General features: G+C 46.1%; 2 protein-coding genes and 1 non-coding gene across 3 annotated transcripts; 1 reads left to right on the top strand and 2 right to left on the bottom strand.

Annotated features, from left to right (window-relative positions):
• Positions 1–11,707: 11,707 nt before the first annotated feature.
• On the bottom strand, positions 11,708–40,665 carry ARHGEF5 (Rho guanine nucleotide exchange factor 5). Its single transcript, XM_055421428.2, has 15 exons — positions 40,549–40,665; positions 30,045–33,144; positions 29,441–29,495; positions 28,951–29,015; positions 28,500–28,753; positions 21,111–21,271; positions 20,320–20,472; positions 19,903–20,032; positions 19,599–19,673; positions 19,108–19,197; positions 17,635–17,792; positions 16,431–16,592; positions 14,870–14,940; positions 13,323–13,427; positions 11,708–12,424 (listed from the first exon to the last, which is right to left on the bottom strand). Exons 2-15 carry the CDS (start codon positions 33,130–33,132, stop codon positions 12,267–12,269), a joined length of 4,725 nt encoding a protein of 1,574 aa, XP_055277403.2. The 5' UTR covers positions 33,133–33,144; positions 40,549–40,665; the 3' UTR covers positions 11,708–12,266.
• Positions 40,666–47,460: 6,795 nt separating this feature from the next.
• On the top strand, positions 47,461–47,533 carry TRNAG-CCC (transfer RNA glycine (anticodon CCC)). Its single transcript has one exon. It is a non-coding gene; the product is annotated as a tRNA-Gly (tRNA).
• Positions 47,534–65,242: 17,709 nt separating this feature from the next.
• LOC129551998 (olfactory receptor 2A1/2A42-like) lies at positions 65,243–66,190 on the bottom strand. The gene has a single exon (XM_088831955.1). The coding sequence runs from the start codon at positions 66,185–66,187 to the stop codon at positions 65,243–65,245; it is 945 nt and encodes a 314-aa protein (XP_088688081.1). The 5' UTR covers positions 66,188–66,190.
• Between the last annotated feature and the right edge of the window lie 5,322 nt (positions 66,191–71,512).

Here is a 71,512-nt window from a genome sequence, read left to right as displayed (position 1 = left end):
TTGGTTTTATTATTATTACCATTGTTGGTCTTAATGTCAGTATTGATTTTTACTATGTTTTGCAGCGCCGAGTTTCTTATGAACTCTTTGAACACTTTGAGATAATATCCTTAAAATTCCAGGATGTGCTTCCTTTTAACTTTTACATCTTTTTAGCTCTTTACCTTTTAGATGACTTCTTTCATTCTTTGTTATAATTATCTGTGATTACACAGAACATCATAGTTCCACATTCCTCTGAGCCATCCCCACTTGGAAGGCTCTTGAGCAAGTTAGCTCTAGCTTTTGTTTTGGATTTGGTGAGAATGAGTGAGCTGACACTGTATGCTGAAGCTCCAGGGCCAGGCAACTCCTCCTTAGATTGCAGGGCATGCGCATATTAGTCAGGTGGGGGCTTCCCTGGTGCCTTAGTGGTAAAGGATCTGCCTGCCACTGCAGGAGAGGAGAGTTCTATTCCTGGGCCAGGAAAATCCTCTGGAGAAGGAAATGGCAACCCACTCCAGTATTCAGTTCAGTTCAATCGCTCAGTCTTGTCTGACTCTTTGTTACCCCGTGGGCTACAGCACACCAAGCTTCCCTGTTCATCACCAACTCCCAGAGCTTTCTCAAACTCCTGTCCATCCAGTCAGTGATGCCATCCAACCATCTCATCCTCTGACATCCCCTTCTCCTCCCACCTTCAATCTTCCCCAGCATCAGAGTCTTTTCCAAGAAGCCAGTTCTTTGCATCAGGTGGCCAAAGTATTGGAGCTTCAGCATCAGCATCAGTCCTTCTAATGAATGTTCAGGACTGATTTCCTTTAGGATGGACTGGTTGGATCTCGTTGCAGTCCAAGGAACTCTCAAGAGTCTTCTCCAACACCACAGTTCGAAAGCATCAATTCTTCAGTGCTCAGCTTTCTTTATGTTCCAACTCTCACATCCATACATTACTAATAAAATACTCCACTATTCTTGCCTGGGAAATCCCATGGACAGAGTAGAGTCTGACTGGCCCTAGGGGTTGCAAAGAGTCGGACTCGACTTAGCCACTAAACAACCACCCTCCCCCATCACCAACCCTCCCCCAATCCCCTATTCTCTGGATCTGATTACCCTCCAAAAGGGTAAACTCTGCAATCTCAGAGTGTGCAGCTCGCTGGAGCAGATTCCTTCCTTTTGACTCCAGAATAAAACTCTTATATGCCTCCAACTTTATTTTTTTCGGCTCAAAATCATTGCAGATGGTGACTGCAGCCATGAAATTAAAAGACACTTGCTCCTTGGAAGGAAAGTTATGACCAACCTAGATAGCATATTAAAAAGCAGAGACATTACTTGCCAAACAAAGGTCCGTCTAGTCAAGGCTATGGTTTTTCCAGTGGTCATGTATGGATATGAGAGTTGGACTGTGAAGAAAGCTGAGCGCCGAAGAATTGATGCTTTTGAACTGTGGTGTTGGAGAAGACTCTTGAGAGTCCCTTGGACTGCAAGGAGATCCAACCAGTCCATCCTAAAGGAGATCAGTCCTGAGTGTTCATTGGAAGGACTGATGCTAAAGCTGAAACTCCAATACTTTGGCCACCTCATGCGAAGAGCTGACTCATTGAAAAGACCTGGTGCTGGGAAAGATTGAAGTCAGGCAGAGAGGGGGACGACAGGATGAGATGGCTGGATTGTATCACCGACTCGATGGACAAGAGTTTGGGTAAACTCCGGGAGTTGGTGATGGACAGAGAGGCCTGGTGTGCTGCTTCATGGAGTCACAAAGAGTCAGACAGGACTGAGCAACTGAACTAAACTGAACTGAACTGAAACCTCCAACTTAAGCCTGCATGCTCACAATGTTTCCACTAGATGGTGATCCACCACCACTGTAACCATGGCCCTAAAGTATCCTGGTTGTACACAGTAACAAAGCCCATAATAATTCTTTTTGTAAAACACCCTAGAGCCACTGAGATCAGGTTTAAAGATACTCAGGTCATTTGGGCTGCAACTTAGTTTGCCAAATAAATATAGAGTGTTCAGTTAAATTTGAATTGCTGATAAAAAACAATTTTTTTTAGTATACTTCCTGCAAGAGGGGGGTGACCTGTATTTTCATTTGCTAAATCTGGCAACCCTAGCTGTAGCGCTTTCCTAGGGACAACTACATCCACCATAGCTTCACAATTGAGACTGTCCAGGAGCCAAGAGCCGGGAGTTGGCCTCTGTATCTCTACTCAGCTTTCTTGAATTTCAGGCTCTGAACAGTCCTGTTCACTTAGTATTTTCCTTCCTCCTGTCATCATAACCCTAAATATAGGCTACACACATATCTGAAATAATGCTCTAAAATCTTTTGGAATCCTACTCTATTTTCTGTTCCTGCTAGTCACATTATTAATTATTCATTTATATATTTCTGTGCTAGTCGATTTGAATGTATTTTGAAATGCATATTTTAACATCACTTGCACTAACAGAAGATAGGAAAATAGGCTGCAAAAGACAATTTGGCTTTTGTTGATTTCATTCCAAGTCGTAAATGGTCTTGACTAGTTAAGAGTAAGTCTTTTTTAGAGGTGAAGAATTGCCTTCATTCACCTAGAAGTGGTATCATTTTAGGCCCGAGAGAAAATCTGGGATAGTTAACATTCTCATACTTGCAGTTTAGTGTATAATGTTCTTTCAAAAATGCCCTCTCACTTGAATTCTGAGAAATGAAGGCAGATGTTCACTCCATCACTCAGGGGGGATTTACAGGCAGCAATAGCACTGGTGAACGAGCACAAATAATAAACTGTCTTTCCAAGTCTCAGGGAACGCACAGTCTCGCTGGGGAGTCAGACAACACAAGTGACCATTTACAAACCATAGGCGGGCGATGCTGGTGGGAACTCAGCCATGAGAGCCAGCTGAGATATATGTCCAGAAAATGCAGCAGCCATGTCCACTACGGCTCAGAAAGCTTCAGAGGCCAGGGCATTCCTCTTAAAGGAGAGCAGAAGTGGGATAAGCAGAGAAGGAAGAGCACTTCAGCCAGAAGGGACGCCAAGTGGAAGGCCATTGAGACTGGGAAGACGATTAGGGAGAAGGTCGCAGTGGCTGGATTTGTATGTAGAAGAGGCCAATGGAGGGACCGTGGCCGAGGAGGCTGGTAAAGGACAGAGCGAGATTGTGAAAGTGAAAGTCACTTAGTCGTGTCCGACTCTTGCGACCCCATGGACTGTAGCCCGCCAGGCTCCTCTGTCCATGGAATTCTGTCCAGGCAAGAATACTAGAGAGGGTTGCCATTTCCTATTCCAGGGGAAAAGGCCCAAATTCAATGCTGGGATGCTGGAGCTGTATTCTCCGGGCCATGAAAGAGGCAGTGACATTTTTCACTCATGCACATTTCACTCATTGCCCAAATTTGGGTTTTAGAAAGACAAAGGGAGCCTAAGATTGCCGGGCTTAGAAAGGAGACGCAGAGAAATCAGACCAGGCTACTACGGAGTGAGTCTAAGTGAGAAATGATGAGAGGCTGTAGCTAAAGAAAGAAGAGGGTCAGGTCTGAGAAATCTTTCAGAATCAGAAGCATTGTAGTATGACATGACAAGAAATGAGTTGAAAGGACTCAAGGAGTAAGAGAAGAGGAGAAAGACTTTGGTGATTAAGAAATGCTATTGATTGTGAAAGGAAATAATGGGGTTGGAGCGAATACCAGGAACAGGGAGGCCGTTTAGTTTGTGCACGTTGAGGCTTTTGTTCCTGAGGTTGTCAGGGTGGACATGTCTAGGGAGGAAAATGGGGAGCTAGGGTCCGGGAGAAAGACTAGAGGTTACTGTTGAGCTTCTTCAGCATAGAAAACACTAGTTGACGTCACGAGACCATGCAGAATGGCTCAGACAGAACATAGCACGGAAGAAAGTGGTCTCAGGATGGACTCAGGGAAATGCCAACAAAAGGAAAGTATAAGAGGAAAGGGCGGCACCAAGATTGGTGAGGAATGGGCAAGGGTAAAGATTGCCTGCAGTGCAGGAGGGTTAGGGTGAGGGTGGAACGATCTGGAAGGGGTGCTGGTGAGGAAAGAGGCAAAGCCCATGTGGGTCTGGAGAGGGGGCTGGGCAAATAATTGTGCAAATCAGATTGTTTTATCCCAGTCTACAGAGGAAGACACTGATATTTCAATGATTTCCAAAGAATGCCTTGACTGAGAAGTCTTTTGAGTGTTTTATTTTCCACCTCACTAAATGCAGATAGAGAGTCTTGCTTCCTGAATGCCAGTATATCATCTAAAAGCTGAAAACTCTGAGTAGGTAAGACGCTATCAGTGATGGAAAGTTTTATGTATATTTTATGAGACCACAATAAGAACTGAACTAGCTCACTTACTCAGAAACTGATCCTCAGACAAAATATTAATGATGGTGGTAGCCATTTATTTAGCATTTACTGTGTATCTAGCTCTTTAATAGGGAATTTAATTTCATAGCAACCCCAGAACGTATCCTTCAACAGATGGAAATCAGAGACACAGAGAGGTTTATGTATTTGTCCAAAGTTGCAAAATAAGTAAATTTTGGATGGGATGTCAACTATGTCAGGAGGTGCCAACTTCAAGCAGCAGTGTATTTTGATAGCTGTGTATGTGTGTGTGTGTGCTCAGTCATGTCTGATTCTTTGTGACCCCATGAGCTATAACCCACCAGGCTCCTTTGTCTGTGGGATTTTTCCAGGCAAGAATACTGGAGTTGGGGGAGATAAATTAATAAAAGGAGGTCAGAAGGTGGGGATGAATGTAAGAAAACAATGGGTGTGATCTCGATTAGATTTAGAGTCAAATACCTCCATAGACCCTTGGTCTGTACTTAAGTAACTTATCCACTCAGTAGCGTCTGATTTAAAAAGAAGTAGGGACATTGTGAGACATAAGACAGAGAAGGGAGCATGGTAAAAAGGGAAAAGGAAGCTCCATATTCCAGAGCTGGAGAGGGACAGGCCCGGAGGGGAGTGAATCATAGATAAGGGGCCATGTGAGAGGAGGAGGCGGGGCTGGATGGCTGGGGTGGGTCCAGACTCCTTCAGTTCAGCTCAGTTGCTCAGTCGTGTCCGACTCTTTGCGACCCCGTGAATCACAGCACACCAGGCCTCCCTGTCCATCACCAACTCCCGGAGTTCAAACTCATCTCCATCGAGTCGGTGATGCCATCCAGCCATCTCACTCTCTGTCGTCCCCTTCTCCTCCCGCCCCCAATCTTTCCCAGCATCAGAGTCTTTTCCTGAAGCTAATTAGAGGGGTAAAGAGAATACAGTCTAACCTGAAATCGCTATAAGGCACTCTTCCACAAAGACTGACGGTGAAAAGACTGCGAGTAGATAGATCAGTGGGGACATCATGCTAGTGTCCAGGAATGAGGTATTGAGATTAAAATAGTGGTTTGTCAACAAAGGTCCGTCTAGTCAAGGCTGTGGTTTTTCCAGTCATGTATGGATGTGAGAATTAAAGAAAGCTGAGCACAGAAGAATTGATGCTTTTGAACTGTGGTGTTGGAGAAGACTCCTGAGAGTCCCTTGGACTGCAAGGAGATCCAACCAGTCCATCCTGAAGGAGATCAGTCCTGGGTGTTCATTGGAAGGACTGATGTTGAAGCTGAAACTCCAATACTTTGGCCACCTGATGCGAAGAACTGATTCATTTGAGAAGATCCTGATGTTCGGAAAGATTGAGGGCAGGAGGAGAAGGGGATGACAGAGGATGAGATGGCTGGATGGCATCACTGACTCGATGGACATGAGTTTGGGTAAACTCTGGGAGTTGGTGATGGACAGGGAGGCCTGGCATGCTCCGGTTCATGGGGTCGCAAAGAGCTGGACATGACTGAGTGACTGAACTGAAGAGAACAAGGGGGCTTCCCCGGTGGCTCAGATGGTAAAGAATCTGGGTTGGGAAGATCCCCTGGAGGAGGGCATGGCAGCCCACTTCAGTATTCTTGCCTGGAGGATCCCCATGGACAGAGGAGCCTGGCAGGCTACAGTCCATGGGGTTGCAAAGAGTTGGACGTGACTGAGCGACGAAGCACAGCACAGCACAGGAGAACCAGGGGGCTTTCCTGGTGGCTCAGTGGTAAAGAACCTGCCTGCGATGCAGGAGCTGCAGGAGACATAGGCTTGATCCCTGGGTCAGGAAGATCCCCTGGAGGAGGGCATGGCAACCTCCTGCTGTATTCTTGCCTGGAGAATCCCATGGGCAGAAGAGCCTTGGTGGGCTACAGTCCATGGGGTTGCAAAGAGTTGGACGTGACTGAGCGACAGAAAAACAACGAGGAGGATAAGAGGGAAGCAGTCAGTGAGAGGGATGCTGGGAAGAAATCAACAGAACGTGGCTGCTTGGGTCGGGGGGAGGGTCCAACTGACCTCAGGTTATGGTGCCCCGGCATCTAAGAGGAGGATTACTCATAAGATACGGAAATCCAGAGGAGCTGGCTTCTGCCTCAGCCTTAGAGCCCCTGTATCTTTGTGTGTCACTTGCACATTTTGTTTCTTAGCCTCATTGCTCTGGTCAAGTTGCCTCAAGTGCATCCCTTCCTGTGCAGTGTACTGTCTGAGAATGGAATTTCCACCCACAGAGACTCCGCCCATCCTTCCTGGGTGGAATCCTTCGCCCTGCTGTTGCTTACACCATCCTTTCCATCCAATTCCGCCCAGTGTGTACTTCCCGCTTGACACCCTCGTCCCAATCTGTGTACCTGGAGCCGCCAGGAGTGCAATCTGTTATTCAGAAGTCCCCTCCGAGCCACCGTCGACAGCAAGCACTGAATCTTCCAAGCGCTGCAGTTCACCTACTTCATTCTCTTGCCTTCTTGTCCATTATTCATTTTGGTTTGACTTTCTATTTCCTACGATGCTCAAGCTCAGTCACTCAGGCGTGTCCGACTCTTTGCGACCCCGTGGACTGTAGCTCGCCAGGCTCCTCCATCCATGGGATTCTCCAGGCAAGGATACTGGAGTAGGTTGCCATGCCCTTCTCCAGGGGATCTTTCCGACCCAGGGATCGAACTCGCGTCTCCGGTGCCTCCCACACTGGCAGGTGGGTTCTTTACCACTAAGCCTCCAAGGAAGCCCTGTTATTTCCTATAACTCTTCATTATTTGAATCCGTGAAATCAGCTACATTTTCATACCCAGGGAAATAAAATGTGTCCCCAGAACTTATTTAAAGGACTATTGTCAAATGTTTGAAAAAACATAATTTATACATTCATCTTCTTGGATTTTCAACTGGAAAACTCCTCCTTCATCTTTTTTTCCCTTTTATTTGTTAATGCCAGTGTCACTGATTTCAAGGAGGAAGTCCAGTGTCTCTGCACACACTCCATCTTCTATCAAGGATCCTCTTGTCCTTTCCTCCCCTAAAGCTGAGGACCCACACACACACACACACACACTCTCCACTCAGGAAACTCTCCAGTTTGTAAGGCCCTGCTGTTCAAGGATGATGAATGCCTGCAAAAGCCACACCTTATCTTTCTTTCCAGTCTGTTGCCTGGCCAAGGTTAGTCCAATCACTAAAACCTGTTTATTAACCAATCCACAAGTCTGACTGCCAGCTTGTCTCACTTTCTTAAGCCACAAAGACCTTTGGGGTCCGTTCCACTCCAACAGCGGGTGCTTTTCTCATCCCCAGTGGTGGATCTCAGAAAACACTCTACAACTGGCTGGATGCATCCCATCCACGGGGCCCTCTTTCCTCCCTGCCTTTTCCTATTCTTCCCAAGGCTGCCTCCGTGATGGCTGGAATCTCTTGCCAGACTTGTGGATTCTTACAGACTCTACCAGGGTCTTCCCTGGCCTGTGGGCCTCAGCCACTTTCCCCAGCAGTCTGAACTCTCTCCCTGGCGTTTTGGGTCCCTGAGTCTCATGAGCAGATTGAGAAACTCCGTGTCATTCAGTGCAAACTAACGCGGCTACTTCGGGCTTTCCATCGGCATTGTTCAGAGGTAATTGCTCAGGTAAAACGCCAGGAAAATTTCTATCTGCCCACTGGTGCTTCTGGGGAGCTCCTGGGCCAGACTCAGGCCCCTTCCTGTAGCAGGCTCTGCCCTCGGGGCGGTGACTCACTCACCAAGCAGCTGGGATCAGTAGTCACTCCCTCCCAGCTCCCTTACCAGCTTGGAAAAAAAAAAAAGTTTACAGCTCACACCAACCCACCCTTTGCTTCCCTAGTTGCCGGTGCCCAGCCTTCCAGGAAAGAAGAGACAAGACACCCTCTTTCACTTACCTGTACTCCCCGAGGGGTCTTCCTTCAGCCGTCGCCTCGCTCTGGGGGTTTCCCTGGAAATTCTGCCAACTGAAGGGATGCTGTGCTTCACCTTCTTTCCAGGAAGAGGCTGGAGAAATTTCCACTCCATAATTGGCATTGGAAAGGGATGGGTTGGAAGAAATGGGTCGAAAGCCATTAGGGATAGAGAATGTTTTCAGTCTACCTGAAACATGACTAAGTCTGGCGGCTGTATCCCTTTAGCTCAGTTGCTTGTAACCTTTGGCCCCTCGGCACACCTGATTTCAGAGTCAGGAGATTACGTTAAACAGCAGGCTTTGAGCCACTGCAATCACGCAGCTCCTGAGTCATTGTGGCAGATGCAGCTCTAAGGTAACTGAGCAGTGTGAGTGATAGGGTCAAGTCACTGCCGGCAGAAGGATATTTACCTAGAGGTGTGGAGAACCAAGTGCAAGCACGCCCAGGTCTCAGTGATGTGTCTCCAGGTGGGTGGGTGAGGTTGTTTTGTCTATAAACGGCTGCTGCACCAAAATACTGCATTTCTAATCGGACTTCATGAACCAGAAGAAGTTATGATAAGGAGAGCATTACTAAATAGAGACAATTATGGGTAGATCGACACGGGGTCCAAGAGGAAACTGGGTTTAAATATGTGGGGGATAAATATGTGTGTGAAAGGAGGAGAGCCAGGGAATGTAATTTCTTTACATTTTCAAAGACTTTTAAACAACTTCTATCCCAACAACTAATAAAAACAAAACAGGGACTTCCCTGGAGGTCCAGACATTAAGATTTTGCCTTCCACTGCAGGAGATGTGGGTTCAGTCCCTGGTCAGGGAGCTAAAATGCCATGTGCTTCATGCCCCAAAAACCAAAATATAAAACAGAAGCGATATTGTGACAAATTCAATAAAAGACTTTAAAAAATGGGCCACATAAAAAAAAAAATCTTAAAAAAAACATCAGTCATCCTAGGACCAAAATCCATTTTACTTTGTGTTGTGGACATAGAAGCTGTTTAAGAGAAAATGAAATCCAGGGGAAATAAACACATCTCCAACTGTGAGCCTTCCAGATACTGACATGTAAGCTGATCTTATTAAAGTCATTATAAATGACTCTGACAGCGTAAGTGCCGAACGCTAAGAATCATAACATCACAGTTAACTCTAAATGAAAAGCTGATGGTGAAAATAACCTTTACAAAACAGGTTTCTAAATCGTGTGAGTGGATAAAATTGACAGACGGAAATTTAATGGGGTCAAGAGCCCAAAGGAAGTGACTCAGCATATATCTATAGGATTTTAAGCTCCAAGCTTGTTACAGTTCTGCAAGGAGCAAAAAATAGGACTCCTAAAGACACCTCATGCGACGAGCTGACTCACTGGAAAAGACTCTGATGCTGGGAAAGGTTGGGGGTGGGAGGAGAAGGGGACGACCGAGAATGAGATGGCTGGATGGCATCACCGACTCTGTGGACATGAGTTTGAGTGAATTCCGGGAGTTGGTGATGGACAGGGAGGCCTGGCGTGCTGTGATTCATGGGGTCGCGGAGAGTCGGACACGACTGAGCGACTGAACTGAACTGAACTGAAAGACACTGTCCACACTTTTCCTCAAAAAAATGCCAACAAAATACCATATATAGTCACATACGCCTCAAATGCAGTCTGTCCAGAAAGTGTTAGTTAATCGTTGTTTTCAGTTTCTCATTAAAAATTGCTAAGTTTCTAATGCACTGATGCCCATGAGGATTAAAGAATAAATTGAGTTAAATTCTGAAAATCTGAAGAAGGAAGGGGCAATAACAAGAACTGTGCCCAATTTTTTGAAACCCAAAGTATAAAAATTTAGTAATTCAATTCAGTAAACATTATTCACACCTAAGCTTTTTGTTGTTGTTGTCGCTTGTTGTCGTTTTTAAAACGAAGGATCTAAAAACAAGTGGAAGTCAATTGTCTCTTAATTTCCCAGATTAGGTGAGAATAACCTGATTAAACAAATATCTATTAAATACCTCAAGACAATTTCAGCTTTAATAGAAGTCAGCTTAAAGGTGCTCAGAAAACCTTAGCAACTTCAAGCAAAGAAGCAGTCATTTAACTAAAACATTTCTTTTTTTTAACATGTATATCATTCAGAAGTTGATATTTTATATCCCTGGGAGAGTAAGGGAGACTTTGCCTAGAAAATACAAGGTTGGATATGGCTCTCTTTGAGTTATATAGCCAGTGTTCAAATACTGGTGTGAACAAATGATCTGGATCAAAATTACTGTTATTGCTATTAAGAAGAATCAGTTGTTAGTTTACATATAATATAAACATTTAACATATATTAGTACTTAAAAGCTAGCTTTATGAAAAGATGTAAAATCTCAATTGAACTTCTCTAAAGTCATGTCTATTTTAGACTTTTTAGCACTATCAGCCTGTTTAGGATAAATTAGTATTATTGCAAACTTAATTAATAGTGATAACTTTTCTAAAGATTAAGTAAGCTAACTTACATTTTAAGATAGACTGTAAACAAAATGTGTTCTCAAAAGTGATACTATCATGTCATATCACATTTTATTGGGTATGAGACCAAATTTAGAGTATTATTCTTACCTTTGTATAAAGCTGCAATGCAATTCTACCCTGAGGCCCTCTAAAGATAAAGCATGGCAAAGGAAGAGGCAACCCACGCCAGTATTCTTGCCTGGGAAATCTCATGGACAGAGGAGTCTAGCAGGCTAGAGCCCACGGGGTCACAAGAGTCGGACGTGACTAGGCAACTAAACCACCATCACCAAAGATAAAGCAGAGGGGTAGAATGTCCAGGGATGGACCACAACATGCCCACTTAAAAGATGATGGCACCATTGCTGTGTGACGACTCGTATATAGTCATATGAGGAAAACAATGTAAGCGGGGGTGCTCTCCAACTGAGAAAGGCAACTTGATGGGAGACAGAGAATCATACATCACAGAGTTGGATGGGAGTCTGGAGGTTACTTAATTCTGGCTTAATTCTGTATTTTACAATTAAGGAAACTGAGAAGTAAGCAGGCTGCGTCGTAGTGAGGCAGTAACTGGAAGTTAGGTCTTGTGACTTGGATTCTAGGATTCTGCACCATGCTCGTTCTCACACAGAGGATGAAGCAGCCGTGATGACAGCCTGACAGTATCTCAAGTCAAAATATAAAATCATGAAGAGTCTGAGTAGCAGTTCCAAATCCACCTAAACTAGCTTAGACTTTAACTTGTGGGTTCAGTGAGAAAAAAAAGGTTTGGAGTTTTCATCACCCATCAACTCATTCTACTTCCTGATACAAACTCTGAGGCCATAACAAGCAGAAAAATTGCCCAAACTGTCCACAAAGAAAGAATCGACCACCGCTGTAACCCAGTCAGCATGGGGGCCTTTCATGACATCTGAACCGTGGGATCCCGTGTTCTGAACCTCGCTCCGTGCTCAGGAGTCTGGGGTGAAAACACTCGGAGAAGTGCCAACTTTATTAGAGTGAGAGCACATCACCTCACATCGCCGCCGACAGCCCCCAGAGACCCAGGCGCTGACCGTGCCCTGTAATTACAGGTTATCTCCAAGGTTGGAAGGCACCTTAAAAGGTCACTGCATTAACCCTCCCATCTGATTTGTCCATCCTCCTTCAACGTCTCCCTCCAGTGGACTGGGGTCAGATTCTGTTTAAAACCCGGCCATGATGGAAACTCTGGTCAGCTCTGAATCTGCACTCTGAAAACGTTTAGCTGCAGGGTAGGAGAAGTAAAGTTCCTTGGCTTAGGCCCCATGGATCCCTTTTTCTATGAGAAAAGGTTCTCAGAGTCCAGTGCAAAGTCCCTCAAAATCCCGGCACCAAGTATAAAGCACAAAAAAAGAGGAGGCCTGGGACTAGCTCCTGGCAGCTGGGTGTTGTTCTTGGGCTCCAGAAGGTCTAGTTCCTGATGCACAGAAGGCCTCCACCACCGTGTTCCGGGCCAGCCCTGTCCAGGAACATCTCGTCCTTAAGCTCGGGGGTTTCCTCCCAGAAGACAGCTAGGTCTGCTGTTCCACCAGCTGTAGCTTGGCAGTCTTGACTCGGTGGGCTTCCTTCAGGTTCCGTGCGCGGACCTCTGGGTTGGAGATGAACTCCACTTGTTGCAGAGGGAACCAGCCTCGCTCCCCATCGGACAGTCTCACGCCCTCCAGCCAGCCTACGGGCACAGGGTGGGTGGGAAGAAGGATTACCTGGGGAAGACTCACAATCATTTCCCCTGGACCTCCTTCCTCGACGTACTTGTAACTGAAGGCTAACGGAACTGGAGCGTCCCCAGCATGGGGAACTCAGCCTTCCCGTGTACTCACCTGGCTGCTCTAGGTCTGATATGGTCTGTAGCTGCCCACTTCTGAGCCTTCTCCACTCTTATGGGTGAGCTGTATTCCCCCAAAATAGATGCTGAAGTGCTAAGCTCAGGAGCCTCAGAATGCGGTCTTATTTGGGAGTACAGCTGTTGCAGGTATTATTAGTGAGGTTAAGATGACGTCATACCTAAGCAGAGTGTGCCATTCATTCAGTATAATTGGTTGTTGTTTAGTTGCTAGCTGTGTCCGACTCTTTTGTGACCTCATGGACTGTAGCCCGCCAGGCTCCCCTGTCCATGAGGATTCTCCAGGCAAGAATACTGGAGTGGGTTGCCATTTCCTCCTCCAGGGGATCTTCCCGACCCAGGGATCAAACTCAGGTCTCCTGCATTGGCAGGTGGATTCTTTACCACTGAGCCACCTGGGAAGCCCAATATAACTGGCATCTTTATTAAAAGGGGGGAATTTGGACACCTACACATGCACAGAAGGAAGAGATAGAGCTTGGAGTGATACCGCCAAAAGCCAATGCAGCTGGGGCCATCAAATCTGGAAGAAGCAAGGCAAGACCTTTCCCTAGAGTCTTCAGAATGTACTTCTGGCCTCCAGAACCACGAGAGGATACATTTCTACCCATTTAAGCCACGCAACTTGTGGCGCTTTGTTAGAGCAGCCCTAGGAAAGGAGGCCATCCACCCACACCGTCCCACCTTCCACACCCAGCCTGTCCCCTGTGGATTCCCCTCTTACCATCGCTGCTCTGCTGGGTTACCATCACCACGTCCGCCTTCTCAAGCGCCAACTCGTCATTCTCTCGAGGTTTGTAGGCTCGAAGGCACTGCACTTGTGGGGAGTCTTGGAAGAGAAGAGCATGAGAGGGGTAAGGAAAGGCTGGAACTAGAACGTGAAGGAGGATTTGCAGGGGTGGTAGCCTGAGAGGACTTGGAGGAGAAAGAGTTTAAACTGTTGAAAGTTACACACAGAGAGACAATTGGAAAAGTCTCCATCTTCTCCCAGGGAACAAGATGGTTGACTAGGAGATAGAAATGCCATCATTGAAATGAATCAAAGATTCACTCTTTAGTGAAGATGAATTGAGAAACAGCTTGTGACTGCCTTTTAGTGACCATTGTTACAAAGAATTGAGATTCTGCTAAGCACTGAAATCTTCCCTGTGTCTTTCATCCTCATCGGATTCTCAACTCCTTTAAAACTGTCTACGACAAACCATTTATCTTTTATCTAATTGTTCCAAGTTTGTGTTTTGCCTCTCCAACTCCATTGTAAACTCTAAGACTCATTTTTCATTCTTCTGCATGGTACATGTTGTGGGACTAAATGAGACTTACCCAATGGGCTTCCTGGTATGACCTAAGCACTGAATGCCCTTTCGTTTCAGTTTCCTTTTCTATAAATGACTGAGCTGATCAAGATGACTCAAGGACATTCTGGATTTTCTGTGGTTTTGTGATCCGGGGGAAATTTCCAAAGTTTTGAAGTTCAAAATTAAGAAGCGCCAGAGTCTGCCTGATCCACGTCTTCTATCTTACATAGGTTTGTGGCTCTTTATACTTGACCACACTGCACTGGTTCTCTTAAAGAATAAACAGACTGTGCACTGTTACCTGTGCTAAGGTTGTCCGCATCTCCCATTCACAAGATCACAGCGATGGAGCAAGAATTGTCTTGCTTTCTCTCTCTTCCGAGAAAGTGAGGTGCAGCAGATGGATCGCACTGAACAGAACTCCGTTTACACCCTAGTTCTCCTACGTCCTTTTCCAAAGTGCCCTGTATTTGTTTGTTCTTTGGAGTCACTAAAAGCTCAGTGTTCCTTTGAGTTCAGTTCCTCTCTGGATGTGAATTAGAGAGTCCTTGCTGGAGGACAACTATGAGGCTTAATACAGACACTTCCTAAAGTGTGTGTCTGCGGGTGCCTGGAAGCCTAGGGTAGAGGCAGGGTCTCAGGTCATCCTGTACAGGGGAGGGTGGTCAGGACATATCTACTATATTGCTATACCCCCCAAATCCCACTCCACATGGACTTTCTCCCCCTATTTCCCCAAGACCTTCAAGTCAGTGAAATTTAGTCAAACAAGTAGCAGGATAGACTTAAAGGGATGAATACTCAAAACGAGTGAACTACTGCCCAAGGCAAGGAGTGTATGGGGGGTGGGGTGGGGCATTGCTACGGTCAGGAGCAGTTTTAAGCAGATGCATCTTGGTACCACCCAGCCTCCTAAACTGCATCCAAAGCAGACTTCTGACCACCTCTCCCTCTCTCTTGGACTTTAACCCACCGTAACACTCTAGAAGGTCCAACTCCTCCCTCGGCATAGCCAAGGCTGAGATCCAGCGAAGCTTTTCACTTCTGAGAAAACAAAGCAGGGTCACGCTTTAGCAGCAGCTCTGGGGGTACAGGACAGGGGCAGGTGATGGGGAAGTGGAGGGACCATGGGAAAGACCTGTCTAGCTCAGCAGTATCTAGGACAAAAATTGGTGGGGCTCTGCTTGGACAGAAATTTGACCGGATCATGAATTACATTTTCATGTGTCTTGTCACCATTTCTCTTTCTCTTTCCAACTTACCCTCTTAAGGACATCTTGTGTCTTTCAAGTAGAGGCATAAAGTCAACTGTCAATTGTGCATATGTAGATTTTCCATTTGGGGAAGTCTACTGAGTGAAACGTTCAGCTCAGTTGAGATTCCCTCTATCACTCTGCATACTTTTTGACACTCTGCCCACCTTCCTTCAATCAAATATCTCAGAGACGAAATTATTCTGTAATCATAACTGGGTCAGGTAGCTGCATCTACCCTTTTTTTTTTTTTGGTCATGTAATACTGGGTTGGCCAAAAAGATTGTTCGGGTTTTTCCATAAGATGTTATAGAAAACTCCAAATGAACTTTTTGGCCAACCCAATATGATCTGAGCCTAATTCTGTAATTATCTGAAGGTTTCTGTATTATCTGAGTCCCTGCCTCCAACCACGCTGGAGTTAACTGAGAGCTGACACCATCACTGTTCCAGGAAGATGCTACGCAAAGCACTAGACAGAGAATGTGACTCTGCATCCGATGAGCTGACTCTGGTGATATTGTGCACCTGTACAGTCCCTCTGTCCGGTAAGTGAGGGCAGGCATTCCTGATCCTACCCTGAAGTGTTGTTCAATGGGACAAAATCGTAAGGCATCTACAACGTGAGGACCCTCAGACCCTTAGGTGTCAGGTCAAACTTTTCAAAGGGTAGGTTTCTTATATCTTCTGTAACAGCTGTAACGGCTACAACTGTTCATTATGGTAGGCACTGTGTACCAGACTTTTAGACATTATTTTGAATACTCTTTGCACTGTATGCCTGTGTGAATATATTTTATTAATATTATTATTATTAAAGAGATGAGCCGATCAAAGTTCTCAACACTATGGATTTCTGTTCAGCAGAGGACTGGCTGGGAAGATGGGAGCAAGGAAAGCTGAAGGCACCCAGTGCTTATCTAATTCATGGCTGAGTCACGCATGCGCCCTCCTGCCTTGGGCACTGAGGAATTTCTGGCTCATACACATTCAGTAGTGGATGTCAGTAAACCAATTACGCACTTTGTCCTTCTTAGCATAACAGATGCTAAGCCTTGGTGATAACAGCGACTTTACACCTTCTCCCACCCCCAGGCTCCTCAAAGTCATCTATCAGCTCTAGGAGTTTGGGTTTAGGCTGGTCTGTGGATGCTCCCTGGTCCAAAATGGACTGACTGGTGCTGTAGCTGTTTTCTGGACATGTTTTCTGCCCTGGTCCCTCTTCCTTGCCCGGCTGTCTTCCCTCCCACTCCACAGCTCCCCTGAGCAGCCCCATCTCACTGGGTCTCCGTGCGGAGGAGGAACTCGGCCTGGGAGCCCTGGGCATTGTGCCGTAGGAAGAGTCGGAAGAGGTTTTTGTGAGCTCCATGCAGCTTCATTTCACACTTTTCCCCACGGACGGCAGAGAAGGGAGCATGGTCGAATACCAGGAATCGGCTACCCCTGCAAAACACGAGGCTTTTCAGCCTGACGCTGGGGTACTTGGACTTTATCCACCTGCTTATCTTCACAATTCAAAATCCCTGTCCTTAGCATGTTCAGCCTGTAAATTCTCATGAAAAACCGAAGATGGTGTCAGCGTGCCCCTGGAAGGGATCTGTCAATGGCTTGGCAAACCACGTACCCAGGGCAATGGATGCTCACCACTTTAATGAATTGAAGAAACAGAATCAATATAAAGTTTCTAAGGACCAAAGGGCTTCCCTGGTGGCTCAGAGGTTAAAGTGTCTGCCTCCAATGCGGGAGACCCGGGTTTGATCCCTGGGTCGGGAAGATCCCCTGGAAAAGGAAACGGTAACCCACTCCAGTATTCTTGCCTGGAGAATCCCATGGACGGAGAAGCCTGGTAGGCTACAGTCCACGGGGTCGCATAGAGTCGGACACGACTGAGCGACGGAACGGAACGGAACGGAAGGACCAAAGAGTTAGGATCTGGAACTGGCTAAGTTTTGCTAGGCTAGTAGGCTGAGCCCAGCCCAGAATGTGTGTTAGTTGCTCAGTTGTGTCTGACTCTTTGCGACCCTATGGACTGTAGCCCACCAAGCTCCCCTGTCCATGAGGATTCTCCAGGCAAGAATACTGGAGTGGGTTGCTATTTCCTCCTCCGGGGAATCTTCCGACCCAGGGATCAAACCCAGGTCTCCTGCATTGCAGGCAGATTCTTTACTATCTGAGCCACCAGGGAAGCCCAGAGACAACATAGATTCATTTGAAAACGTGATATAGGCTAATATGCTGCATTTTGTCCTGTCTATAACATGGTTGAGGTTCTGCCAGGTGATCTTGGGATGTAATTCAGTGGGATTCCCCTCTTTGGCTTTGGATCTTTTTTCCTCTTCTCTGGGTCATGACCTGGACTCCATGGGGTGAGCCATTGAGAAGGTTCCTCTGTAGGACCAGGACCCTTCTCTGCCCCCTTTAGTCCTTCCCTCTTGCCTCATCCCACGTCCCCCTCGTGTGCCGGCCTCCCACTCCAGTCACTGACTCTCGGGGCCGAGACAGCAAGAGACAGTCGTTGAAGAGGTGCAGGTGGACTGGGCGGGTGTTCAGTTTCCTCCGCAGCGCCTGGGAGACGCTGAACTCCAGGGCCGTCAGCTCCCCACTCTTCACCAGCCAGCGTGACTGTGAAATGAGCGGGAATATCTACACGGAGCAGGGAAGAGAAAGAAGGTGGTGTCACACACAGGACACGCCTGAGGCTTTCTCCCAGGCCGGCCCTCCTCACCAGGCCTCTTCCTCTGAAGTCCCACCACTGACAGTGATCCCTTCCTTCTTGCTCACAGCCCATCCACTTAAACTCTGCTTCTCTCGGAAGCATCTGACTACCGCCGTCTCCTGACTACTGCTGGGTGCTCCCATGTCCCCAGCTCACGCAAATGGAAGATGCCCTAAGGTTCAACCCAGGAGAGAGACTCCATGAGAACGCTCAGCTGTAGAAACTAGAACTGAAGAAGAGATGGGAGAATCGGACTGGGACGGGCGGACGATGCCCCAGGGTTGAGACCATCATATGACGTGTCTCGTAGAAGTTAAAGGTTTAGGGTGCTTCTGACGTCTGTTCTTTGATTATAACCCGAGACATGAGAGGAGCAGTCAGAAGCAGATGTCGATGAGGATACCGAGAACTTGGTGGGGTCTGCCTGGAGTCCGCATAATGTTAAGGGTGCTGGACACATGAACATGTAGATGAGGGATTTGCCCTCTCCTCTGGGGAGGTAAGGATAGTATCTGTTCTGAATCAAAATTTGAACGTGGAATGTCAATTTTAAATCTGATTTGGATGCCAGATTTTGGCCCTCTATCTGGATTCAATTTTATATTGCCTTGGTTAGACTAGATGGAGATGTGATAAAATACTGAATAATTCAACCACCAAAAGTACATCTTTATAAAAATATGCATTGATAAGTTCTCTCTCTTCTGCCCAGGTCTCAAAGGCACTCTCTCCCCGTCAGGTGACCACTGTCCTTTATTTCTTAGGTATCTTTCCAGAGCTTCTTTATGAATACACAAGCAAATACATATAGATTTTTCTCCTACTTTAACACCAAAAGTAAGATACTGCAATATATATACAGCTGCATCTTCCCTTTTCCCCTTAACAGTATATCATGGAGATTGAAGTTTGCTGTGTGATTCAGGGAACTCAAACCAGGGCTCTGTAAAAACCTAGAGGGGTGGGATGGGGAGGGAGAATGCAGAGGGAGGGAACATATGTTTACTTAGGGCTGATTCATGCTGATGTTTGGCAGAAACCAGCACAATATTGTAAAGCAATTATCCTTCAATTAAAAATAAGTAAATTATACATGTAAGAAAAAAGAAGTAGGCATGTGGGTATTCCAGAAATAGGGCAGAAGAGAAGGTGTGCAGCAAGGAGCTTAGAGGCTGGGATACTGTGAGAGAGACTGGTTCTGTGTTGGAAGGTGACCCACGGGGACCCGAGGGACAAACTTACTTTACACTCAAACTCAATCTTCTGGCTCAGGTAGATCAGCTCCTCCGTCCGTCGCATCCTCTGGACGTTGTTATTACAGTCTCGGATCAGCTGAATGTTCAGCAGGGTGAGGAGAGAGGAAGAGACCGTGTTAAGAGGCTTTGGCTTGAAGTCCCCTGCAAGAAATCTGGAAACTGGCTGTGACAGCCCTCCTCGTTCTACCGGCCTGGAACTGAGCAAAGACAGCTCTAGGATGATGGTCTACTTTGTGGAGACCTGCTAGAACATTCCTGGCTGCGTCAAAGGAAGATGTAATCTGGGGATTGTCCCTTGGTGTCGAGTGTCCTTGGGGCTGAGTGGCGTGAATGCTTGGAGGTTTGGTGGGTACAGTGAGGCAGCTGAGCGATTGCATTGGCCAGGACCTGTGCCTCCTGGAGTCATGGGCCAGGGCGGGGGCAGACTTTTTTGTGAAGGACAATCAGGGGGTCCGAGCAGGGACGGTGGCCGCCTACCTCCTCCAGGGCGTGGTGTGCTTTCGTGGCCTCTGCTTCCTCTGCGGAGCCGGGCTGTGTTCGCTTCAGAATGTTCTACAGAACAAGGCGTAGGCAGGAGCCAGGTGGAAAGAAGGGAAGGGCAAAGAGGAGACAGAGGTCAATGGAGACGGTCAGGAACCAAACTGGAGCAGCCAACCGTTCTGGGAAAGCAGGGTGAGGGCCGCGGGGAGACGGCTCACTGTCCACCGGTCTTGGGAGCATGGCATAAGGATGGACCGGCTTTTAGGTTCAGGGGAGCGGGCTGAGGGGGGATTTGCAGTACCTGGAGCAGGAGCTTGAGACGGGTGATGCGCTGGAAAGGCAGAATCAGGAAGGACTTGAGGGAAAGGCGCTGGCAGATGGGGGCGCTCTCCAGCTTCTCCAGGACCTCTCGGAAACTGCTGTTGCTGTTCCTGCAGGGCAGGGAGCCTTGGGTGAGGAGGGGTGCAGGGCGTATGGGGGACACAGTGAAGGCATGGGGCATGGGGGCTCAATGGAACGTCTGTAGGTAGAGAAAGACAGGTGGGGACCTTATGGAGAGGAGCTCCACAGGGGATGGTTGAGGGTATCCTGGAAGTGGGGTGGGGGTGGCAATTGCAGGGCAGGCATGAGAGCATGTGCTCTCGGGGGGCACGCTGGGCTGGCTATTGGGGGTCACTGCAGGGCCCACGTGGGGACCGAATGGGGGATCAGGTCTCACAGCAGGCTTTGGAAGGTGCGTTCCTGGTAGGTCTGGTTGGTGACATAAGGCAGGTAGACCCGGCGGAAGTTGGGAGCATGGTTCAGGACCACATCACACACTTGGAAGGTGAAGATGTTGTTCTCAAAGTTCTCTTCCAGGTCAGAAAGGAACCTGCACAGAGTTGAAACAAGTCTCGTGAGACCTGTGGGTCTCAAGAGAGGAGTCAGCTGACCCCTGCTGTAGCTTGAGCTTGGAACTGCTTCTCCCCATTAGTCAGTAACGTCTGCTGACTCTCCGTAGCTCGAGAGTCCTTGTCACGCGCCAGGGTTCTCCCTGCCGCTACTTTGCCCCTGATCTAAGTCTCTGGTTCTAATATTCCATGTCTTGTCCTTCTTTTCCTCTTGTTCTGGTTTTCTGATCGTCAGCTGTTTCCCACCTCATCTCCTGGAGAAGGGAACGGTTACCCACTCCAGTATTCTTGCCTGGGAAATCCCATGGACGGAGGAGCCTGGCGGGCTACAATCCATGGGGTCGCAAAGAGTTGGACACGGCTGAACACGCATTTGCCTCATCTCCAGTGCTGTGCACGCCCCCAGGACATCCAAAACCTCCATCCAGGAAGCATTTCTTACTCATTTCCCATTAATGTTCCCATCCACCTGCACTCCTTGCTCTCCCTATCCCTACAGCCTCTGGGAATCATGCAGGGAGCAACTAGGGGGCTCTGAAAATGGAAAAACCCAACAAGAGGTTTACATGCTAAGAGCGTGAGGCTGGGTGAGTGGTCTATGGGAGAAGAGGACGCTCACATGGTGCTGACGTCACGCACATCCTGCAAACGAGAGAAGAGCCATTGGTGATCCTGGTTGGAAAGGGTGGCCCGGAGCTGCTCTGAATGTTGGAAGTGATCCACAGCTATATGCAAACTGCGCAGGTAGGAAGCCTCTGACACAATCAGCTCAAATTTGGCCTAAGAGGTTAGGGAGGAGGAAGACTAATTAGAAACATTTATTGAATCCCTGACGCATGTTAGCCACCGTGTAATATTTTAGGGACATAGCGGCGCACACGACACATCCTATTAAAACTCAGACAATACCAGAATCCAACCTGATCTCAGGAGACAGAACATTTGAAGCTGAGTGAAAGACGTGTGCAAACTCTCAGAGGTGGAAGAGAAAATGAGGCTTTCAGGAAACTCAGATACACTGAGTATCACTGAAAGCAAGGATATCAAAGTAGCAGTAGGAGAGGAAGCTGGAGAGACAAACAGTGAGGAGGCCTGAGGATTATATAAACAAGGTAAAACATGACAATGGGGAAATGAAAAGAGCCTTTATGTAGGGGGATAACTTGGTCTAATTTGCTTTATATAAAGATATTTCTGAGCACATGGAGAAAAGATTAGAAGGGGCAAGAAAGACACACGAAGAAACCGTGTTAGTAATTCCAGAGAGAGATGAAGGCCTAAAGGGCCATGAGGATGGAGAGATTTAAGCCAATTTCATAATGATACAGGAGGGAGATTTGGAAGCGCTTGGTTATCTGCTAGAAATAAAAGCTGAAAGAACAAGAAGAGTCACAGCTAATGCCTGCTTTTCAGTTTGTTAACTGGGGCTTCCCCGGGGGCTCAGAGGGTAAAGAATCTCTCTTCAATGTAGGAGACTTGGGTTTGAGCCCTGGGTCAGGAAGATCCCTTGGAGAAGGAAAGGGTTACCCACTCCAGTATTCTTGTCTGGGAAGTCCCATGGACAGAGGAGCCTGGTGGGCTACAGTCCATGGGGCTGCCAAGGGTAGGACACAACTAAGAGACTAACACGCTTCAACCGGGTGAGTGAGAGAGTTCCTGAAGGAACGAGAGATCTCTGGAAGAGGAGTAGATTCAGGCGATGAAGGTAATCTGGGGTTTGAGGAGCAATGGATAGAAGCCGGATATTTGAGGTTTAGATGGTGCAATTGTGGTTTAATGGAAATAGCCCAATTGTTGGGAAGTTGCAGCAGGAGGCACAGTGACTCACAGCCCTGTTCTCTAGCTGGGCTGGTCAAGTTCATCACCCAAGCATGCAGCTTCAAGACAGATGCATGGACGGAAAGAGAAAGGACACGCACACACCTGGGAGATGACGTGGCTAACTAATGGCATGGCTGGAGGCCGCTCACAGCACTGAACCAGGACACAGGCTGCACATGCATCCTGGCTTCAACATTCACTCCTTATATGGCTTTGGCTGTCTCATTTAACCTCTCCAAACCTCAGGTTTCTTGTCTGTGCTGATACAGGGACCCCTTCCTCACACAAAAAAAGCAAAAACAAAAACAAAAAAACGTTGTGACAGTCAAAAGAAATGGAGTCAGTGAAAGCACCTTTTCCCAGAAGTGCTAATTCAGGAAAGGAATGTATGTGTAGAAGCACAGAGGCTTTTCTTCTCAGAAACGTGAGACCAGCGCTGGCCCAGGAATGCTGGCAGACTTCCTTGATTTCTGGTGTTGGTGCAAGAGCTATAGGGTTCATATCACCTGCCCACTCATTGGTCCATAAATATGTGCAGACCAGTGATTTTCTAAATATCTCCCACATGCTTTAAAAGTTGAGGTCAGCACAAGGCCCTTAGGTCTGAGCTTCAAAAAACCTAAAAATTTATACCTATTTAGCTTGGTAAAAGCACTGTTATTATAAGTCCTTACAGCCAAAATTTTACTCCTTCCCACTGCTGAAAGAGGGGAAGAGTATGGTACTAACATGTATCAAACTATGTACCAGATGGGCTTTTCTGGTGACTCAGGGGTAAAGAATTCCCCCTGCCAATGCAGGAGATGTGGGTTTCAATATCTGTGTTGGGAAGGTCCCCTGTAAAAGCAACACTCCAGTATTCTTGCCTGGGAAATCCCATGGACAGAGGAGCCTGGCAGGCTGCAGTCCATGGACTTGCAAAGAGTTGGATACAACTTAGTGACTAAACAATAACAATGTACCAGACACCATTCTCAAAGTTATATGAGAGTTATTTCATTTAAACTACATAGCAACTCTGAAAAGCAGTCATCATCATCCTTGATTTTTAGATGAGGAAACAGATTTAGTCAAGTTATATAACTTAAGGTTACACTGCTAGTAAATGGTAAATATAGGATTCAAACTCAGGTCAGTTTGACTTGAAACTAAATAGTAAATATTTTGTATATAGTGTCAGGAAATGTTCTAACCTCATTCTTTTACATGGAGCTGTCCAGTTTTCCTAGCACCACTTATGAAGACACCACTTATGTTTTTACTCCATTACATAGACTTGACTCCTTTGTCATAGGTTGCTGCTACTGCTGCTATGTCACTTCAGTCATGTCCGACTCTGTGTGACCCCATAAATGGAAGCCCACCAGGCTCCCCTGCCCTGGTACTCTCCAGGCAAGAACACTGGAGTGGGCTGCCATTTCCTTCTCCAATGTGTGAAAGTGAAAAGTGAAAGTGAAGTCGCTCAGTCGTGTCTGACCCTTAGCGACCCCACGGACTGCAGCCTACCAGGCTCCTCCATCCATGGGATTTTCTAGGCAATAGTATTGGAGTGGCTTGCCATTGCCTTCTCCGTTGTCATAGGTTAATAGACCATAAAATAAAAGAACACAGTGACAGACTTTATTTTCTTGGGCTCCAAAATCACTGCAGATGATGACTGCAGCCATGGAATTAAATGATGCTTGCTCCTTGGAAGAAAAGCTATGACAAAGGTAGACAACATATTAAAAAGCAGAGAGGTCACTTTGCTGACAAAGGTCCGTCTAGTCAAAGGTATGGTTTTTCCAGCAGTCATGTATGGATGTGAGAGATGGACCATAAAGAAGGTTGAGTACTGAAGAACTGATGCTTTTGAACTGTGGTATTGGAGAAGACTCTTGAGAGTCCCTTAGACAGCAAGAAGATCAAACCAGTCAATCCTAAAGGGAATCAGTCCTGAAAATTCATTGGAAGGACTGACGCTGAAGCTGAAGATCCAATACTTTGGCCACCTGATGCGAAGAGCTGACTCATTGGAAAAGACCCTGATGCTGGGATAGATTTGGGGCAGGAGGAGAAGGGGATGACAGAGGATGAGATGGTTGGATGGCATCATCCACTCAGTGGACAGGAGTTTGAGCAAACTCCAGGAGACGGTGAAGGCCAGGGAAGCCTGGAGTGCTGCAGCCCATGGGGTCACAAAGAGCCCAACATGGCTGAGCAACTGAACAGCAACAACAAACAGACCATAAGTGGAAGCATCCAGTTCTGCACTCTCTACTCTGCTACACTGACCGATTACTGAAACTTGGTAGTATAGTTGGAAATCAAGGAGCATGATGCCTCTAGCTTTATTCTTTTTTCCTCAAAATTCCTTAGCAATTTGGGGTCTTTTGTGGTTCCACATAAATTTTAGGGTTATTTATTCTAGTTCTGTTGGAGAAGGCAACAGCACCCCACTCCAGTACTCTTGCCTGGAGAATCCCATGGACAGAGGAGCCTGATGGGCTGCAGTCCATGGGGTCGCTAAGAGACAGACACAGCTGAATGACTTCACTTTCGCTTTTCACTTTCATTCATTGGAGAAGGAAATGGCAACCCACTCCAGTGTTCTTGCCTGGAGAATCCCAGGGACAGGGGTGCCTGGTGGGCTGCCATCTATGGGGTCACACAGAGTCGGACACGACTGAAGCGACTTGGCAGCAGCATTCTAGTTCTGTGAAAAATGTCATCAGTCTCTTGATAGGGATTACATTAAATATCAACTCAAAATGAATTAAAGACCTAAATGTAAAACCAGAAACCATAAAATGTCTAAGAAACATAGGCAGAACACTCTTTGACATAAATTGCAGCAATATGTTTTTGGATCTGTCACCTAAGGCAAAATAAATACAAGCAAAGATAAACAGATGAGGCCTAATTAAACTTAAAAGCTTTTGCACAGTAAAGAAAACCACTGACAAACAAAAAGACAACCTATTGCAAACTATATGTTTGATAATGGCTTAACACCCAAAATATATAAGCAGCTCATAAAACTCAATACCAAAAAAGCAAACAACCTGATTAAAAAATAGACAGATGACCTGAATAAACATTTCTCCAAAGAAGATATACAGATAGCCAATAGGTGCATGAAGAAATGCTCAACACTGCTAATCATCAGAGAAATGGTAATCAAAATTATAAGAAATCACCTCAGCTCAGTTCATCAAAATGGCCATCATCTAAAGATCTACAAATAATAATTATTGGCAAAGATGTGAAGAAAAGAGAATCCTAGCACATGGTAGGAGATTGTAAATAGGTGCAGTCACTACAGAAAACAGTATGGTAGTATCTCAAAAAACTAAAAATAAAACTACCAAATGATTCAGGAATTCCACTCCTGGGTATATATTGAAGAAAATGAAAGCACTAATTCAAAAAGATTCATGTACCCCAATGTTCATACCAGCTTTATTTACAGGAGCCAAGATATTGAAGCAACTTGCTGGAATCAAGATTGCTGGGAGAAATATCAATAACCTCAGCTATGCAGATGACACCATCCTTATGGCAGAAAGTGAAGAGGAACTAAAAAGCCTCTTGATGAAAGTGAAAGAGGAGAGTGAAAAAGTTGGCTTCAAGCTCAACATTCAGAAAACTAAGATCATGGCATCTGGTCCCATCACTTCATGGGAAATAGATGGGGAAACAGTGGAAACAGTGTCAGACTTCATTTTGGGGGGCTCCAAAATCACTGTGGATGCTGATTACAGCCTTGAATTAAAAGACGCTTACTCCTTGGAAGGAAAGTTATGACCAACCTAGATAGTATATTAAAAAGCAGAGACATTACTTTGTCAACAAAGGTCTGTCTAGTCAAGGCTATGGTTTTTCCAGTGGTCATGTATGGATATGAGAGTTGGACCGGGAAGAAAGCTGATTGCCGAAGAATTGATGCTTTTGAACTGTGGTGTTGGAGAAGACTCTTGAGAGTCCCTTGGACTGCAAGGAGATCCAACCAGTCCATCCTAACGGAGATCAGTCCTGGGTGTTCATTGGAAGGACTGATGCTGATGCTGAAACGCCAATACTTTGGTCACCTCATGCAAAGAGTTGACTCATTAGAAAAGACCGTGATGCTGGGAGGGATTGGGGGCAGGAGGAGAAGGGGACGACAGAGGATGAGATGGCTGGATGGTATCACTGACTCGATGCACGTGAGTTTTTGTGAACTCCGCAAGTTGGCAATGGACAGGGAGGCCCGGCGTGCTGCGATTCATGGGGTCGCAAAAAGTCCAACACAACTGAGCGACTGAACTGAACTGAAGTGTCTATCAACAGATGAATGGATAAAGAAGACGTGGAATACATACATACCTACAAATACACACACACACAATGAAATACTACTTGGCCATAAAAAATAATGAAATCATGCCATTTCCAACAACATGGATGGACCTAGAGAGTATTATGCTCAGTGAAATAAGTTAGAAAGAGAAAGACAAATAGTCTATGTTCTATAGACTATTGTATGTGGAATCTAAAAATAAAGCAAACAAATGTACATAATAAAACAGAAACAGACTCGCAGATATGAGAACAACTAGGGTCACCAGTGGGGATAAGGAAGAGGAGAGAGGCAAGAGAAAGGCTTGTGATTAAGAGGTAAACACTATTATGTATCAAATAAATAAGCAACAAGGATATACTGCACAGCACAAGGAAATATAGCCATTATTTTCTAATAACTTTAAATAAAAAATAACCTATAAAAATACTGAACCACTAACATAATACTGTAAATCAACTATACTTCAGTAAAAAGTGATAAACAATTTTTTGACTGATTATTATTCACTAGGAACTTTTTAAAAAATATTTTTTTCAATGTAGTATAGTTGATTTGCAATGTGTCAAGTGTATAGCAGAGTATAGAACTTAGTTACACATACACATGCAAAATACATTCATATATACATACATATGCATACACACATATATATATTCTTTTACAGATTCTTTTCTATGATAGGTTATTATAAAATATTGAATACAGTCCCTGATACACAGTTATTCCTTGTTGTTTATCAATTTTATATACAGTAGTATGTATCTACTAAACCCAAGCTCCTAATTTGTACCCTTTCTTGGTAACCATAAATTTGTTTCCTACATCTGTGAGTCTATTTATATACACACCACATCTTCTTTAGCCCTTCATTTGTTAATGGACATATAGGTTGCTTCCACATCTTGGCCATTGTAAATAGTACTGCTGTAAATACTGTAAACAGAATTTATCTTTTTCTGATTCTCCCAGGAATTCTTTGCAACCAAGTTTTATAAGTGAGGAAACAGAAGTTTGGAAAGATCAAGTATTGGGCTAGCCAAAAAGTTGATTTGGATTTTTCCATAACATCTTATGGAAAATCCTGAATGAACTTTTTGGCCAGCTCAATAATTTGGCCCAAGTTAAATAGCTAGCAAATATTAAAGTGGGTCCAGGTCATTTAAGCCAGAACCTAAATGCTAAACATTGTTCCATAATGCCTTTCCATTGTGTCATATCGTCTTCCCAGGAAGAAAGGTTTAACCCATGTTTTAGATTGATTATTACGATAAGCTCTCCATGTGAAATATATTAATGATAGTAACTTAACAAGAGACCAACAGCCTTGACTGTAGTCTTGCTATTGGAAGGAAGGACCAAGCAGAGCCTGATGGTCATTCAAAAGCCTCTATGAGACCCATGAACCACAGGACAGCGGCAAGGGCCACTCACCAAGGGAACACCAAAAAACCCCAGCATGCGTCTTGGTTGAAGAGGAAAACTTCAGTGTAGGCTGAAGGTTTAGTTGAAGAGGGAAATTTAAGTCTAGCCTGAAGCCAGAGTAACGAGATTGAGCGTATACTCCTCCCGTGAAATTCAGGGGCATGGTCACTCTGTATGAGCTCAGACCAATAACACGCAGCAGTGAGCGGTCGATGGATTGGGGAGGAGGTAGACAGCAGGGAGAGCGGTGACGTTCACCAGGCAATTTAAGCCCAGCAGGCGGGGGACGACCGGTGTCGTGGCGGTGAGTGCGGCAGGGACAGCCCGCTCGTGCTGGCGATGGTGGTGGCCGTGACGGCGGCGAGTCGGAGACACGGACGTGAGCAGAGGAGAGCCTGCTTTCCCCTCTGCAGCCCCTGCCCCACCCCGCCCTGGCGGTACCTCCTGGAGCTTCTGGTCTTCGTGGGTCATGGAGAGCAGCACGGTGCTATTGCGCACCACGGGGATCTCCTGCCACAGGGAGCCGCTGGAGGCCATGGAGAGGCGATGCAGGTAGGACTCCGAGGAGACTAGGGCCTTTCGGGGCTGCCGGGGCGACATGGGCCCCGGTGCCTCCGTCAGGCTGTCCAGCCGCTGCTGGCTCTGAATCTCCTTGTTCAGAAACACATCACTGTACTCCTGGTAAAGCAGCTGAGCTACAGGGGTGAAGAGGTGCAGGAGAGGGAGAGAATTAGGGAGATGGGGAGTTTTTCCGAAAGAGGTCACCAAGCCCTGTGGCTCTTCTGGCATTTCTCCCTACATATGGCCAAGTCCCACCGCTGACGACCACAAACCCCTCTCCGCTCAGGCAGAACACTCAAGCGGGTCCACAGTCCTGTTTCAAGGTACTCACAGGAGTTGATGAGCTTGGAGCACCGTCTTGAAAAGTTTCCCATCACCTCCTTTGGCTTTTTCTCCCTGTGGGATAAAGAAGGGCTCCATGGTGTTTGCTGGCCATCAGACATGAAGAAGCCCCAAGTGACTATAAATAAGATAATCTCTGAACGCTGGGACATGTGCTAGAATTCACGGCCAAAGCCTCTGGAGAGGCAAGCTGTAGCCTGACACACTTTTGCATAGTTCGATGCTCTTATGGATGTCACGTTGAACTTTTATGGTGGGGTTTAGTTCACAGCCAAAGGATCTAGAGGGATGGGAGATTGGGATTCAGCTGCAAGAACCAGGTAGACGAAACATCTCCCTACCCTGGAACCCTGATGTCAGTCCCTTCCCCTCCCTACCCCTGGAAAAGACATGGTCTCAGCACCTTTGTCAGCTACTGAAAATCTCAGTATCCTAGGAAAGAGAGAAAACTGTACGCATTGGGAGAGAGGGTGACTCACCGGAAAACAATGGCATCCGACAGGCCAGGTCCTTCCATGGTGGGACCTCTTGTGTCTGAAAATGGAAAACGGGTACAGTAACCGAGATTTTGAGGGGGTGTTTAGACAGACCTAGCATGGGAGATGCAGGCATGGGGGGTGGGTTAAAGGTTCAACTGGGCATCATTGAGAAAGGGAGGAGCCAAAGTCAAAAGCATCTGAGGACACTGGTACCAGGTCTGTCCCCACCCATTGTGGCAGAATGTGAACCGAAAAAGTAGAAGATGCCTTCTCTGGTAGTGGAAGGGCATCGAGCAAGTGTTTGCAAGTGGAAAGTACTCAGGGGTGGCGGGGTGGGGGGGGTGGGGGAAGGTTCCAGAACAAGGCTGGTAAAAAGAGATGCACCATAAAAGTACACACCACAGTAGGGGAGAGAGACGGAAGGGGAGAAGAAAGAGCCTCGCCATGAGCTCAGAGACGTTCCAGAGGACTTTCCTCTGCTCGGGGCTGGGTACGTGGGTGAGGGAAGCCGGCAGGGGGACCAGCAGAGCCTGGAGGACGAAAGATGGGTCGGGAAGGGAGAGGCGGACAGCCTGCTCTGGCGAGGTCCGGGCTCCGCACTCACCTCCAGGGCTCTCGGGAAGGATGGAGGGTCTTCGCAGGCCCTGCCGATGCCAGTCCTTGTGCTTGCTCGACCCCTCACCGGGGACCGCTGCCGCCTCGCTGCCGTCCTCCGCGGGCCTTCTCGGGTCCCGTCGGTGGGGCCAGCTCGACGCCTTCTCCAGGAGGGCGTGGCCGGGTTTCTCCGGCTGCCTGGCCGGGCCTACCTCTGACCTCCTCAGGCCATTGCTTCCTTCCTGGGGGGCTGTTCTTCTCCAGGACCCTCTGGCAGGGGCTTCGGACTCTTCTGAGGTGGGTCGCTGGACCTCCGGAGTCCACGGGGTGGTCGGGGAAGAGGGGTGTAGAAGGGCCGTCATGTTACTGAAAGCCAGGCCCGGGGGCGCGTCACTCTTACACCTGCCGACCGTAGCCAAAGGGTCGGTTGACCGGCCTGTGGCTGGAGGCCAGGAGACCCGTCCTGCAGAAGGCGGCGTGGAGACGGTCCACTCTTGACAAACAGGCCTCTGCCTGCCTTGATCCCCTGAGTTCACGAGTCCTCCCCGCGAGCTCCTGCTCCTCCCCTTGGACTTTGGGGGCAGAGGGGGCGGTTCAGTAGGAGGATCCAGGATAGGGACAGGAGGGAGAGGCTTGTAGATCCTTGAGATGCTCGACGAGACAAGGGGGTGGTGGGGCTGGGGGGTGGGGGGTAACGGCTTGTTGTATCTCTGCCTGGGGGAGACAGAGTGCTGAGTGTGGGGTGGCGTATCTGGCGTGGAGGGCAGCGGTCGGTGCTCCCTTGCCACCAAGGGGTCGGGAATGTGGGCTGGGGGGGCCCTGGGGGCGCCGTGGAGCCCCGGACCCAGGGCGAGTGGCGGAGGATGGCTGTACCGCTTCAGCATGGGGACCACCGCAGGGGGATGGCCATCTTGCTCCACCATGGAGGGCTGGATATGCCTCCTCTCTGGGGGAGGCAGGGGTGGAGGTTCATGGATCCTCAGGTCTATGGGGGCAACAGGGGCTGGGAAGGAGCCGCAGGCAGGAGACCCCGGGGCAAAGGCCCAGTGCTTCGTGGGGCCCCACGGCTGACTGTCGGGAGGGCTGCCGCCCATGGCTGGATTTGAGGCCAGTTCTCCAAAGTCCTGCCCCGGAGCGGGTGGTGAACTCGAGGCTTCTGGAATGATGGCACAGTCCCTTACGGTTCTCCTGCCCCTTCTTGGGAGCACAGAGCCGTAGATGACAGTTTTGGGGGGCCTCTGGGGCAGCTCTGAGTGGGAGGAGGACAGGGATATTCCCGCTAGGTGCGGGGCTGGCTCTGTCCCGTGAGACCCGGGGAAGGAGTTGCTCCTCACGGGCTGGACCACTCCGGTGGGGCCTCCCAGGGATCCCGTGGGGCTGGCCCGTCCTGCCAAGGGGAAGCCGTAGCGGGCCACTGGGGGGGTCTCAGGAGCCCCACCGGGAGATGGATTATCGGTCAGGCGAGAGGCTCTGGAGCTTTCTGGAGAACAGCCAAGGACAGAAGGCTCCCTCCTGGGAGAGGCAGCCAGGGGACAGGCCGGTGGTGTGGCAGCCGTGCCAGGGGGCCCTTCGGGAGGACCGGGCGCAGCTGCCTCTGGGCACCTTGGAGGGGTCACAGAGAGACTATAGGCAGAGACCACCACAGCCCTGCCGCCGCCTGCAGTCTCCTGCCCCAGCTCAGAGCCCTCGTGCTGGCGGCGATGAGCAGCTTCTGGGTCCGGGGACTCCTCGGCAGAACAGGAACCAGGTAAAGAAAAGGGCTGGTGGGAGCCTCCTGTGGGTTCCGGGGCAGGACTCGGAGCTACGGGGGACGGAACCTCGGCTCCAGGCTCTGTCTGAGTCCCCGGGATCCTGGTTGGGGGAGAAGAGGCCTCGAGAGACAGGTCACAGGGAGGAGAGACCTCGGGGGCAACCAGAGCCAGCGCCGCGGGGCCCTCGCACCCTCCTTGCTCTGCGCAGCTCTCTCCTCCTCCTCCCCCGGGTGTGTACCCCTCCCCGCCCCCCGGTTCCTCCTCTGGTGACCCCAGCTCCTCCTCCTGCTCTGCTGCCTTGGCTTTCCGCTGTGCACCCGGATCTTCGGGCTTTCCGCTTCCTTTCTCTGACCTACTTGCTGAGCTTTGATTCTCCCCGTCCTGAGCACCCACCTCATTCTCCTCTGGCCCTGTTGACCCCCTCCCCTCCTGCTCCCCTTGTTCTGGATCCCCGTGGCTCCAAGTCCTCCAGTCCCGCTCCCCGTAACTCAGACCTCCCAACTCCTCCCCGCTGCGCCACCCCTCTCTTTCTCCTTGACCTGCGAGCACAACGTCATTTTGCATCTGCTGCTGTTTCTGTCCCCTTTCTTCCTCTGCGTCTTTAACCTGCTCTCCCATCTGCTCCGGAGCCCTGGAAAGCCCAGCAGAGCCAGCAGCCACTCCCTGAAGTCCCCCTTCCTCCAGCCCCTCAGTTCCCTGGAGACACACAGGGCCTGGACTTTCCTGCCCAGCAGGTCCGCACTCCGAGCCTTCCAGGGGCCGGCTGCTCTCAGCCGGGTGCTCGTCGTCACAGGAAGGCCCACGTCTGATCCAGGCACAGGCGTCGGGGGATATTTCCTCCTTCCCTTCTGCTTGTCCCGTTTCCAATATCAAAGACATGAGTTCTGGTCTAAAGTCCACCTCCACGCTGCTGCCCAGGTCCCTGGATACTGAGGCCATGCCTGGACAGTCACCCTGGTCAGGGCAGGCCGGGAGCTCCAGGGAAGCTGGCGTCCTTGCCAGTCTGTCTGCCAGGCTCCAGGGCTTGGCCTCCCGGCATGAGGGGGTGTCGTCAGAGGCCTCAGCCGTCAGGGTTTCCTGGTCGGTCTCCACCTCTGGAGGGGCTTCGTTGAGGAGAGAGGTCATGCTCTCAGCTGCACGGTCATTCGCATCCCTCACGTGTCTCTGCTGGGTCTCCAAGAGTGTGCGGCCCTCAGCCCACTGACACCATGGGTCCTCGCCCTCTTCAGCTGCAGGCTCCAGGGCTGGGATCTGGCTGCTCCTCATGGGAGCTGCCTGGATAACTGGGAATTCTGCTCTGGCAGGGATGGGAGTTGAGGTTCCATACTGGGGCTCCTCCGCCTCCATCAGTGCTGAATACTAAAAAGGAATAAGAGACCAAGTTTCCACCCCCTCTTCCACTTTATTTGTTATTTATCCAGAGGGACAGACCATAAAGAACAAGCATGGGGCATTTCTTTGGTTCCATTTGCAGTCATTCTTTGAGACAAAAAGTCTTTCACAAAGTAAGCCGTGGCTTCTATAAAATTTATCATTGATTTGTTCATTTAATAAATATTTGCCAAGTCACCCTTCCAAGGGTGGGGCATTCAATAGCAAATGAGGCAAACAAAGACCATGTCCTCATGGAGCTTGCAGTCTTGTGAAGGAGACAGATAAAACAATTACGTTAGGGCACCAGACCACTGTCAGAAAGCTCCCAGCATTCCCCAGTGGTCATTAAGCTCTAGATGGTATGACGTCATGGTGTCTCCCGTCGACTCTCTGGACACCAAGAGTGACTCAGGCCCGTATAACTCCCAGACACTGTGAGTGACACACCCTAGATCTTACAGCCCAGAGGAGCAGTGTCTGGAGGGGAATCTTCCTTCTAAACCACTGACAGGATTAAAACAGGTCTGGCCATTATGGCCGGTGTCTGAGATACCACAGCACCGTATAATCTCCTTTATAGAGGGTCTGAATTTCACTCACCTTATTTTCTAGAGTGTCTACCAAAGCCTGTGACTAATAACAAAAAGAATTGCGTTTCAATTATAGAACAGCTTGAGTAAAGTGGAAGGATAACTAGACTTAGATGAGAACCAGATGAGATTAGACGAGAACGGGAGTAGATGGGAAGGGTACCCACTTCAATGAGGTCCGTCAAACTGGGGACCCCTCACCATCTCACACTCCCCTTCTCTCTAGCATGAACTCATCTCATCACTGGTCACATTTTGATCTTCCCACCTCTCTTTGCTACTTTGCAAAGAATTTACAAACCAATGGAGAGGAACTGCTTCCGTTTCTTGCAGTCCAGAGTAACCCACACTTCACTCTGTCCATCTTCCCCCTCTGACTATGCCAGAGCACCCTAAGTGCCATCTTCTGTAGCCTGCCTTCTCAGGACCTGGTGCAGTGGGTTAGCTCGTTCTCTAGCACCTTCACCTTCTCTGTTGGAACCATCCCACCAGACTTTAAGCATGTTTGTGTCTTTCTTCTCTTTCCAACATATACATGGAGTTCTTCACACCTGCTTTCCTCATATCCTTGCATCTCACCTACTTCTAACCAAGCTTTAACAGCACCACTTTGCTCGCCTCCCCTACAACCTTCAACTTGCTAACTCTAAACGAGACTCTGTGGATGCTTATTTTTGGTGGTTCTTGCCAGCATTTGACATTTGACACTACAGTGGACACTAATTTGACATTACACATACCCCTTCTTGTTATTTGTGAGACTACATTTTTTCCTCTTAAGTTTTCCCCAACCCTCTAACTGACTCATTGGAACTGACTCATTGGAAAAGACCCTGATGCTGGGAAAGACTGAAAGCAGGAGGAGAAGGAGACGACAGAGGATAAGATAGTTGGACAGCATCAATGACTCGATGAACATGAGTTTGAGTAAGCTCTGGGAGCTGGTGATGGACAGGGAAGCCTGGCGTGCTGCAGTCCATGGGGTCACAAAGAGTCGGACACAACTAAGCGATTGAACTGACTGACTGACTGAACCCTCTAACTGCGTTACTTTGCTCCTCTTTCAGCATTTATCAACTAGAGTTCACTTTGTTTCTTTTTTGTAGCACTTATGCAATTATAATTATGTGGCTATGTGTGTATTTTATCATCAATCTCAAACAGTGAGCTTCAGAAGATCAAGAACAACATCTGTTTTGCTCAATTGTCTATACCTAGGACAGCTGACTCACTGGAAAAGACCCTGATGCTGGGAAAGACTAAAGGCAAAAGGAAAGTAGGCCAGCAGAGGATGAGATGGTTGTATGGCATCACCAACTCAATGGACATGAACTTGAGCAAACTCCAGGAGATAGCGAGGGACAGGGAGGCCTGGTGAGCTACAGTCCGTGATGAGGTTGCAAAGTCAGACACGACTTAGCAACTGAACAACAGGACATAATACCTGGCCCATACTAAGTGCTCAGTAAATATTTTTCCATGATAGAATAAAATTCTTGTTTCCTTCCTGGCCGACATTCCCCATATTTAATCAAGCACTAACTCCTCTGGATCCTTTCTCCTGACTCTCTCTCAAGTCTGTGCATTTTTCTCCATCTGCACTGCTAGAGACTGGTCCATGCGGCTGCCCTCTCGTACCCAGGTCATTGCAACTGGCCACTGGCCTCCACACAGCTTCTCTTGCCCTCTTTCCGAGGCATTCTCTCCTTAGTGCCTGAGTGATCAAAAGCTCCACTTCTGGTTAAATCTCTTCAGTAGTCTCTAACTATCGGGGTGAAACCCAAATATACATTGTGGGTAACATGCCCTCCACAACCTGGCCTCTGTCTTCCCTCCAGCAGCATCCTCATCGGTCACCACCTCCCCCATCCCACCGGCCTCCAGAGCCTTCAGCTCCCTTCCTGTCACCTGTAGGCCTTCACAGGTGTGGCTCTGCTACCTGGAGTCCTCTTCTGCCCAGAGGACACCTGACTACTCCTTTCACACTTGGAGTTACACATGTACTGTCTATTTTCTGGGCCAGACCATGAGCTTCATGAAAACACAGATGCTACCATGTTAACTGTTCAATTCCTTCTTCCTGCAGCTTAGCTGGCCCTCAACAAAGATTTATTGCACGGATGAAGGAAGGAAGAACACAGACGTACAAGAATGTTGTCCAACTTTTAGTTCTGCCTTTTTTGTTTTTTGCTAATTTTAACATAATTGTAGAAATCATGTAGTTGAACATTTTTTTCCTCTTATTTTCAGAAAGGGGATAATATATACCATTTGCAAAGAGTTCTAATAAAGATTAAAGAAGGCAACATAAAAAATGAAGGAAAAAAAAGGATTGGTAACACTGATGGTAGCAGAAATGTCAGGAATTGTATGTATTTTGTGAGAAAGAAAGTGTAAGAGACAAATATAGGATTTATGAGCAGGATGGACTTTTGGCGATACACAGAAAATTTTGCCTAATCTACAGATGAGGAAACTGAAAGTCAGCTAACCTTCAGGTTTCCTGAGTACAAGTGAACTCAAAACATGGTCTCCTGACTTCAATCTGCCACGAGCAACCGGAAGTCCAGCTATAAGAAAGCTGGCCAGTCACTAGTCTAGAGGAGACCCTGGGGCCCTATAGCACTCACAGTTCTACCTGGACTCACCCTTCCCTGTCTGGTCTAAGCTTAGAGAGGAAAGCCACCACCCCCAATGCCGGCTGTCTTGCTGAGATATTGCCCATGCATAGACACTCACATAAGCACACACATGCATGCGCACACACACACACACACACACACAAAACACTAAACCACCCTTGCAGATTCTATGGGGGACAGCCTGACATAACCAAATGAGCATGTCCCTAGCCACCCTGCAGCTGTCGCATGTGACAAGCTCCTGGTCACTTCACACAGATACCATCTCTAAGGGCTAAAGGGCCATGTCTAACACAAGTATACTGTGTACAAGGGCTTTTACGTCCTTTTCCAGTTAATTGACACAGTGCATGATTTGCCTCGACACTCAGCCTAAGTACAAAATACTATAATCACAACAGACGATCCTGCAGTGACGTGACCCTCTTCTCCCAACCGCATGTTAAATAATATACTTGTTCACCGTAAACACTTTCTGAAACTTGGCTCCTACCTGCCTAAGGAGACCCTGTGATTAAATCTGCAGTCTCGCCTCCCTGACACGTGTATTGTCCCGGTCCTATACCCATACACAGGCTTCCCTGGTGGCTCCGTGGTAAAGAATATGCCTGCCAATGCAGGAGACATGGGTTCGATCCCTGGGTGGGGAAGATTGCCTGGACAACCCATTCCAGTATTCTTGCCTGGGAAATGCCATGGAGAGAGGAGCTACAGTCCATGGTGCTGTGAAAGAGTCTCAGCGACTAAACAACAACAGACCCAAATACTGTCATGTCCTCAAACAGTTCAGTTCAGTTCAGTCGCTCAGTCGTGTCTGACTCTTTGCAACCCCATGAATCACAGCACGCCAGGCCTCCCTGTCCATCACCAACTCACGGAGTTCACTCAAACTCATGTCCACAGAGTCGGTAATGCCATCCAGCCATCTCATTCTCCGTCGTCCCCTTCTCCTCCCGCCCCCAACCTTTCCCAGCATCAGAGTCTTTTCCAGTGAGTCAACTCGTCGCATGAGGTGGCCAAAGTATTGGAGTTTCAGCTTCAGCATCAGCCCTTCCAATGAACACCCAGGACTGATCTCCCTTAGAATGGACTGGTCCTCAAACAAGCAGCCTCTAAATACATAAGCATATTTTTGCTACATTCAGGTGGCATCTATGGACAGTATGTGCTGCACGTACTTCAGTTCCACTCTCGTCACACAGTGCAGGTCTGTCTTCCACTGACACTGTTCTCAGCACCATCTTTACCCCTTGGCATTACTGGTGGTCACCGGCTCAGCCCTCGTATGCCTGTTCTTCGCCCTGTGCTATGGAATCAGGCATTACAAACCAAGACCGTGACAGAGCTAAAGGAAAGCTGTAAAACGCGGTTTTACTCACATAAAGGCAGCAAGAGAGAGATTTTTTTGCACTTCCCATTATCTTAGAGTCACTGCCTCATCGCTTTCTGCACTGGGGGTGAATGATCATTTTTATCCGAGCACAGGCCAAGACAGAGCATGGCACCACGGTGACCTGGTCTTCCTCCAGGCCAGGGTCATTTTTGCATCTGCTGCCCCTGTTTACACGCGACTTCTTTCAGGACAAAACTCCAAGTCACCCCAATGGCAGTGTGTGACAGAATTCAACCTCCCCCATAAAGCCCCCAATACCTTAGCTCTGGTCTATTTCAACTCATCAGACGTGAATATGTATTTCAAAGATATCCCTCCCTCCTCCTCACCCGCACTGCTCATCACACTACACTACTGCGTCTTCAGTCCAACGCCAAGTGCTGAGTGTACTTCTGAAGACCATGCTTCCTGGATTTACCAGCAGTTTCAAATATCGTGACTTACACCACAAATCACTGAAATACTCTTGCGATTAAAATACTTCTGCATTTACACTGTGTCATCTATATTCTATCTTAGGAAAATACCCACCAAATCAAAAGATATATTCTCATTTTGCCTTCAAAAATAAGACCCATCCATGGATGCCTTTATTCACTGTTTGATATTACTGCCCTCGACACTATATCAAAATAAGAGTAGCTTTCTGGACCACTAACTGCTAAGACCTGTGTTCTGCCTATTTGAGGAAGGTAGAACCCCCATCATCAAAGTGAAAAACTGTAATAAACACTTCCATTTCCTAACGTCTAAAAATATCACATCATCCACTGCTTTGTAGCATTTACACTGTGTCATCTATATCTATTTTAGGAAAATACCCATCAAATCAAAAGGTATGTTCTCATTTTGCTTTCCAAAATAAGATCCTTAGACAGATGCCTTTATTCACTGTTTGACATTACTGCCCTCGATGCTACATCAAAATAAGAGTAGCTTTCTGGACCACTAACTGCTAAGACCTGTGTTCTACATATTTGAGGAAAGCCCCACCATCCAAGCAAAAGCTGTAATAATCACCTCTATCCATTCCGTAATGTCTGAAGATATCACATCAGTCACTGCTTTGTAGCCACAGTGGGCTTACACAGACCATCATTAGTGGCAACGCTAACACAGAGCCCACAAACCCACCGGTGGCCCTGGTGCTATCCACACAGAAGTGTGAGTGACCTGTTTGTGTCCTTAACATAGACCCCGACGGTCACCTGGTTGACGCTGTACGTGCCCAGCTCCAGTTCAGTCCACAGACATGGTAAGTGACTCACCCCTGTCTGCACCAGATGCTGTAAATCATCTGCTTGTGTCTACACCACTTGAGTAACCCCAATCCCGTCCTTGTCCACACCACATTGTGACTGACCACTCCAGACACCACGAATGACATATTCCTTGTCTATCCCACAAACACTATGCTTAATGAGGCCGCAGACAACCCCAGACAGACCACATTGTGGGCAGCCATACACTCCAGGAACCCCGAAATGATAAAGACTCTTGACTAAGAACCACCGTATCCTTCTGATAAGAGATTCCTCCTCCCACCTCCTGCCTTCTCTTTCTGCCCCACCAGGACGATGACCTACATTCCTCCTGCAGGACAGTCTCATTTGATTGACACCCCACATCCCTTCCCCTCCCCAGCCCCCCAAGAACCCCCTCCATGGACATGGTTCCAATTTCAGGCCCACAGACTGGAGAACAGATGATCCCCATTTTGCCAGGGCCGGGGTCGGGGGGTGGGGGGTGGGGAGCTAAACCAGGAAGTCTAAACTAGAGGCCACATCAGGAGCTCTTTAGTCAGGGGCTGGGAATTCTGGAGTCGACAAAGGATGCAAGATCCTGGACAGCAGTAGGGGAACAGAAGGGGACAAAAGATAGAAAAGTCACCCTCCCTCCCTCGTCTGTAGGACACACCCTTCCCCTCAATCTGACAAGAGTCCTGGCCAGAGTTCACGTCTAGGCAGACAGGAGGGCAAATCTGGCTTGGGAACCCCAGATTCAGGAAGGCGAGCAGGCGCTTAGATCTGAGAATTGCAGAACGGAGTTGGGAGGGATGCTCAGAATCGGGGTTCAGAAGGGTGTTCTAGCACCCCCGTCCCCACCCCAGCTCTGCACAGCTCCCTTCCTACCTCGTCGGCTTCTGAAGGCAATGCTGGGATCGCAAGAAGCTTTGGGAGCCCTCCCCGGGTGTGGGGAACCAGGGGCGGGGGGCAGGGCGCGAGCCCTTGTTTACAGGTTGAGGCACCTCCTCGGCTCCCAGCGAATAGCCTAGACACACACACAGTAGGCGAGTCCACAGGCAGATAAGCGAAGGAAGGCCCGGCCCGAGTAGGAAAAAGGAGGCAGCAAAACACCTCCAGGGAGGGCGTCCGTCCACAAAGGGAATCTCGGCTACACCTCATTACAGGAGCGGGCTTTCCCCAGGGCCTGGACTTGGAAGAAAGAGCCCTGATTGCCGGCCCGCGGAACATCTTAGGGACAGGGTGCCCATTTCCGAGGCGGGGACCAGGCCGGAAGCAAAGTTTTCCAGCAGGAGCCCGTCCTCCCGCTCCGCTCCCCTCTCCCAGATCCCGGTGCCCGGGCCCGCACCCCACCTCCGCCCACCTGCCGGCGCGCGCCTCCCCACTCTCCGGAGCCCGCGCCCCGGGAGCCCGCGGGGGCTGCTCCCGAGGTGAAGGCCTCGACTCCGGGGCTGCCCGCGCCCTCGCTTCCCCGCCGCCGGGGCGCCCAGCCGCCCGCCGGAGCCGGCACCGGCACCCACCTGGGTCAGCGTCCCATGCTGTCCGGGCGTCCCCCGCGTCCCCTCGGGTCCCCCGCCGGCCGGCCGTCCCCAGCGCAGGCCCCGGCCGCCCCGCCCGGCCGGGAGGGAGGGATCTGGCTCTCCTCGGAAGTTTCAGGTGAGGAAAGCAGGGACACACCTTCCTGGGGGAGGGCCGGGGCTGGTCCGCGCCGCGGCCTCATTGGTGTGAAGGCAGCGCCCGCGTCAGAGCTGGGAAGCGCCGGCCGGGCCGGGACGCGAGCCCGGGGCCGGGCGGGGAGTCCGGGGCCCGCGGGCCGGCCCGAGGGCGTGGGAGCGGAGAGCGGACCGCGGGGCCTCCCCTGGCCCGGCGAGGTCTCTCAGATCTGCCCGGCGTTTCTTCTCCCGGGTGTTCCTCCAGGTCTTTACCCGAGCTGGCCCCTGACCGCCCCCGCTTCGGTGATCTTTCTTCTGATGCCTCTTGGCAGATCTGTGTCTCTTGAGTCTTTCTGTGTTCATCTGTACTTGAGTCTTTATCATCAGGCCTCAATGTTAATTTCTATTTCTTGATGGCTACCGGTCTCTTCCTACATGAGGAAGGGTGTATCCGACTCCTTTTTCACTTTTCTGCCTGCGCTCCCACCCTGACCCCTCAATCCCCCTGTCCCCCCTCTTTCCCTTTCCTCCTGGCTCTTGACTCCCTAGGAGGCCATCTCTCCCAGTGCCAGGCCTCTCCACAATAGCTTGTCCATATCCTTCCTCTTTGTGTGATCTGAGTTCTCATCTCCCAGGATGTGGGTTCCTTCTGGCTTCTTCCCAGGACAAGTATGTGTATTGGTATGTAAGTATCTAAGCCTACATCTCAGGCTTGTGCATGTTCTCCTGCCTATATTTTTTTTTCCTCTGATGTTTTCAGGGAAACTTTGTGTTTTCTTGGTCTCTGAGACCAAGGTTGAGTGGGTCCATCTTTATGCCTCTTCACAGACTTCAGGAAGGGCTTCCTTGGTAGCTAGCCCAGCTGGTCTGTCCGAAATGCGGGAAACCTGGGTTCAATCCCTGGGTTGGGAAGATCGCCTGGAGAAGGGAACTACTACCCACTCCAGTATTCTGGCCTGGAGAATTCCATGGACTCTATAGTTCATGGTGTCGCAAAGAATCGGGCTCAACTGAGCGACTTTTACTTTCACAGACTTCATAACACAGAACCCATTACATTCTATGGTGTAGTCCCCTGTGCACATGGTAAGAATCCCTCATGTAGGGGACAGAGATTTTTGGTATGTTCATTTCAATTAGATCAGTCCCTAATCTCACTCATTACTCCAGGGGTTTCCATGATGAAATAAGTCATGTGTGTTAAGTTGCTTCAGTCGTGTCTGACTCTGTGTGACCCCCTGGATTGTAGCCTGCCAGGCCCCTCTGTCCATGGAATTCTCCAGACAAGAATACTGGAGTGGGTTGCCATGCCCTCCTCCAGGGGATCTTCCCAACCCAGGGACTGAACCTGCATCCCGTGGCTCCTGCATTGGCAGGTGGATTCTTTACCACTAGCATCACTTGAGAAGGTAAGTAGAATCTTAATGGGCTTTCTGACTGTTTTGTTCTTAGGACTGCCATGGTCTATAAGCCCTACAGCTAGTTAGTTAGACCATTTCCAGATTACTGTGCCCATTGGCTACTGCACTGATCCCAGCTAACCAGGCCTACCAGCACTGGAACAGGCTTTAGGACAGAATGCCACTTCATCTCTTCTCCAATAGGGTCCTGATACATCTCTATATTTAAAGAATGTGCTACTTTGGCTGTATTACTCTGAGGAGTTAAGCCCTAAGTAGTCCAGAAGCCTTTAACCTACTCTGAGCTGCTGTGCAAGGTGTGGGTGGACATGGGGAAAACTGGGACTCAGAGTTAAGGTGTGTAAGCACAGGCCTCTCACTTGCCATAAACTCAGCAAGAGTAAAAGATTGGGGAGTACAATTAGTCAAAACGTTCAAGCTAGAACTGTCTATTTCTCAACTGGGAGAGAAAATTCAGTCCAGAGTATGAGATAGCCCTTGATTTCTAATGGCTGAGCTGAGCCAGTTGGATCCTGGGCAGAAGTGACTGATCTCTGCTGTTTTGTCCTATCTCCTGGGAGTGGGTAGTGTGGTCAGAGGTGCTAGGACTGCCTTCTTCTTCTTTAATCTTTTGGCTGTGCCATGTGGCACGTGGGATGTAGCATCTTATTTCCCCAACCAGAGATCAAACTCATGCTCCCTGCATTGGAAGCACAGAGTCTTATCACTGGACCACCACGGAAGTTCCTGGCACTGCCTTCTAAACCAGCCTGATTATTCTTCCTGCTCCACTCTGGCTTCCCTTGGTTTTCCTTTTAGCCCTTCATCTTTTCTGAGTGTCAAGTCTCAGAGACTTGACCTCTTAATCTGCCAGCTTTGACCTATCGGCTTTTTTTTTTTCCTTCTTCTTAAATCACTACCCTTGAGTCAGTGATCTTGGGGTCATTGAGAGTTAGGCATAGAAGGCTTGACTTGACTTTTCAACTAGTAGTAAGATGTAGGAAAGCTGAAAATTACTACTTAGGCAGTTGATTCTCCCCATGGAGCAACCCTGTCTGCAGGGTGTTTGCAATGTGGGAATCAGAACTCCAGTTTTCTCTTCCTTTCACTTTGCATAGCGTTCTTTTTTTTTTTTTCTTTTCGATGTTCTTGGTGAGTGGTCTTCTTAATAAGTCCAGTCATCCTATTCCAAGATCTTGATATTTTGCCTGGGCCATTTCCTCTGTAAAGCACCAGAGACGAGAGAGAATGATATAGTAGAAAGAGGATGGAATTTAGATTCAGATAGGGGTGGATTTGAATCCCACCCTCACCACTTTCCAGTGGCTCAGCAGGTAAAGGATCCACCAGCAAAGCAGGAGACACAAGAGACGCCGGTTCAAGGAAGATCCTGGAGAAGGTTCAAGGAAGATCCTGGAGAAAGAAATGGCAACCCACTCCAATATTCTTGCCTGAAAAATCCCATGGACAGAAGAGCCTGGCAGTGGGCCGTAAAGACTCAGACATGACTGAGAACACACAGCACAGCTCACCACTTACTTAATGCAAAACTTTGGCATTATTAACCTTCCTGTGCTTCCTCTTTGTCTTTCTAGGCTTCGATTTACTACTGTCTTATGTGGGGAAAGTAATATTTATTAATACCTGCCTCCTATGTTGTTGTGGTGATTCACTAAGCTGATATATAGAATCACTTTAGTACAAGGGTAGAAGGTGATTGATACGGGCTGGTTTCCTTTCCTAACAGTGCCTGATAGTTATGCACGTATACAATAAGAAAGTGTTAAGAGCTGGGAAAGGTAAACTAATTCAAAGTAAAGTTATTTTAAAAGGAGAGATGTATTCAATGGGGGAAAAAAAGGTTCTGGATTTGGGGGGGTGGGGGGCCATTTTAACTGGAGTCAGTGCCTTTGAGATCCAGCACGGGGTGGGAAAGAGAGAACTGTCCTGTGTAGGTCTAGGTTTTGAGAGCAAAGGGATTATCATAGTGACCTTTTGAAGCATCAGATTTCTTCCCCAGGCTGTCACTGGCCTGACCAGATGTCCTCCCGGTCCCACCATCCCACGTTGTTGGCTCTGTGGCCTCCCACTTAGTTAGATGACCCTCAGCTCATCCAGGATCAGTTCTTTCTATACTTCTCTGGCCTTTTTGATTCTGCTTTTTACCTGATCCCCAACCCACATTTGAATGATGTTGAACTCAGTTCTTTTCTTAATTTGACCAACTGTGGTCTCTTCATCTTTCTCCTTTAAATCCACCCTGACTTGACCAGTGTGGTTCTTCACTATCCTGTTCTATTCTGATGAACATGTTTTTCTTTCTCACCCTTGGTTTCCCTTTCTTTCTTTTCTCAAACTTTGCACATTGGCCCTAGCCTAAATGTAATGCTATTCAAGGTATAAATAGTGATTGCCTGTACTTTTTCTCCGCTTCATTTACTTAATATGCATTTTTTGTAGAACTCAATATACAAAAACCAACTCTCTGCCCCCAAAAGAACTCTCAGTCTAATTGAGGAGAAAAAGTAGCAAATAAGGATTACAGAGTGTGAGGAGTAGTATGTTGGGATCTACACGAAGTGTGATGCAGGCATAAAGGAGAGTAGGAAAAATACTATGTTTGAGTTGACTTGTCTTTAAAAGCTGTTCTGTTTCATGGTGGAGAGGAGGAAAGGCATACCAACAGCAGGAATTGAATATGCCAAAAATAGAAGCATAAGCCCCAGGGAAGCCCCTTTCACCATGAAGTGTGGTAAAGAATTGGCAGAGAAGAAAAAAGAAGTGGTAGCTATGTAAGGTGATGAACGTTAATAAGCTGCCTTGTGGTAATCATTTCATAATGTCTATGTGTATTGAAACATCAAGTTGTGTACCTTAAACATATACAATTTTTATTTGTCCATTATCCTCAATAACATTGAACAAAACCCTTTAGAGGAGCCCCATCTCTGGAAGCATAAAGTCCAAATTCAATAGCCTGTATGACCTTCAAGATCCTTCACGGCTTGACTTCACACTCTCCCTAGGTCTCTAGAGGTTCACAGTTCTTGGAATTTTACCTATAGGTATTTTTAGCTTGGGTACATATATCATCAGTTCATTTCAGTCGCTCAGTCGTGTCCGACTCTCCGCGACCCCATGAATCACAGCACGCCAGGCCTCCCTGTCCATCACCAAACCCCGGATCATGGAGAAAGCAAGAGAGTTTCAGAAAAACATCTATTTCTGCTTCATTGACTATGCCAAAGCCTTTGACTGTGTGGATCACAATAAACTGTGGAACATTCTGAAAGAGATGGGAATCCCAGACCACCTGACCTGCCTCTTGAGAAACCTGTATGCAGGTCAGGAAGCAACAGTCAGAACTGGACATGGAACAACAGACTGGTTCCAAATAGGAAAAGGTGTACGTCAAGGTTGTATATTGTCACCTTGCTTATTTAACTTATATGCAGAGTACATCATGAGGAACGCTGGGCTGGAAGAAGCACAAGCTGGAATCAAGATTGCTGGGAGAAATATCAATAACCTCAGATATGCAGATGACACCACCCTTATGGCAGAAATTGAAGAGGAACTCAAGAGCCTTTTGATGAAAGTGAAAGAGGAGAGTGAAAAGGTTGGCTTGAAGCTCAACATTCAGAAAACAAAGATCATGGCATCTGGTCCCATCACTTCATGGGAAATAGATGGAAAAACAGTGGAAACAGTGTCAGACTTTATTTTTTTGGGCTCCAAAATCACTGCATAGGATAATATTAATATATAGGCCTCTGCATCTTATTTGGACTTCCTCAATGGCTCAGCGGGTAAAGAATCCACCTGCAATGCAGGAAACACAGGAGATACAGGTTTGATCTCTGAGTTGGGAAGATCCCCTGGAGGAGGGGGATAGCAGAGACATTACTTTGCCAACCAAGGTCCGTCTAGTCAAGGCTATGGTTTTTCCAGTGGTCATGTATGGATGTGAGAGTTGTACTGTGAAGAAAGCTGAGCGCCGAAGAATCGATGCTTTTGAACTGTGATGCTGGAGAAGACTCTTGCGAGTCCCTTGGACTGCAAGGAGATCCAACCAGTCCATCCTAAAGGAGATCGATCCTGGGTGTTCATTGGAAGGACTGATGCTGAAGCTGAAACTGCAATACTTTGGCCACCTCATGCGACGAGTTGACTCACTGGAAAAGACCCTGATGCTGGGAGGGATTGAAGGTGGGAGTAGAGGGGGACGATGGAGAATGAGATGGCTGGATGGCATCACCGACTCGATGGACATGGGTTTGGGTGGACTCCGGGAGTTGGTGATGGACAGGGAGGCCTGGCATGCCGCGGTTCATGGGGTCGCAAAGAGTCGGACACGACTGAGCGACTGAAAAGCAACCACCACCACAACCTGCAGAGGAAATGCAGCCCGCTGCAGCCTTCCTGCCGGGACATCCCATGGACCAAACACCCACAAGTAATGCCTGAGGATGACCACATCTTTCCCTAGAATGGTTACAGTGTGCTTTAAAGAGAAGTCGCTCAGTCGTGTCTGACTCTTTGCAGTCCCAGGGATGGTAGCCTACCAGGCTCCTCTGTCAATGGGATTTTCCGGGCAAGAATACTGGAGTGGGTTGCCATTTCCACTTGTACTTGGATGCAGTCTGAAAAACAACAGAATGGTCTCATTTCGCTAACAAGGCAAACCATTCAATATTGCAGTAATCCAAGTCTCTGCCCCAACCACTAATGCTGAAGAAGCTGAAGTTGAATGGTTCTATGAAGACCTACACCTTCTAGAACACCAGAAAAAAAAAAAAAAAAAGATATCCTTTTCATAGTCAGGGATTGGAATACAAAAGTAGGAAGTCAAGAGATACCTGGAGTAACAGACAAATTTTATCAGCTTATATTACGACAGCACATAAACATTAAACAAGTGATTACTTAATAGCTATTATAATTTTAATTGGTGCAGAAAGTTTGTATGTTCAACTTAAAAGAATAAGTCTGTGGAGTTGGAGAGATCAATAGTTTGGGAGTAATATTTCAGCTGACTCTGGAGGATGAACAGAAATCAACTAGGCAAAGAGGATGGGAAAGAGGGTTTCAGGCAGAGGTGAAGGATTTGAAAACCCTGAGGCCGGAAGGTCGCTGGCTCATTTTAGGAACTGAACAAAAGCTAGAGTGTTTCAGATCTAGAGGATGAGGGAGGGACACTGGCACGAAATGAAACTATGATGTGAGTGGAGACCAGAGATCCTGGGGGCCTGGCTGAGCCACATTTAGGATCTGAGTCTTTATCCCTAGGGCAGGGAAGCCATGGAAGGGTCTAAAGCAGGGATTAAGGCCCGGATCTGCATCTCAACATGGTCACTTAAGATTATAGCAAATTGAGACTTCCCTGGTGGTCCAGTGGCTAAGACTCTGCACTCCCAATGCAGGGGGCCCAGGTTTGATCCCTGGTCAGGGAACTAGGTCCCATAAGCCATGACTAGAGATCCCACATGCTACAAACAAGATCGGAGATCTCACGTGACACAATTAAGACCTGGCACAAATAAATATTTAAAAAAAAAGAGTATAACGAACGATCTCTAATCTTTCCTTTCTTATCTTTTGATTGTACTTAGAAACCTGCTTTTCCATCGCCCTCAGCTTGCCCTTCTCCTACTTTCTGCAAACTTTTACATGTCCTTCAAGATTCAACATTAAGGTCACTTTATTTGGTGAAGTTTCCCTCTTCTCTATTCCAAACTTCCACACCCTTTGGAGCTAATCTTCATAATGGCACTTCCTAGGTTTTTTACTATAATTTACCTGTTTAAATTTGATTTCGGGTGGGCAGGTGCAGAAAGTGGATCGATTACAATCTTCAAGGCACACTTTCTCCTCTGGTTCCTTTGGTTTCAAGCTTCCTCCTTTGTTTTGCTTCTTTACTCCTTTTGTATTATAAAAAAGAACTCTATGTTGTTTATATTTTTAGTTTACATAAATGCTGTTGTGCTATCAACTCTTATGATTTTCAGTTTTCCCAATCAGAATAAATTTTGAAGGTCTAGTCACTTTTCTTTGTGAACCCTTACACCACCCTTATGGCAGAAAGTGAAGAGGAACTAAAGAGCCTCCTGATGAAGGTGAAAGAGGAGAGTGAAAAAGTTGGCTTAAGGCTCAACATTCAGAAAACTTAGATCATGGCATCCGGTCCCATCACTTCATGGCAAATAGATGGGGAGACAGTGGAAACAGCAGCTGACTTTATTTTTGGGGGCTCCAAAATCACTGCAGATGGTGACTGCAGCCATGAAATTAAAAGACACTTACTTCTTGGAAGGAAAGTTATGACCAACCTAGACAACACATTAAAAAGCAGAGACATTGCTTCATCAACAAAGATCCGCCTAGTCAAGGCTATGGTTTTTCCAGTAGTCATGTATGCATGTGAGAGTTAGACTATAAAGAAAGCTGAGCACCGAAGAATTGATGCTTTTGAACTGTGGTGTTGGAGAAGACTCTTGAGAGTCCATTGGACTGCAAGGAGATCCAACCAGTCCATCCTAAAGAAGATCAGTCCTGGGTGTTCATTGGAAGGACTGATGTTGAAGCTGAAACTCCAGTACTTTGGCCACCTGATGCGAAGAACTGACTCCTTGGAAAAGACCCTGATGCTAGGAAAGATTGAGGGCAGGAGGAGAAGGGGACAACAGAGGATGAGATGGTTGGATGACATCACTGACTCAATGGACATGAGTTTGGGTAAACTCTGGGAATTGGTGATGGACAGGGAGGCCTGGCGTGCTGTGGGTCACGGGGCCACAAAGAGTCGGACACGACTGAGCGACTAAACTGAATTGACCCCTTCTACTTTTATTTTGCTTTAGCCCTATTTTCTTTTACCCACCTTTAATTTTACCTTATGTGTAAATGTGTGTGCATATATATGTTTATGAGCCATATTATATTCATTTTGTACATGCATACACAAATACATGCTCATATATACATAAATTTTTATACAGCTCTTCCATTAGTAGGATGAGGGACTTAGGGTCCCAAGAATTCCTGTGATTTGGGCTTAAAGTCAAATATTTCTTCTATCATTTTGTAGATATATATTTGATTTTTTTTTTCTTATTTAGGAGAAGCTGGGAAATGTGCATTGTATCCTTTTTTGATGTTTCATCTTTTTTAGATGAAAATCTCATCATATCATTGAAAGAAAGAGTTGGGTTTTTGTGTATCACCTCTCCTTCTGACGGTAAACACTGATAACCTTGTTACTGGTCTCATTCTTAGTCTCAAGTCCTTAATGTCTAATTCTGCAAGGATCTTGCTCCAGCTCTCAGAGTCCCCAGGGACTGTCCTTAGGTGTAAGTGTAACTCTTCTTCCTTTATTTATATTGTTCCATTCTTCAGAAGGCAGCCAAGACTCCCTCAGCTGCACAGCAGGTTTTCTGTCTAACTCCTAAGAGCAGACCCAGAGCATCCTGTTGACACTGTACCCCTAGGTTCCCACTTACCTGCTTGTAACTCCCTTTGGGAGCAGAGAGGCTGCAGCAACGAGAGGGGGAGGGAGTGACCAGCCATGTATTATTGCTGTGTCCCACTTTTGATTGCCAAGGCATGGAATGGGAGACAGAAAAATGGAGATGAGAATAAAGATGGAGAGAGAGAAAGAGAGAGATGCTATTCACTTTGGCAGAAAAGTCCTAATTCCCTTATGATACAGATAGTCCTGCTTCCAGGGCTCCCTCAAGACAGAGATACTGAAGCCATTAAAGATACAGAAGTGAAACATTTGAGAGTTAGGTGATGATCAATCCTGTCCTTTTGGTGATGATCAAAGAGTTCCAGAGAGGATGTGACTTAAGACATCACACCCCTAGCTCCTAGGTAGTGGCCAGGTGGTTAGCATCCGCCTGATTGCTCAGGCTACAAGGCAACTGGGCACTTTCTTTAGATGGTCTGCTTTCGTGATATCATGACTGTGCATGAATTCAAGGCCAGGTGCTCGCTGTGGGATAGGCAAAGGGCAATTATGACATGGACTCTGTCCCAGAAGAACTTGGAGAATTTAGATGCAAATGATAATATTCTAAAGCAGCCTCTGATAAGCCCAAAGAGAGATTAAAAATACCAACCCAGGGAAGCTTAAAGGAAAGTATGAGTAAAGAGGTAAGGAAAGGCTGAGTCTTGAGCTGCCCCTGGATAGAAAGTGTGGGTGGATATGGGAGATAGATTCCAATGATCGCTGACACAACACCACTCCTTAATATGCACGTTCCATTCCTGACGTGGGCCTGACGGGGGTTGGAGCAGCATTTTGGAAAGGCGAGGGGAGCAGGTAAGCATGAAGCCTTGAGACATTGACCAGGTATGTGTGGAGCTGGTGGAACCATTATCATCTGAAACAACCTTCACCCTCATAGCCCGCATCAAGCTCCACGAGAATGTCTTTGTACAAAGTGCTTCTTTGAAAGACTCATCAACCAATTTGGTCCCCAATCCTAGCATACTTTGGATTCCTAGTTCCTGAAGGAAACCTGAATCTTCTGCTTGGCAGAAGCTATAGCACCATCTGGTGGAAATAAATGCTTTAGGTCACAGAAGCTGTCTTTGCACAAATCAATCTTGAAATGCTATCTTGGCTCTAAATCATGCTAGGAAGACACCATTTTCAAGTGACAAAAGGTTTCTCATATATTCTAAATCTTGATCTCATATATTCTAATGGTTAAGTTAGCATCTCTCAATCAGTGGCAGCTTTCTCATTTTCAGAGTAATTCCATATACTTAGGGTCCACTATTTTCTTATCTCAGAATTGTTTCCTTTAGGCTCTGCATCCTCAGATTTGGTTTTTAAACATGTCCCAAGGGATCCTTTTCATTGTGTTCACGGGAAAGACTGAGGGCAAGAGGAGAAGGGAGTGACAGAGGATGAGATGGTTGGATGGCATCACCAACTCAATAGATGTAAGTTTGAGTAGACTCCAGGAGATAGTGAAGGACATGGAAGCCTGGAATGCTGCAGTTCATGGAGTCGCAGAGTCGGACATGACTTAGTCACTGAACAACGAACAACAAGGAATCCTGTCCTCTTTGAATTTAGCAAAGCAACTCTAAATCCCCAAAGAAAATAAAAGGAAGAAATGCTGACTGAATGGCTCTTTTCAGTCTTCTCCAGAGGAGCTGGAAAAAGGAGGTCCCTTATATTAAAGGAGCTAAAACAGTGTGATGGTGAGCTCAGGGAAGAATTAATAGTTGCCAGGAGCTTACAGAATCATTTTCTAGAAATTTTATTGGTTCCACTAAAAAAAAAAAAAAATCCCTGGGATTATGTTTTAATTCGAATAATAAATTCATTGCATCATTGACTAACTGCTGAGACTTTTGAATGTGAGCACTCTGCTTCTCAATCTCTCTGTACTCTGGTTTGGTCTACATCAAATATGGAATTGATTCTCCCTGTGAAGGTTTGGGACTTCAACAGGCTGCCCTCTAAACAGTTTCAGCCTGCTTTAGAGTTTTAGGTTAGTTAGTGTGAATTTTGTGTGAAAATCTTGTCTTAACTTTCTCAGAATATGATTTTTAAAAAATCATGTTTTATACATTGACATGTTTTTAAATTTAAAGGTATAAAAGTTATCCTTTGATATACTTTGCATGCTAAGTTGCTTCAGTCATGTCTGACTTTGTGCGACCCTATGGACCGTAGCCCGCCCGGCTCCTCTGTTCATGGAATTCTCCAGGCAAGAATACTGGAGTGGGTTGCCATGCCCTTCTCCAGGGGATCTTCTTGACCTAGAGATTGAACCTGCGTCTTTTATGTCTTTATGTCATTGGCAGGCAGGTGCGTTACCACTAGTGCCACCTGGAAGCCCCTCCTTTTATATAAGTCCTGGTTAAATGCCAAGGAGTGGATTGCTAGATTATATGGTAACTCTATTTTTAGTTTTTTTAAGGAAACTCTATATTCCTATAATCCACAGTGGTTACACAAGTTTACATTTTTACCAACAGTGGAGTTGTTTCTCCACGTGCTTTTTGGCCATCTGTTTATCTTCTTTGGAGAAGTGCCTATTTAGGTCTTATGCCCATTTTTTGATGGGCTGTTTGTTTTTTCTTGATATTGAGCTGTAGAAGCTATTTATATATTTTGGATGTTAACCACTTGGTTTCAGTTTTTGCAAATATTTTCTCCCATTGTGTAGGTTGTCTTTTAATTTTGTTGATGATTTCCTGTGCTGTGCAAAAGCTTATAAGTTGGTTTGGTCCCATTTGTTTGTTTTACTTTTAATTCTTTTGCCTTGGGAGAGCGATCTGAGGAAATATTGCTGCAATTTATAGATTGTTTTATTAATTTAGCTTTTCAGTAGGTAAAAGTGGCTAAAATGGCAAACAGCTTTCAAAAGTTTTTTGACATTCTGCTTTCTTTACTTGTTTTAAGAGGTAGATTTATTGCGATGCTGGTGAAACTTAAGCTTCAGCGTCCTTACCAAGGGCCCCTTTCAAGGCCAGAACTAATTTTATAGTTATAAATGTATGTTCTTTTTCTTAAAGAAGTTGAAGTTTTATAAACTTCAGCCTAGTTATGCTGTTGCTTGTCACCATCATTCCAGTTTCCAGCCTCTCTCTTTGGTCTCTTATGTATCCCTCCAGATTTATTTTATGTGCATATAAGCACATATGGCCGTAGATTATCCACACCTCCTATCACTTGCTTTTCTTAATGTAGCTTGGAGATTTTTCTGTATAAGATACAGAAGAACATCCACACTGTTTTATTTTAGGCCCTGCCAGGTCTCAGTTGTGGCATGTGGAATCTAGTTCCCGGACCAGGGACTGAACCTGGGCCCCCTGGGCTCCCTGGGAGTGGAGAGTTTTAGCACAGGATCACCAAGCAAATTCCTCCACATTGCTTTTTATTCGCTGCTAACTGCATGACCTTCCATTGTATGGGGAGTGGTGGTTACTGCTCTTTACATAATCGGTCCCCACTTGTGAAACTTAGTGAATATTTGTTTTGCGTGGTTTTGTTTTTGCTATTTTCTTGTCTTCTGGCAGATTTCAGAGACTTTAGAGACTTCAGGTCAGTTCACTCAGTCATGTCTGACTCTTTGCAACCCCATGGACTGAAGCAAACCAAGCTTTCCTTCAAGTTGGTCCATCACCAACTCCCAGAGCTTGCTCAAACTCATGTCCATTGAGTCAGTGATGCCATCCAGGCATCTCATCATCTGTTGTCCCCTTCTCCTCTTGCCTTCAATCTTTCCCAGCATCAGGCTCTTTTCCAGTGAGTCAATTCTTTGTATCAGGTGCCCAAAGTATTGGAGTTTCAGCTTCAGTCTGTCCAATGAATATTCAGGACTGATTTCCTTTAGGATGGGCTGGTTGGATTTCCTTGCAGTCCAAGGGACTCTCAAGAGTCTCTTCCAACACCACAGTTCAAAAGCATCAATTCTTTGGCGCTCAGCTTTCTTTATAATCTAACTCTCACATCCACACATGACTACTGGAAAAACCGTAGCTTTGACTAGATGAACCTTTGTCGGCAAAGTAATGTCTCTGCTTTTTAATATGCTGTCTAAGTTAGATGGTAGCTGAAAATCTTGTGTGGCCACTGGTTTCAGAAGAGATGAGGATTAAAATAGGTGAAATTGGCAAGAGGAGTGTCAGTCTCTAGGCATCTAGGACTGTAACTCTTATCAAAACAGATTCCCTGGTACCTGCTATTTCCAACCTAGCATAAATATGTGCATCTGCATGCTTATTTGTGATTGTGAAACAAAGGACGGTCTTGGTAAAGAAATTCTGGGTATCTGAAGGCAAGAGGAAGAGATCGTTGTAAGCCTCGGGTGCCTCTAAAATCCTACTGGGTAGGTCTTGGCTTCATAAAAGGAAAAATAGCTCAGGACATCCGTATTACTCTCAGTAGCTTTGTTGTAGCCCACAGAAAGATTCCCACTGCACACACACTAACAGTTTGCTCTGCTGAATTCCACGGAGAAGGATCCAGGCATGGAGTACTGGACGACTACTGCACATTGGAAGATTCAGTCACTTAGCATCTTGACTTTTTACCAACTTCACTCTCTACTTCCCTTTTGCTCTTCCAGTTCAATACAAACAGCATGGGAAAAGCATTTTGAATAACTGGAAATGCAGACTTTTCCACTCTCTCCACCAGCTTCAAGCATGCGTGTCCAATCTATTACATCCTGCCTTCTGGGAAGAAAGGATCATTTATCTGTCTAATGGGTTATCCCAAATCTAACCCTTTCCCCAGTTATAACTTTGTTCAGACAATCTTCTTTGGATCTTCCCCAGTATCTTCTATAGAATAGAATTATAGTGGGTTTTAGTTAAAGAGAGCACATTTTAAATCCTGTGTGTTTAAAAAAAAAAAAATAAATCCTGTGTGTTTTATAAGGAGTCAGGTAAAAAGTTCAGTTCAGTTCAGTTCAGTCACTCAGTCGTGTCTGACTCTCCGCGACCCCATGAATCACAGCACGCCAGGCCTCCCTGTCCATCACCAACTCCCGGAGTTCACTCAAACTCATGTCCACAGAGTCGGTGATGCCATCCAGCCATCTCATTCTCTGTCGTCCCCTTCTCGTCCCGCCCCCAACCTTTCCCAGCATCAGAGTCTTTTCCAGTGAGTCAACTCGTCGCATGAGGTGGCCAAAGTATTGGAGTTTCAGCTTTAGCATCAGTCCTTCCAGTGAACACCCAGGATTGATCTCCTTTAGAATGGACTGGTTGGATCTCCTTGCAGTCCAAGGGACTCTTGAGAGTCTTCTCCAATACCACATTACTGATGCCTAAAGCAGAGACATTACTTTGCCAGACTAAGGTCCATCTGGTCAAAACTATGGTTTTTCCAGTAGTCACGTATGCATGTGAGAATTGGACTATAAAGAAAGCTGAGCACCGAAGAATTGATGCTTTTGAACTGTGGTGTTGGAGAAGACTCCTAAGAGTCCCTTGGACTGCAAGGAGATCAATCCAGTCCATCCTAAAGGAGATCAGTCCTGGGTGTTCATTGGAAGGACTGATGTTGAAGCTGAAACTCCAATATTTTGGCTGCCTGATGCAAAGAATTGACTCATTGGAAAAGACCCTGATGCTAGAAAAGATTGAAGGCGGGAGGAAAAGGGGACGACAGAGGATGAGATAGTTGGATGGCATCACTGACTCGATGGACATGAGTTTTAGCAAGCACCAGGAGTTGATGATGGACAGGAAGCCTGGTGTGCTACAGTCTATGGGGTTGCAAAGAGTTGGACACGACTGAGCGACTGAACTGAACTGAACTGAAAAAGTACATAGAGAAAGTAGGGAAGGAGAGAAGAAATAATGTGAGAGGAGAGCACCAATGAATCTCTATTTTATAGGTCTAAAAATAATGTTTATTACTTTTCAGCTTCAAAATTGTTGATGTGCATATTACCATTTTGAAATTCCCAGCTCCTCTTTGGAACAGACAGGGTGGGTGGCATCTTATTAACACTTCAAAGATGGGGCAACACCCACCGCAAACTGATCATGGTTTACCTGAACTCAGGTCCATGGGATTTCCTACTATCTAAAGATTTGATGATCAAGACTGACACCAGCCCTCAGGAAGTGATCTGTGGAGTATTAGCAATTCAGAATGTCTGCTGTAGTGGGGCCTAGAGGATTTGCCTTGAAGCTTTATGTGGATTGTATTTCACATAACATCAAACACAAATGTACGTATCACTGGGAGTGCTGCTGTTGAGGACCTGGAGGAGGCTCAAGTCTCTCTACTCCCGCCTTTAGTACCACCAGGTCTCTCAAGTTTCACTGATGTCCTAAAGGGCCAGAGAGCTAGGAACTCAGAGCCTCTAATTACTTGTGGCAGAGACTGCTAGATGGCGTCTGCCTACAATGCGGGAGACCCAGGTTCGATCCCTGGGTCAGGAAGATCCCCTAGAGAAGGAAATGGCAACCCACTCCAGTATTCTTGCCTGGAAAATCCCATGGACTGAGGATCCTGGTAGGCTACAGTCCATGGTCTCGCAAAGAGTTGGACACGACTGAGTGACTTCACTTTCACTTTCTTACTTTCACCCATACTAAACTTAATTACTAAAATTTGTTTATTATAATAGTTACAAAGTATTTGAAAATATAGGCTTATATAATGTTTTATTAAACAACCCCACTGTTGAAGGATATAAGGTTATTTGTGGCATTTGGCTATTACAAAGTTTTCAATTTAAAATAAATTTACGGACTCTGAGTTGACTGGAGGGAACGTGTGGGTTTGCAGGGCTCGAGCCCTGGCCCAGCTGGGGCAGAGGCTGCTCCCAGATTCCCGTCAGCAGTGGCCTGCCGCTGCCTCCTTCTCTGCCTCTGCCGAGCCTTTCCGGGTCCGAAAAATTTATCAAAAATAAATAAATAAAATAAATTTACCCATACATATGTTTTACACGTATATGTGAATATTTCTGTAGGATATGTTCCTAGAATTGGAATTGCTGCATCCCAGGTGTGCAGATTTTAATTTTGGAAGACATATTCCCAAATAACCGTGAAATCAATTTATACTTCCACCAAGACTATGGGGAAATTCCTAATTGCCCATATGCTCAGCCACACTAGAAAGGATCAATCTTTCTCTTTTTGTCCAGCTGATGGGCAAACAAATGCTTTAAAATTAATTTCTCTGATCACTAGAGAGGCTGGACATCTCTCATCATATTCATTAGTGGTTTTCACTTGTTCTGTTGTGTGTGGTTCATTTGTCTCTACTGTATCCAGGAATTTTTGCTCAGTTAAACACTTTGTTTGTATATTATTACTTTGTTCATTATATTTATTTGGAAACTCTGTTACCTATATTTTTATCTTTTCCTTAAAATGGAATTTCAGAATATTCAGGGTGATTTTCTTGAGTCTTACTTTACTGTGGGTAGAAAAAGATTCCAGGAGTCCTGGCTGCAGGGAGGCAATATGCTTAGTGATTATGGGTGTGGTCCTGGTGTCGGGCTGACCTAGATTAGAACTCAGGTTGTGTCACACACTTTCCCATAACTCTTACCATCCCTGTGCCTCCATTTCTTCTTTTTAAAAATGACCATACTCAAAGTACTAAACTTGGAACTGTCACGAAGCTTAGACAAGATAATAATGCACGTATCTCTGTTGATGTTTGGCAGAAAGCGACACAATTCTGCAAAGAAATTATCCTTCAATTAAAAATAAATAAATTAAAAAAACACTGTTGTGGTAGCCTCAGGTGGACAGCAAAGGTGCTCAGCCATAAAAACATAATGCATGCACCTCACCACAGCACCTGAAACTCAATAATGCTCAATAAATACTATATATTAAAATTATTATTTTAGAGACACAAAATTAGACATCATTTAAGTTTATTCCAGGTCCCAGAACCTATCCAGTGAAATTACTCTTAACAACATCTGAGAAGGCTAATAAAATTTAACTTTTCTTAGAGTGGTCATTTCAACTTACGCTTCAGCCAGCCTTATACAATTCCTATTTCCTGGAACATTAAATGCTCAACTCATTTATTAATTCATCCATTACTATTGTGTTCCTACTATGTTTAGAGCCCAAGATATTAAATTATCTTTTTTTTTAGTGTATTTTATTTATTTATTTTTATTTTTTTTAATTTTTATTGGAGGCTAATTATTTTACAATATTATATTGGTTGGTTTTGCCATACATTGACATGAATCCACCCCGGGTGTACATGAGTTCCCCCTCCCGAACCCCCCTCCCACCTCCCTCTTCCCCTTATCCTCCCTCTGGGTCATCCCCGCATACCAGCCCCGAGCATCCTGTAACATGCATCGACCCTGGACTGGAGATTCATTTCACATATGATAATATACATGTTTCAATGCCATTCTCCCAAACCATCCCACCCTCACCCTCTCCCACAGAGTCCCAAAGACTGTTTTATACATCTGTGTCTCTTTTGCTGTCTCGTATCGCCGAAGAATTGATGCTTTTGAACTGTGGTGTTGGAGAAGACTCTCAAGAGTCCCTTGGACTGCAAGGAGATCCAACCAGTCCATTCCAAAGGAGATCAATCCTGGGTGTTCATTGGAAGGACTGATGCTAAAGCTGAAACTCCAATACTTTGGCCACCTCATGCGACAAGTTGACTCACTGGAAAAGACTCTGATGCTGGGAAAGGTTGGGGGCGGGAGGAGAAGGGGACGACAGAGAATGAGATGGCTGGATGGCATCACCGACTCTGTGGACATGAGTTTCAGTGAACTCTGGGAGTTGGTGATGGACAGGGAGGCCTGGCGTGCTGTGATTCATGGGGTCGCGGAGAGTCAGACACGACTGAGCAACTGAACTGAACTGAACTGATACAGGGTTATCATTTGCATCTTTCTAAATTCCATATGTATGCGTTAGTATATTGTATTGGTGTTTTTCTTTCTGGCTTACTTCACTCTGTATAATAGGCTCCAGTTTCATCCACCTCGTTAGAACTGCTTCAAATGCATTCTTTTTAATGGCTGAGTAATACTCCATTGTGTATTTGTACCAAAGCTTTCTTATCCATTCGTCTGCAGATGGACATCTAGGTTGCTTCCATGTCCTGGCTATTATAAACAGTGCTGCAATGAACATTGGAGTACATGTGTCTCTTTCAATTCTGGTTTCCTCGGTATGTATGCCCAGGAGTGCGATTGCTGGTTCATATAGCAGTTCTATTTCCAGTTTTTTCAGGAATCTCCACACTGTTCTCCATAGTGGCTGTACTAGTTTGCATTCCCACCAACAGTGTAAGAGGGTTCCCTTCTCTCTACACCCTCTCCAGCATTTATTGCATGTAGACTTTTGGATAGCAGCCATTCTGACTGGTGTGAAATGGTATCTCATTGTGGTTTTGATTTGCATTTCTCTGATTATGAGGGATGTTGAGCATTTTTTCATGTGTTTGTTATCCATCTTTATGTCTTCTTTGGAGAAATGTCTGTTTCGTTCTTTGGCCCATTTTTTTATTGGGTCATTTATTTTTCTGGAATTGAGCTGCAGGAGCTGCTTGTATATTTTGGAGATTAATCCTTTATCAGTTGCTTCATTTGCTATTATTTTCTCCCATTCTGAAGGCTGTCTTTTCACCTTGCTTATAGTTTCCTTTGCTGTGCAGAAGCTTTTGATTTTAAAATCAATTATCTTAGGAATTCACTTCATTTTCTCTGCATGGAACTCATTCTGTATTCCTTTGGAAAAATTCAACATCCAAATTCCAATGAAACGTGAGGAAACTAAGAGAGAGACACAAAGTAGAAAATAAGAAAGACCCACAAAGACTGTCTGGTTCAACTTCCCATTTTGTAGATGAGGAAACTCTAGGCCAGAGGAGAAAAAACTTCTCTAAGGTCACACAGTGAGTCAGTGGGGGAACGGGGATGGGAACTGGGATGTCCTGAATCTAAACCAGCACTCTGTGGACTGAATCACACTGTATTCAAGGATCCACCTCTACTTTTGGCCCAACACAACTTCAGAAATTAGAAACAAAGGGAAGCACAGGTTAAAGAAAGATCAAAATGAGCCAATGCCATTCTAAGTTTGTCAAGAAGGTGAGAAGTACAAGCCACTCCCCTCGCTGGCTGGGAAAACATAGCCGTGCTTTCACCCAGTCGGACAGCATTCCAGCGCTCCGCACATTTGTTTTTGCCCCTACTCAACAGCCCTATTAACAGCGATGATCTCCATTTACAGTAAGTGGTATACAGCAATCCTCCAGGTCTGTGGTTGGCAATCCCCTGTCCACATGCCACATATGCTGCAGGTGCCAATTTCAGGCCGCAAGTGAGCCCGCCGCCACATATGAGTTCCCGTTCCTATCATTACTGCAGCTATTACTGATAACAGTCTCCACCCTCTTGCCTGGGTTTTTTAAGGACAGCACCTCCCATGCCTTTCCATCCAGCACCAGTCCCATCCTGGCCTTCCAGAATCACAGGTTCAGCAAATGGACATGCTCCTCTGCAAAGCGAATGACCACTGTTCCCTGTGATAGAAATGAATAAACAGTCCTAGCAGTTTTTACAGTAAATGCTAAATTTCTACCCAAATGTGTTTCCTTTCCTCTCTGTGATCCTAGACCAATAATGCATTCTTGATTATTAATACTCATCAAATAAGAATACACTAAAAACAAGAACTAGATAAATCTAAGGGATAGTAAGATTTTGACTTAAATGGATACAAGGTAACACATTCCCAGGCCTGTAAGTTATGGGTAGAAATTTGGACACAGGGACTGTGATTTGTTCATTCAGTTTACTGAGGGTTTACTATGAACAGTACTGATGCCAGCCATTCAATTTATGAATATCAGCAGATCCTCTACAAAAGAATGGTGTAGAGTTACTTTAAAGCCAAACTGCCTGACTTTGAATTTTACTAATTTTATTTTATTTTGTGTCTTTGGTTAAATAACTCACTTTCCTAAAGTTCATTTTCCTCATTATTATATAAGGATAACAATTGTACCCACTCCACCGATTTGATACAAAGATTATCTGAAAGTATTTTATATAGTTCTTACCATAAACTAAGCACTTAATAATTATCAGCTATGATTAAACTCTGTAACTGTAACTCACAATTAAAGGGACTTAAGGAAGATTAGCAATCAGAAGATAACTCCACTGAAAATTTGGAAATGCAGATGATAGTTAAAAGCATCCTTTATTTAAGGAGTGTTTGCTGGGTGCTTATTTTGTGTTAGGAGCGTTAAGGCATTAAGGATAAAGAGAGAAACTGATACTTGTCCTTCCCCACATGAAGAGATGATACATAATTGTGAAATGTTCTGTAGATCCCAGGTGAAAGATCAGAAAATGTTGTAAATAAAAAAAAAAATGTGAGTCTCTTTGCCCAAGGGAAGGTCTCATGTGTTTTCTTAGTATTTGGTTATCTAGGAACAGGTTCAAGGGGAGAGATGTCAGTCCCCTGGAGCCTTTGCCAACCGACTCATAAAGGGGCCTCTGAGTCTGAGCTCCGGCTGGGACCCCTTATCACGTTGTTCCCTCCAAGGCTGAGTGGTCCCTTGTGCTGCTAGAGGGGATATGCTTCTGCACATGGCAACGTGCAACAGCCAGTTAAAGACTGTGTTAGGAATTATTCAAATTAAAAATTACATCCATGTTGGACAAGCACTCTTTCTAATACTCTTGAATTTTGGCGAACCATCAGTTTAAAGCTTCATTGTTGCCTCTTTCTTGCACTGTTCTGTTTCACTGTCCTTCTAGTTGACAGGCTCTTCCTCTACCCTGGACCCTTGGAGTCCCAATCCTTCCTTGCTCCTTCATTTTCACACCAGTATAAAGCGAAATTGCTTTCTTTAACAAACAAGTACTTTTTCTTCGTGAAGCTCAAGGCCTATCTTTGACTGGATATTGAAAGTTTTTCTTCTCCTCCGCTTCCTTCTTCTCCCAGAACATCACAAGATTTTTAATTTTTATATATAGGTATGTCTATGGGTTTGGTAATCAGATTGCCTAGTTCTGATTCTGGACTAGGTACTTATTAGCTGTGAGGCTTTAGTTAAGTTACTTAATCTCTTTGTGCCTCTGTTTCCTCGTCTAAAAAGTGGTGAATAATCTCTATCTCATAGGGCTACTATGAAGATTTACAAAGGTAATACTCATAAGATGCTTAGAACAGAGCCTCACCATAGTGAACACTCAGTAAATATGTGTGCATACATGCACACACATGTGTATGAACACGGGTGTGGTGTATGTGACACTAGGAATGTCCTAGTTCTGGGTCTTAACACCACACAGGTCTAAACCAAACCTCTAATCTCGACAGCTTCTGTTCCCACCTCTTTCTGTTGCTACAAAATTCTGAACATCTTTAGCAACCATGCTCACAGAACTTTCTGACCAGGACCAGAAGCCTTCAATAAATAATACCTAGCTCTCCCAGATTCACCGTGGCACACATCATATTGAGAAGAAACACAAAGCCTCCCAACATATCCTACGTTGGGATAGGTTCACCTTATTCTTAATTTAATAACTCTGATAGTGAGGTACTACATTGTCCTGTTAGTAGAAAAGACTCGGGAGTCATATTGTTGGGATATGAGTCTTACATTTGCCATTGCCTTAATGTTTGCATCTGTAAAATGGGATGATAATGAAAAATGCATTTGTTATGATGATAAAAGGAGATGATCTCTATAAAGTATCAATCACGTGAAGCAGGTGGCATGGAGTACTTAATAATACTTTTAACTATTGTTATTACACCCCCTTTTTAAAAAAATTTATTATAATTGGAGGCTAATTACTTTACATTATTGTATTGGTTTTGCCATATATTGACATGCATCTACCCCGGGTGTACATGTGTTCCCCATCTTGAACCCCTCCCCCTTCCCTCCCCATCCCATCCCTCTGGTTCATCCCAGTGCACCAGCCCCGAGCATCCTGTATCATGTGTCGAACCTGGACTGGTGATTCGTTTCACATATGATAAAATACATGTTTCAGTGCCATTCTCCCAAATCATCCCACCCTCGCCCTCTCCCACAGAGTTGCAAAGACTGTTCTATACATCTGTGTCTCTTTTGCTGTCTCATATACAGGGTTATCGTTATCATCTTTCTAAATTCCATATATATGCGTTAGTATGCTGTATTGGTGATTTTCTTTCTGGCTTACTTCACTCTGTATAATAGGCTCAAGTTTCATCCACCTCAGTAGAACTGATTCAAATATATTCTTTTTAATTGCTGAGTAATACTCCATTGTGTATTTGTACCAAAGCTTTCTTATCCATTCGTCTGCAGATGGACATCTAGGTTGCTTCCATATCCTGACTATTATAAACAGTGCTGCGATAAACATTGGAGTACAGGGTTCAGGTTAACATAGGCATTTAGAACAGTCTTTGGGACTCTGTGGGAGAGGGTGAAGGTGGAATGATTGGAGAGAATGGAATTGTAGCATGTATATTATCATAAGTGACCAGTCCAGGTTCGACGCATAAATTTTCCTCTGTTCATTTCTTTGCATTTGTGCTTTTTTAATAAAATTCTTTTTTAGATTAAAAAAAAAAAAAAAAAACATTGGAGTACATGTGTCTCTTTCAATTCTGGTTTCCTCGGTGTGTATGCCCAGGAGTGCGATTGCTGGGTCGTATGGCAGTTCTATTTCCAGGTTTTTAAGGAATCTCTACACTGTTCTCCATAGTGGTTGTACTAGTTTGCATTCCCACCAACAGTGTAAAAGGGTTCCCTTTTCTCCACACCCTCTCCAGCATTTGTTGCTTGTAGACTTTTGGATAGCAGCCATTCTGACTGGCATGAAATGGTACCTCATTGTGGTTTTGATTTGCATTTCTCTGATTATGAGTGATATTGAGCATCTTTTCAGGTTTGTTAGCCATCTGTATGTCTTCTTTGGAGAAATATCTGTTTAGTCCTTTGGCCCATTTTTTGATTGGGTCATTTATTTTTCTGGAATTGAGCTGCAGGAGTTGCTTGTATATTTTTGAGATTAATCCTTTGTTAGTTGCTTCATTTGCTATTATTTTCTCCCATTCTGAAGGCTGTCTTTTCACCTTGCTTATAGTTTCCTTTGCTGTGCAGAAGTTTTTAATTTTAATTAGATCCCATTTGTTTATTTTTGCTTTTATTTCCAATATTCTGGGAGGTGGGTCACCTCTTTTTCCATTTGCTGCCTCTGTGTAGGGCTCTTCATTCATATCCAACTATTGAAAGTTGGGCTGCAGCACTTGCTAATTCCTCCTTGGTTAAGAGTGTATGTCTATTCAGAGAGAATAGTAGATATTTTTCTTGAGAAAATGAGGAGAGTTTGGAAAAAGTGGCCATCAAAGGACCAGTGCAGACTGGACAAGCGGTTTTGTTGGGCAGTTCCCTGGGATGCCAGCTATTTTTAGACTCAATTTCTGATCAAAGAAATTGTAAGGCAGATTACAGGATTTGATCAGCAAAATCAATTTCCCCTAAATCTAAGTAGGCATTTAGGTACAGCTTCCCTGGTGGCTCAGAGGGTAAAATGTCTGCCTCCAATGTGGAAGAACTGGGTTAGATCCCTGGGTTGGGAAGATCCCCTGGAGAAGGAAATGGCAACCTACTCCAGTACTCTTGCCTGGAAAATTCCATGGATGGAGGAGCCTGGTAGGCTACAGTCAATGGGATCGCATGACTGACAAACTACACTTCACTATTTGTAAGAGGATTTACAATTGAGATGAAACATCCGAATGTGGGATGAAAATGGACAAAGTTATTCATGGATTCTGGGTCTCTGCCTGTAGCAATAGAATTTTTAAAAATTGTTATGAATGTGGTTATATCACTAACGCCTGTTGTTCTGTTATTATTGTACACACCTGGTGGAGTCAGAGGTAGAGTGTCTATTTTAACCTTTTGGGCTCCTTCAGTTCAGTTCAGTTGCTCAGTCATCTCTGACTCTTTGCGACCCCATGAATCACAGCACGCCAGGCCTCCCTGTCCATCACCAACTCCCGGAGTTCACTCAAACTCATGTCCATCGAGTCGGTGATGCCATCCAGCAATCTCATTCTCTGTCATCCCCTTCTCCTCCTGCCCCCAATCCCTCCCAGCATTAGAATATTTTCCAGTGAGTCAACTCGTCACATGAGGTGGCCAAAGTATTGGAGCTTCAGCTTCAGCATCAGTCCTTCCAATGAACACCCAGGACTGATCTCCTTTAGAATGGACTGGTTGGATCTCCTTCCAGTCCAAGGGACTCTCAAGAGTCTTCTCCAACACCACAGTTCAAAAGCATCAATTCTTCGGTGATCAGCTTTCTTCACAGTCCAACTCTCACATCCATACATGACCACGGGAAAAACCATAGCCTTGACTAGACGGACCTTGGTTGGCAAAGTAATGTCTCTGCTTAGCAGTGGATAAAATAATTTTTTCCCTCTGGATTATCTTAATTCACCAAGTAGTTAAATGAATAAGTCAATACGGTTGATAGAATTAAATATAATGAATGCAGCAAAACCTAACTAACTTATGGGGAGGAAAAGAAAGTGCTTTACAGAGTGTCTCGGATGACTTAGTCTCGGAGACACAAAGTGATGAGCTTTGGTAGATACTCAGCACCAAATTTCCAAGTAAACTCTTCAGGCGGGGGAGTGATTCAAATATCACTCCAACAGAAATGACTCTCCTTGAACAGCGCTCTCCTCAGGGCACCCTTGACCTCTGCATTCCTCCGGCTATAGATGAGCGGGTTCAGCATGGGGTTGAAGAAACTGTAAAACAGAAAAAGGATCTTCTGCTGCTCCTCAGGGTGGCAGGACGTGGGGGCCATGTACATGATGATGGCACTGCCAAAGAAGAGCCTGACCACGCAGAGGTGGGAGGAGCAGGTGGAGAAGGCCTTCCTGCGGTCCTCAGCTGACCGGATCCTCAGGATGGTGACCAGGATGCGTGTGTAGGAGGCCAGCACCAGGCAGAGGGGCCCGACTAAGACCCACACAGAAGCAACAAAGAGGACAAGTTGGTTGAGCTTAGTGTCGGCACAGGCCAGCTTGAGGACAGACAGGATTTCACAGAAGTGATTGATTGCATGAGGACCACAGAAGGGCAGCCTCAGGACAAGACCCACATGGACCAGGGCCAGGAGGGAGCCATATGCCCAGGAAGTCACCACCAGGCTGATGCTGACTCTCCAGCTCACAATGACAGAATATCGGAGCGGGTGGCAGATGGCCACATACCGATCATAGGACATCACCACCAGCAGCAGACATTCTGTGACAGCAAAGGTCAGAAAGAGAAAGGTCTGTGTGATGCAGCCAGCAAAGGAGATGGGCTTGGCTGGACTCAGGAGGTTGACCAGCATCTGGGGCACTGTGCTGCAGGCGTAGGCCATGTCAACGATGGCCAGTTGCGAGAGGAAGAAGTACATGGGGCTGTGCAGTCTGGAGTCCAGTGAGATGAGCCCCAGGATGACCCCGTTCCCCAGCAGGGTGAAGACATATAACATGGAGAAGAGCCCGCAGAGGAGCATCTGAATCCTTGGGCCAAGACAAAGTCCCAGTAGGATGAACTCTGTAACTATCATCCGATTTTCTCCCATTTCACTATGAAAATGATAAAACGGGATCACTTAGGACAGAATTGTTGAAAACCTCCAGACATTATTTCAAAAAATAGCATTTTTAAAGGACATGATTTTAAGGTGATGACTAGTTATACATTAATTATATAACCTGACATACAGTTTTACAGCAAGGGATTGTGTCACCATGATAGGTTACCTAGAGCCACTGATGCATGATGGGAAGAAGGAATGTCCATCAAAAGAGGAGATAAAATAACCACGACATAGGAATCATTCTGGAGCTGCAGGTGTCAAGTTACTAGGGCACGTTACTAAATTACGACAAGTTGCTAAGCTGCACATCTGTTACTAAGAGAATTTCTGGAATGTAGAAGTAATCAGTAAAGGAAGAACACCAAAATGAGAATTAGAGTAGTCCTAGAGACTCACTGGGCTTCCCTGGTGGCTCAAAGGTTAAAGCGTCTGCCTCCAATGTGGGAGACCCTGGTTCGATCCCTGGGTCGGGAGGATCCCCTGGAGAAGGAAACGTTAACCCACTCCAGTATTCTTGCCTGGAGAATCCCATGGACGGAGAAGCCTGGTAGGCTACAGTCCACGGGGTCGCAAATAGTCGGACATGACTGAGCTATGGAACGGAACAGAGAGACTCACTGGAAAAGAGACTGATGCTGGGCAGGATTGGGGGCGGGAGGAGACGGGGACGACAGAAAATGAGATGGCTGGATGGCATCACCGACTCTATGGACATGAGTCTGAGTGAACTCCGGGAGTTGGTGATGGACAGGGAGGCCTGGCGTGCTGTGATTCATGGGTCACAAAGAGTCGGACACGACTGAGCGACTGAACTGAACTGAACTGAGAGAGGAGATGTAATTCCAGTTTCTCAACTGGAGAAACATCAACAGTGTTGCCTTCAGCAGTCAAAATCAACCTTTGCTCTCTAGATGTAGAGCAGTTTACATGATAACAGGAGGAACAAAAGGATAAAGAGCAACTTTTATGACAATGTGATTGTTTAAGTTGCTAAGAAGGGATCAGTGGATATGCACCACATGAACTCTAGTGAATACCTTTATGTTACAATGAGTGATGAAATCAAACCAGTCATTGGCCGGTGAATGTACTGATGCCATCATAGTTACTAATTTACCAAACAGCTGTTTTGAATAACAACCTCTACAGTTTGTAGGAACTGAGTTTGGGAGTGCTGCACAGCATTTATGTACTGTGAATCTAGAACTTTTGTGCAAGGGTGTAGATGACCGTAAAGTCAGGCACTTACACGTTGCTTTGAAGGCTGTGGTGGGTGTATGTGGATGCAGGTGAAACATTTGAAGGTGTAGTTTCCCATGTACCTGTAACCCTACTGCTCTACTCCTATTAAAAGAGAAAATCTAGGTCATAAAATAAGTGGGAAAGGCCATCCCTGGAACAAGTATGTGGTAGGCTTCAGTATTTGTGTGATGGTTTAGCATTTGTATCACGTACCATATGTGAAGTTGAAAAAGACAAGAAATGACAATTCATTAAGAAATCAACTTGGTCCTACTTCAGCAAGACAAGAACTGATATCTGCCTTACTGACAGCCAATTTTTTGAAAAGTGATTTAGTGAAGTTGTCATTTTAGAGATGTATATAGCATTAATTTAGTGGTTCAGTATTTGATGCTTCTGTGAACTGGTTATGTTTATTTGTCCTTAGGCCTGGATAACAGCTTCTGCAAAATACCGTGTACAAATATAACATCTTTGCTGGTGCAAACATTTAGTTAGCACCTTACTGCTAGGCAAATATGACCTGAGGCTGATCTGTTGACTTGGACCTGCTTATTTCAGAAGAAGCAGCTTCTCCAGGATTAACGTACAGAAAGGTACTTTTGTTGACAATATCCTGGTCTAGCTGTCATTAATATAAATTAATACCAGTCATTAATACCAAAGGAGACAATAATGAGCTACTCCCTGAGGAACTCAGAAAAAAGAGAAATAAAACTTGTAAAGTCCACTCATCGTGAATGGGAAGAACTGGAGAAGGAAAACAAGCGAACTGTGTAGACATATAACTGGAGAGTTCTAAGTGCATCCAAAAAACTCCACTCCAGGAGCTCTGACGCAATCTCATGGAAGACGGGCTTCCCTGGTGGCTCTCTGTGGTAAAGAGTCTGCATGCAATGCAAGAGACCCGGCTTCAGTCCCTGGGTCAGGAAGATCTCCTGGAAACAGAAATGGTAACCCACTCCAGTATTCTTGCCTCAGTTCAGTTCAGTTCAGTCGCTCAGTCGTGTCCGACTCTCCGCGACCCCATGAATCACAGCACGCCAGGCCTCCTATCCATCACCAACTCCCGGAGTTCACTCAAACTCATGCCATCCAGCCATCTCACTCTCTGTCGTCCCCTTCTCCTCCCGCCCCCACCCTTTCCCAGCATCAGAGTCTTTTCCAGTGAGTCAACTCGTTGCATGAGGTGGCCAAAGTATTGCAGTTTCAGCTTTAGCATCAGTCCCTCCAATGAACACCCAGGATTGATCTCCTTTAGAATGGACTGGTTGGATCTCCTTGCAGTCCAAGGGACTCTCAAGAGTCTTCTCCAACACCACAGTTCAAAAGCATCAATTCTTCGGCGATCAGCTTTCTTCACAGTCCAACTCTCACATCCATACATGACCATGGGAAAAACCATAGCCTTGACTAGATGGACCTTTGTTGGCAAAGTAATGTCTCTGCTTTTTAATATACTATCAAGGTTGGTCATAACTTTCCTTCCAAGGAGTAAGCGTCTTTTAATGTCATGGCTGCAATCAGCATCCGCAGTGGTTTTGGAGCCCAAAAAAATAAAGTCTGACACTGTTTCCACTGTTTCCCCATCTATTTCCAGATTCTTGCCTAGGAAATACCATTTTTAGAGGAGGCTGGTAAGCTACAGTCCATGGGGTGGCAAAGAGTAGGACATGACTGAGCGACTAACACTTTGACTTCACTGTTTTTCGTGGAAGAGAGGCTCTGACTGTGACTCAGGAATCCAAGGATGACAATCGTGCAAGGCCCTGGTCTATGGAAAGACTGAGGAGTAGAGCAGGCAATGATCCATATGCCAGTGGTTATCAGCACATCTTCAGCAGTGTCCAGGGGCGTCTGATGGGGTGAGCGTGCTGGCCTGCCGCAGGTCTGTTTCTACAGGTCAGATGGCTTCAGTGATCAGGGATCAATACCCTCACTGGTAAGACCTCCAGGTAAGCACCTCTCCACCTCCCACCCTGATGCAATGCTCACCAACCAACCAGGAGGTATTCATTTGCCTTCTTATGCAGACATTTTGACAAAGAGGATGTGCTGATAATCAAAGTTCTTGCCCATTTTTTATAATAAATTATTCCATTCAGGGTTATTTATGGCTATTTATGCCTGGAAAAATCCCATGGACAGAGGAGCCTGGAAAGCTGCAGTCCATGGGGTAGCGAAGAGTGGGACACGACTGAGCGACTTCACTTTCACTTTTCACTTTCATGCATTGGAGCAGGAGATGGCAACCCACTCCAGCATTCTTGCCTGGAGAATCCCAGGGACGGGGGAGCCTGGTGGGCTGCCGTCTATGGGGTCGCACAGAGTCGGACACGACTAAACCAACTTAGCAGCGGCAGCAGCAGCATGGTTATTTATGGGCCAGGTAATAGGCAGAGATAATCACATTGAAATATAACCCAGGGAAAGCTTTTCGGAGAAGTTAATCAAACTCCTGAAGGACATTCTCACTAGATCCTTCTCTAGAAACAACAAATGACTGTCTTTTTAAAATAAGTATTATCAATAAATTAGGGTCCTCCCTTGGTGGCTCAGACAGTAAAGAATCCACTGGAATGCAGGAGACCTGAATTTGATCCCTGGGTCAGGAAGATCCCCTGAAGAAGGGAATGGCTACCCACCCTAGTATTCTTGCCTGGAAAATTCCATGGACAGAGGAGCCTGCTGGGCTACAGTTCATGTGGTTGCAGAGAGTCTGACCTGACTAACACATCAATAAATTATTAGCAAGACACAATTAAATCAACTGTACTATGAATTTCTAACACATGATGAAGGCTTATTTTTTTTCAGGATTATATTAAAAATCATTGTTCTAGGACAACCTTTTAAATTTATTTGGAAAATACATAAAACATATTAAAACATTTGGCTGTGAAAATGCATCTGAATCTACCTCTTATAAAATGCTTAATCTGTTTATTAAGTCCTCTTTAATTTCCTTTTGTAACTTCCACGTTAATTATATAAAGAAAAAAGAAACACTGCTTACAAAGTAGGAATCTCTTTGAAACCTAAAGGGAGAGACAGGAGGAAGGAGGGCCCATTGAATATATTGAAATTATTTATGAACATTTGTCAGCTGGATTGTAACACATCCCTTGTGAACAAAGAACAGGTGTATCGATTTTTGTCATTCTGGCACTTAGCAAATATTTACTGAGTGAACAGACGAATGACTGGGACACATGAGTGAGTGAATGCCTAAATACTGAGTGCTTGGACCATCCTTGAACTGGGTCTGGCACTTCAGACTTAGATTTTTCTGAGCGTCAGTTCAGTTCAGTCACTCAGTTATGTCCAACTCTTTGTGATCCCATGGACTGCAGCACGCCAGGCTTCCCTGTCCATCACCAACTCCTGGAGCTTGCTCAAACTCACGTCCATGGGGTTGGTGATGCCATCCAACCATCTCTTCCTCTATCGTTGAGAATGAAAGTGAAGTCGCTCAGTCGTGTACGACTCTTTGCGATCCCATGGACTGTAGTCTACCAGGCTTCTCTGTCCATGGGATTTTCCAGGCAAGAGTACTGGAGTGGGTTGCCATTTCCATCTCCAGGGGATCTTCCTGACCCAGGGATGAAACCCAAGTCTCCTGCATTGCAGGCAGACCCTTTACCCTCTGAGCCAAGGACATTCTTCCCAAGGCCAGAAAGAATGCTGTCTGAAGTTTGGTAATAACAACTGTAGAATCTCCAAAATAGATATTTTGAGCATTGCACACCTGAAAAACACTTCTACTTGCTTTCTTTTTTCCCTCATATCTTACGCTGGTGGTAGTTTAGTCGCTAAGTTGTGTCTGACTCTTTATGACCCCGTGTACTGCAGTCTGCCAGTCTCCGCTGTTCATCGGATATCCAGGCAAGAATACTGGGGCGAGTTGCCATTTCTTTCTCTAGGGGATCTTCCCAACCCAAGGATTGAACCTGGGTCTCCTGCATTGCAGGCAGAATCTTTACCAATTGAGCCACCAGGAAAGCCCTGTTTTCATTCTATATGGTATTAGAAGTCTTTTACCTGAACTCAAATGGATTGATTTAC

The sequence above is a fragment of the Moschus berezovskii genome, chromosome 3, assembly GCF_049115385.1.
Source record: "Moschus berezovskii isolate FMDL1 chromosome 3, NW_MosBer_1.0, whole genome shotgun sequence".
NCBI lineage: Eukaryota > Metazoa > Chordata > Mammalia > Artiodactyla > Moschidae > Moschus > Moschus berezovskii.
Note: the sequence above shows the minus strand (reverse complement) of the source record. Positions and strands in the feature narration are given on the sequence as shown.

Excerpts from the sequence above, each read along its gene's own strand:
- ARHGEF5 (XM_055421428.2), bottom strand. The coding sequence starts at position 33,132 with ATGGAGGCGGAGGAGCCCCAGTATGGAACCTCAACTCCCATCCCTGCC. Across the intron at positions 20,033-20,319 it reads CGCACCTTCCAAAGCCTGCT|GAACAGCAACAGCAGTTTCC; the intron begins GTGAGACCTGAT and ends CCTGCCCTGCAG. Across the intron at positions 12,425-13,322 it reads AACCCAGCAGAGCAGCGATG|GCTGGCTGGAGGGCGTGAGA; the intron begins GTAAGAGGGGAA and ends CTGTGCCCGTAG.
- LOC129551998 (XM_088831955.1), bottom strand. The coding sequence starts at position 66,187 with ATGGGAGAAAATCGGATGATAGTTACAGAGTTCATCCTACTGGGACTT.